Genomic DNA, 72089 nt, shown 5'->3' with positions numbered 1-72089 from the left:
TGCATAGAGCAATAACTACTTCAAATGGCATCTAGGCAAATCTATTTGAGCTATGACACAGGTAGGAAGGTGGCTCACAGAATGGTAGAGGGGAGGCACAGAAAGGAGGCTCACTAGTACAGTCCTATAAGGGCCACAGCCACTTCAGAAAGGGACAGACCAACCGCTAGAAAGTCCCATAGAAATAGCTGTGCCTTGTGCCTCCTGAGCCACACTGGTGGGCATAGGTAGATGTAGATACATGGGAAAACTCTGGAAGCATGCCCAAACCCTAATCTCAGATGACAGAATATTGGGGCAATGCCTCATTCACTCCATGTTCTGTCTATATGAATCCTGTGTGAGTAGGAAATGCCATTTCTTTTCTCCATTTACATACCCTACAGAGCCTCAGGCACTAAACATAAAGCTATGGACTATTACAAACCATCCCTAGGAAATAAAAGTCAGATCCCTTTTTAAAAAAATCTTCTGGTGACTCTTGTTTTCTTAATTTAGAAAGTTAGAACAAATCACTATGCATTTCAGCATGGATATCACAATATGCTTTTAGCTTGTGGTCTCCAAATATCATTCTTTGTGGATCTGCCAGGGACAGTAAAAAGTTAAATGTTATTTTTCTGGTGCTTCAGTGAGATAGTTTCTTCAAAAGCCAAAGCTGGTTGTTTGCTTGCTCCCACATGGCTCAGAAAGACCGCCCAGATAGAAATGTAACTCTTAGATGCCTCTCCAAAATGACATCAAAACCTGCAACAGAAAACTAGCACCATTAATTTCTCTTATAACTTTCTTAGAGCCTTACTTACTGAAGAGGCCACTTACCTTTATTTGTAGGCAGAAACTGCCAAGTGCTCTCCATTTTGGAAGCCATTAGACATGTCAGAGGAGCTTACAAACAGTTGACCAGGAAAACCATGAATTCTCTTCACCTTGACAGACTGACATAATACTCTGATATAAAGGAGAAGAAAGGGAGAAAAGTTATTGTATGTGTTGATTTTGTGGAAGTGAAATAAATTTTGGCATGATTATGTTACACATAACATATAGGTAGGTCCAACCTTAGATAAAAATAATGAAATTTGTCTCCCACTATCTTCTCTTTTCTATATCCTTTCCCTGGGCCTTTTTGTAGTTACCTACAGCCCCTACTTGATCCTCTTCTAGTCAAGTAGTCCAAGATCTCAATATGCTCTGTCTGTTCCAGAAAAGAGAGAAATTGAGAGACAGACAAAAAAAAAAAGAAGGAAGCAAGGAAGGAAGGGGAAGGGAAGAGAAGGAAGAAAAGGAAGAAATTGAATTAATGAATGAAAGAATAAATAAATAGATAACAGATTGTCTATTATAGACAAACTGATAGATAAAATAGAAGTGACTGATAATACCTAACATGGTACTGTTTCTGATAAGAATTCAACTTGAATCATAGTCTCATAACTAAAAGGCACCTCAAAGGCCACATAGTTCAACTTGTAGCTGAATGATAATCCTTTCTACAATATCCCAAACAAGTGGTCATTTAGCCTTGATGGTTTTAAATAAGAGAATGATATAAAAAGAAGCACAGTCCATTGTTGAATAGCACAAATTATTCAGAATTATTTCCTTGAATCAAGCTTAAATTTTCCTCATTGAAACTGAATCCTCATTCTACATCCCTTTGAAATACTTGAAAACAATTATAATGAGCTATGACTATTCTTCTCCAGGTAAAATCTTCTCAGTTCTTTCAACTAATCATCATGTAATATAATCATGAAGTCCCTCACTGTTCCAAAGCTTTAAGCAAAAGGAATGAGCTCACTTATCAATATCCAATAATCGATAATTCTATAATCTATATACCTAGAATGCTCTCCTTCCTTATTTCTGCTTCCTAGATTCTCTAGTTTCATTCAAATCCCAGGTAAAATCCCACCTTCCACTGGCAGCTCTTCCTGACCCTCTTGATTCCTAGTGCCTTCCTTCCATTCATTATCATGTATATGTCTTGTTTTTTCCATAGTTCTCTTGATATTTTTCTCTTCCATCAGACTGTGAGTTGATGAGAGTATAAACTGGCTGTTGTTTCTTTTTGTGTTCCCAGTGCTTTGTGGAGTGCCTTGCATATAGCAGGTCCATAATACATGTTTAGATTGATATTAGTCAAGATAGAAGAAGTTAGTATTAGGAGAAATTCATTCTAGTGTTGCTGAAATCACAACCCACAAAGCATCTCTCTAGTCCACATGTCTATGTATGGATTTATATACATAGACAGAGATACATACAAATATATATACTTATCTCTTGTCAGGGTCAAGAATCAGGTTAGGCTTCTTTTTTTTCCTGTCTGTCTATGTACACACACACATGCACATGTATATATGCACACATGTGTATTGATTTCTTACCAGTGTCAAGAAATGACCCCTCTGTGTACATATATACATGTACACATACATACATATTGTGGTAATCTCTTAACAGTGTCATATATGTAACTGAGGAAGGAGTTTATTGAGAAGTTATGATCATCAAAAATGCCACAAACTGCCAGAAGTATGAAATCATCCTTCCAAGAGAGCGATTTGCCTTTACTCTGAAAATCAATGAGAGAGAGCGAGCACTTTTTGAGAACCGTGCCTTATCCTTGCAGGATACCAGGGAAGACAGATTGATTTGTGTTCTCATCTATAATTAGCAGAATATAATGTCAGAGGAATGATGGTGCTCTGAACATTAAGATGAAACCACCCACACTCTCAGGGCCTTGCAATTCATATCACAGCAGAAGTCTTACCACAACCATTATCCTCTCTAGGGAGATAAATCTAATTCTATGCATATTATTGGCCTTCAGCTTAAACTTCAAAAGCAGAGACCCTGCATGGACATGGGACACGGCTTCTAGTTAGCCCTAGGATATCCAAATTACAATAAAGTCATTATATTTCCCTTCCTAATGGTTTACTTGGAAGGTGGGGGTGGGAATACTTTTATGTTACAAATTACTCTTCAACTTTAGGATCAGAAAAGAAGAACCCTGTGAGCAGCCAACATTTCTATGCTGCCACGAGATGGTAAGTCTTAGTATATTGAGCTATATAATAGGCTCCAGTAGGTAGACAATAGAACCAGGAGCCTGCAATTAAAGGATTTGCTATATAACTAGCAAGTTCTATGAAAATGCATCAGATACTTGATTTTAGTCAGTTAATCAATAAATCCATAAATATTTACAGAGCAGTATTGACTACATGCAAGGGCAGAACCTTAACTATGGCAAAGTTACCAGAGCTTTGTCCCAGGGCACTGAATTTAGATGATTCTGAGAGTACTCATAGTCCTTTAGCACTCAGAGTTTAGCACTTAATTAACGAGAATTCATTAAAGGAGGAGATTACTAGATGGTTGTCTAGTTTAAGCACCTCCCCACAACCCCATGCAGTTGTTTTCCTAGCAGTGGCCTCACACCAGACTCCTGCCACTACCCCCTCAACTAAATGTATACTTCATTCCACTAACCTGAGGTGTATTCTTTGGTATTTATCATAGGCTCAAAAATGCTTGGTTATGGGGTTATATCAGGGGCCATATTAGGATACAAAAATTGTGTCCTGCCCTGGAGGAAGTTATAATCAAGTTGGTGAGATAAGACATACAAACATAAAATGTTCAATAAAATCATCTAGTAGAACTGATAGTTTCCTTCAAAGTCACCCAGTAGTATTTATTTCCCCTCTTCTTTTTTTTTTAAATTTTTTTTGGGGGGTGAGGCAATTGGGGTTAAGTGACTTGCTCAGGGTCACACAGCTAGTAAGTGTTAAGTGTCTGAGGCTGGATTTGAACACAGGTCCTCCTGAATCCAGGGTCAGTGCTCTATCCACTGTGCCACCTAGCTACCAGCCAGTAGCATTTATTAAGTGCCTTCTTTATACCTGACACTATATTAAAATCTAAGGACACAAATAAAGGGAAAAAATAAAAATAGTCTATTGTCTTAAAGACTCAAAGCAAGTTCAGAGACCTAGATGATAAGGAAGGCACCACAGTTAAAGAAAGACATTGATTATCTGGAAAGTGTCCAGAAGAGAGTAACCAGTATGATGGAGGACCTTGAGTACATGTCTTATAAGGAAGTTGAAGAAAATTGCATATTTAGACTTGAAGAAAAGTCTAGGTGGAAAGGAAGTATAATGTAGGTATTCAAATATTTGAAAAACTGGCATGTGGAAGGAGCATTCGATTCATTTTGTTTGGATTCAGATGGGAGAATTTGGAATAGGAAGAAGCTGGAAAAAGGCCAACTGAAGCTTGATATCAGGAAGAACTTACTAACAATTAGAATGGCCCCAAAGTGGAACAGGCTACCTCAGGGGAGCCATGGTTTTCCTCTCGTTGAGGGTCCTTTATTCAAAAAGAAACTGAACAACAAACTATCAAGTGTGTTGCCATGGTGATTCCTTTTGGGGAATAGGTTGGAATACATGGTGACTGAAGTCCTTGCAGCGATAAAATTGTGATTCTATGAGATGATGGAAGCATGAATTTCTATGGAATCAAAAGAATGGTCTGGAAAGACTCCATGAAAGATATGAGAACAGTTAGACTTTGAAAAAGAGGTCATTATTTGTACAAAAATATTTATAACAGCTCTTTTTGTGGTGGCTAAGCATTGGAAATCAAAGGAATACCCATCAATTGGGGAATGGCTAAACAGACTGTGGTATATGATGATGATGATGGAATATTATTGTGCTATAAGAAATGACAAGCGGGATGATTTCAGAAAGGCCTGGGAAGACTTGTATGAACTGATGTATAGTGAAGTGAGCAGAACCAAGAGAACATTGTACACAGAGACAGCAATATTGCGTGATGAAGAACTGTGAATGACTAAACTATTCTCAACAATACAATGATCCAAGACAATCCCAAAGGACTATTGATGAAAAATACTATCCACCTCCAAAGAAAGAAGTGATACTGATGGAACAGACTGAAACATGCTATTTTTCACTTTCTTTGATTTTTTCTTTTAATCAAGTTTTCTTATACAAAATGACAAATAGGGTAATGTTTTACACAATTGTACATGTAGAAGCCATATCTGCTTACCACTTCAGGGAGGGAGGAAGGGAGGGAGGGAAGGAGGGATAAAAATTGGAACACAAAACTATAAACAAAAATGTTTATTACATTTTAAAAAAAAGAAAGGGTTCATATTTGTGTAGGTAGTGAAGAACTGGAGCCTTACAAGGTTAAATATTTCATTTAGTCCTACATATGCTACTTTGGGTTCCTTTATCCTTTCATAGTAAGATGGGATTTACATCTGTTTAAGACAAACCAGAAGCATCTTGTGATTTTCCACCTATAACTTACATGAATTTTTTGTTGTTGTTATCATTCAGTCATTTTTAGTGATGTCTGATCCTTTGTGGCCCCACCTGGGGTTTTCTTGGCAGAGATACTAGAGGGATTTTCCATTTTCTTTTCCATCTCATTTTATAGATGAGGAAACTGAGGCAAAAAGGACTAAGTGACTTGCCTAGAGTCACACAGTTAGTAAGTGTCTAAAACCAGATTTGCATTCAGGTCTTCCTGAATCCAGTCCTCCCACTGTGTCCACTGTACCACCTAGCTGACCTCTGTAAAACAGTCTCTGAACAATAATGTAAAATAAGATGGTTCTTAGAGTCAGAAAAGACCTGTTTTCAACTCCTGCCACTAGTACATATGATGTGATCTTGGACAAGTAATTTCTCATGAAGCTTTGGATTCCTCATCTCTAAAAGTCAGCCATAGAAACAAGAATTTATTAAATACTTGCTGTGAGCCAGATACCCTCCCAACTAAAATGAAGAAAATAACTCTGGAACTCTAGGCAGCTAGGTGGTGCGGTTGTTGGAATGGTGGTCTTGGATTTTGGAAGACTAGACTTCCAATCCTGCCTCATGACACATGGTTAAGTGACACTAGGCAAGTCACTTACCCTCTGCAAGCCCCAGTTTCCTCATCAGTAAAATGGGTATAATATCACCTGTCTCCCAAGGTTAATTTGAGGATTAAATGATGTAACATGCAAAAGCACATTGTAAATCTTAAAATATTATATAAATGCTAGATGTTCTTATTATTGTTGTTGTTAATTATTATTATCTAGTTCCTGGAAGTGTTGTGAGTAAAGCACTATGCAAACTTTAATTGCTATATAAAGGTGAATCTTTGAGTTTTGAATTATTAAAATGGCAGGTTGCAAGTGCATTGACAAACGATCAGTCAAAGCAAATTGTTTTATTTCCCCTCAATCTTTATTTCAAATTGTATTTTGAGATCTCCCTATATAAATATAATTGATCTTCCCATGTACCTCAACTTTATGAATACTTTCCCCTTTTCTGCAACACCTTGAAATTCAGGAGACTGAAAGGGTTTATATCTACACAAAATATTCTTTTAATACTGCATCAAACATGGAGCCAGGAATTTCAATGTTGGCAAAAAAAAGAAGAGGAAAGAAAAGAAAAGAGGAAAATACTGATCCCTCCACCTTCAGTCATGTCATAGGGGCTTTACTGGATTTGAATGGTCATTACCAGAGAGGGAGGGCATCAACTGACAACATTTTGTCAGGGCAGAGATTCTCCTGTGACAGGGTTAATCCATAATAGGTTTCTGCGTGATAGCAGCTCATTGACGAGTTGAATCTGGCATTTTAGCCAGCGTTGTATAATTCTCCTTATAGAAAGACAGCCCAGCAGAAGCAGCAGCTGCATTGCACCATCCAAAATGCGTCTGTTGCAAGTTTGCCAGCCTGGATGTTAAACTTTGGGTGACTCCTGTTATTGCTGAAATGAGATAAATGGTGATATTGGGACTATGGCTCCGAAGCCACATTATGCCTTTTCATCCTCAAAATGTTCAAATAATAAGTGATAATTTGTTATTATACTATATGTGAGAACTGGACATAGAGGGAGATGAGGAGAAAGAGAGCTTCCTTTGTAAATGCATTGGAATGAGTCAATCATAAGGCTACATTAGTTTTCTGGCTGATAGATTCTTCACACTGCACCCAGGAACCCATTTATGCCTTTTCAGCCTGTTATTCTTGTCTATGCCAAACTGTAATCCCCTACAGAGAATCCTCTCAAAGGGATGAGACCTGCTTTTGATTCTAGTTACAATGTCTATGTGGGGGCGGGGTTCGGGAAGAGTGCTAGCTACAAAGTCCTACTCTAATGCCTCATGGTGGCCTAGAGAGGACCCTGGGGGGTACACTGCCTTCTCAAAAGCTGTGCCAGAGGAAAATTTGTTCCGCTGGGCCCTCCCAAACCGGGAAAGCTTCCAGAATGAGGACAGCAGTAGACTCTGTGCCTGTCATGTGAGGAGGAACCCAGATAAGCTTATCCCCAGGAGAACGACCATAAGCTGATAATTTTGGTTTTGGTTTTGGTTCATAGAAGCTCATGAAAATCTTCTACATCATTAGAGGACTTTACTGGTGAAACCAGTCAGTCTAAAACGTAGTATAAATACACATCACCATGTCTCCTTTTCCCATGACCAGGCCTGACTACAAGCAGCAGAGGCCACATCTATTATATTGGCTTTTTGTGGACAAAAGTCAGTCCCCTTTGACTGTCAGATGTGGATTGCTTTGTGTCTACCTGGCCTTCTATCACCAACTCTGGCATTATAGCATGGCATTTGCTAATGCATTATGTCAAGGGAAAAAATTTCTCAAAGGAATTACCTAGTCAGGCAATTACTCAAATAGAAGGTAAGAAAGCCTGGTCTATTCACCTTGGATCAAAGAGAAAAGCATTTCTCCTATTTCCAGAGAATGTAGATAATACTTTGTTACTCTGGTTAAAAGAGTCCATGTAGGAGTCTATAAAGAGAATTGACTTATTTGTGAGTACATAAGTAGCCCTGGATAGGACGAAGGGGCAATTATTCTCCATGATCAGTGGATGCCATGGAAATTCACATAAAGCAGGGAGGTAAAAGCAGCTTTCACAGCATTAGGTCGTGCTTCTTCTAAAAAGAAGATGGACATGATTTTTAGATAACTATTCGATTTATAACTCTAAATTACATGCTGTAAGTAAAGGAATGTTCTTTTCACTTGTCATCAAAATGAATAGAAACTTTTGCTTGCTTTTTCCCCCTGAAAAAATGAACATGAATAGTAGTATATTATGTTTGTACATGACTACATCATACTGGTGTTGGAACTGAAAAGACATTTTTTCTCTCAGGCTTTGCCAATTTTCTATTTTTTTTAATGATAATATCAGAAGGATGACAGTGGTGGACCATCAACTCATACCCTTTCAGGAAACAATACCTTAGTTTAGAGAACGCTTCATGCCCAATTTCTACTTTCCTGGTTTCTCACATTTTGCCCATTTCATTGTCATCATGTGAGTTCAAGGACACAGAGAGAAAATAAAACTGAAGTCAATCAAATGACTTCTTAATAAGTCTTATAAAAGACTTGATGGGAGATTTTTAAATTCTTGCCTAAAATGGAGTGTTGGATTATGTCCAGATTCCAGAGATTCATGTTCTCTCTGCATCTCCCTCTCCCTTTCCTTCTCCCTCTCCCTTTTTTTCCTCCTCCCCCTCCTTCTGTCTCTGTCTTTATCTCTCTGTCTCTGTCCCTGTCTATATCTGTGTGTCTCTCTGTCTCTCTCTGTGTGTTTATCTCTGTCTCTCTATCTCTCTCTCTGTCTTTGTCTCTCTTTCTCTCTTTCCACTTAGTTTTAAATCATTGAGAGATGGGCATATAGCATGGTCCTTTCTGCCCCATAAGGGATCAATAGTATTTCATTAGCTAATTAATTTGTAATAAGAATATGCTTAGGGGGCAGCTACATGGCACAGTGGATAAAGCACCAACCCTGAATTCAGGAGGACTTGAATTCAAATCTGGCCTCCAACACTTGATACTTATTAGCTGTGTGACCCTGGGCAAGTCACTTAATCCTCATTGCCAAAACCAAAAAAAAAAAAGAAAAAAAAAAGAATATGCTTAATGCAATACCTTCCCACCTCCTACAAGACTGTAATCTTAATTATTTTCTTTCTCTAGCAACTCCAAGGATTCCACCTATAAACCTCAGATCCTCTTTCCCATTCTAATGGTCATTCCTTCCTCCTTGTAAGTTCTTCAAATTATTGTTCCATCTCTTTTTTTCCTTAACTAACAAACCTCTTAAAAGAATAAGCTATACATTGTTCCACAAACATGCCAAGCATAGTCTTGCTTCAGTCCCTTAACTCACAACCACTTCTCCATTTATCTACTATGTCCTACAATCTCTTCTTTAAAGACTGTGTTCAATCTCAACCTTTTCCATTAAGCCTTCAGAAAGTACCCATACCTCAGTAATAACCACTAGCTCAGAACCAAAGCCCTTATTGTTGAGACCATTAATTTATTTATTTATTGTTTGTTTGTTTGTTTTGCAGAGCAATGAGGGTTAAGTGACTTGCCCAGAGTCACCCAGCTAGCAAGTGTCAAGTGTCTAAGGTCAGATTTCAACTCAGGTCCTCCTGAATCCAGGGCCAGTGCTTTATCCACTGTGTCACCTAGCTGCCCCCAACACCCACTAACCTTTAATCTGTTATACTTCATCCTGTGAGTCTAAAGTAAATAATGGGTTTTAAAAACAATAATAAGTCCCTATTCTCAAAGAGCTTGCACTCTAGTAATTAGGAAGGGGAGGGGTGAGAACAAGTCATACATAATAAATTAAATATAAAATAAACTCAAGATAATTTCCAAGGCAGGACACTAGAAAATAGGAAGGATCAGAACTGCTTCCTCTACTCATTAACACCCTAGTTTGAATTTTTTTAAAGACATATATTCTATGAAGTACAAGTAAGGAGAAAGCACATTTTAAGCATGGTAGACAACCCAATGAAAGACACAGTGATGAGAGATGAAACACTGTGTGGGGAAGAGTAGGTTAAGCTACTTAGGCTAGAATGTAAAGTATATGAATGAGTAATTAGTAACAAATCTGGAAAATTCGACTGGAGTCAAATTGTAAAGGGGGCTAAAAGCCAGAAGAATTAGTATTTTATCATGAAGACAAGAGGAAGCCACTGGAAATTCTTGATGAGTGAAGAAATAGAAAAATATTCTCAGAAAAAATATTCTAAGACATTAATGTGTCAGTTTGTTCAATCATTCTCTAGTTCGTAGGTATCTCCTTGGTTTCTAGTTTTTTGTTCACTTACACACACACACACACACACACACACACACACACACACACACACACCCCTGCTATAAATATGTGGGGCTTTTCCTTTTGTCTTTGACTTCCTTGGGGTAAATTCCCAGGGGTCAGATTTGAGGTCAAAGGATACAAAAAGTTTAATGAATTTTCTTGCATAATTCCAAACTGCTTTGCAGAATAGTTGGACTAATTTATATGTCCACTAACTTAGATTTTCAAAAGACATGTACAGAAGATGAAAGCAAGGGAAGGTAACAGGAAGAATACAAAAGGATATTACTATGTAAGAAGAACATCAGTAATGCTAAAACTCAGAATGAAAAGATTTTTGGTTGTTTTATACTTATAGGGAAAACAGTAGTTTTGTTTCCTAGGAGTTGGATAAGGGATTGGACAAAGATCACCAGTTTATCAACTCTATTCAGGTGTTTTTAGTCTTGCTGCCAAATTTATTTGCATGGTAACAAAGATATACTATGAGAGTGGAAAGTAATCTACTTATTCCAGTTCCACCAACCTCCTTGATGATTTTTATTTGAAGGGACTTAGGATAGTGACTCAGCAAGAGATGAGAGTAGTTAAAATAAATTTTGGTCAGTAATTACAGGTCCACATCACCATCTGCTCTTTGGACAATTCTAGATGAAAGTTCAATAGGCATCTTAAACTTAATAAAGAGGACAAAACAGAACTCATTAGCTGTGCTCCTCATATCATCCCAATTTTCCCTTATCTTTTGAGGGTACCACTCGCCTTCTAGTCAGATGAATTCCCAAACTTGTGGCCTTCCTCAATTTTTCCAGCTATATTGCATATTATTCTTGCTCACACACTGCACTGACGCCAAAATGGTCTGTTTGCTGGGTATCCTGTTTGTTCCAGAAACCAGAGGGAGTCAGTGGAATGTCTTTAATCAGGAAGTGATGGGACAGTGAAGCTATCTCTTACCCCTATGTCTTTGCACAATCTACTAACCCTTCCTGATGGTCTGAAAGACATTATCTCTTTATCTTCTTCTCCTAGAATTTCTATATTTTTTTACATTTAACTTTCATTTTTCTCAATTACATGTAAATAAAAATTTCAATATGCATATTTTTAGAATTTGGAGTTCCATAATCTCTCACTTCTTCCTTCCTCTCCCCACTCTTTGAGAATGAAAGCAATTTGATACAGATTATGCATGTGCAGTAATGTAAATCATTCCCATGTTAGCCATGTTGCAAAAGAAAATCCAGACTTAAAAATTAAAAAAAAAAAAAGGATAACACAGAAAGTTTAAAAAGTAAGCTTCATGGGGCAGCTAGGTTGGGCAGTGGATAGAGTACTGGCCCTGGAGTCAGGAGTACCTGAGTTCAAATCCAGTCTCAGACACTTAACACTTACTAGCTGTGTGACCCTGGGCAAGTCACTTAACCCCAATTGCCTCACTAAAAATTAAAAAAAAAAAGTAAGCTTCAGGGCAGTTAGGTGGCACAGTGGATAAAGCACTGGCCCTGTATTCAGGAGGACCTGAGTTCAAATTCGACCACAAACACTTGACATTTACTAGCTGTGTGACCGTGGGCAAGTCACTTAATCCTCATTGCCCTGCCCCCCACCCCCCCATAAAAAGTATACTTCAAACTGCATTCATACTTCATCAGTTCTTTCTCTGGAGGTGGATAGAATTTTTCAACATAAGTCCTCTGGATTTGTGTTGGATCATCATATTGCTGAGAATAGTTGAGTCATTCACAGTTGGTTATCATATAATATTGCTGTTACCATGTACAATGTTTTCTTGGTCCAATCCCTATTTTTCTTCCAAGCGACACTTCCTAGGATGCACATCCAGATCTTTCTAATGACCACTGCACCACCCTTGAAATGACTTGACACATATTTTGCCTTTCTCATCTTTCTCCCCTCCAATGGAATGTAAGCTCCATGAGAACCTACTTGTTTCATTTTTGTTTTTGTATCTCCAGTGATTAGTACAATACATGGTCTGTGGTGGGTACTTATATTAACAAATGCTTGTTGAATGAATGAATGAATGCACGAATGAATTAATAAGAATTTAGGCCAAGAGAATGCAAGTAGTATCAGGAAAAAAGGAATTCAAAGGATATACTGAAAATGTCTGACAGCTTCCTTCTCTAATTAGATGTATGAGTAAGTCTGGCTGGGGTCTAAAAGGAGTTATAGATAGCCCATTGCCAGAGATCATAATCAACTCTGAGCATCAGAAGTATGAATCACCCAGGAAAGTCACAGATATTCTATGACCAATACATGTTCACTACATATTTGCCCCTCCAGTCATATTCCCTGAACATGAATGTTCTCTCTGAGCATCCCCTATTCTCTAAAGGTACTGAAAACCTGTAGCAGAGTGTACTCTTGTGTTCAAGAAGAAAATTCATTCTGCCAGGTGGACATCAATGGACACCAATGGATATCAATCTGGATCAATCAGATCTGGAGTCAGAAAGACCTAAATTCAAAACTAGTATAAGATACGTACTAGCTGCAAATGCCTGAAAAAGTAACTTAACCTCAGTTTTCCTCAGTATAATAATTATTTTTAATAAGAATATTTAATAATTATTTTAAATAAGAATATTATGGGGATAATTATCACAATACCTCCAAGGGTTGTTGTGAGTAAAAAAATGAGATTATTTTTTGTAAAGTGCTTTGCAAAACTTAAAAAACCATATAAATGTTATTATTATTATTATTATTATATTATTTGATTATGCTGTTTGAGGGTTTTTCTGTTTGTTTTCCTTTGAACTAAAATGTATCCTCTGTTAGCTAATAAATTGCTTTTCTTCAGTTATGACTTCCAAAACCAAACAAACCAGAAGTGGGATAGAAGGCATGAAGAATGGTATCTGTAAACAAGAAGACAATACACTTAACTTAGAATCTGGGGAAAATTGTAAAATAAATTATTAAAGAAATATTTAGGAAGTGTTCATAACAGGAAGTGGTGAAAACAAAAAGTCCACAGAGTTCCATCAACAACTGATAATGCCATACCAACTTCTTTTCTTATTTTGACAGTTTTGCCAGATTGGAAAACCAGAGGTGTACTGTAAATAGAGATCCTCTAGAGTTTGGAAAAGTACTTTCTAAAATATTTTCTCATACTATTCTTGTGGAAAAGATGAAGAGATATGGGCTAACTGATAGAATTAGATTGGATGTCTCAAAGAGTCATTATTAATGGTTCAATATCAGTATAGAAGAGATGATGCAGTTGATAGAGAGCTGGGCTCCAGAATCAGAAAGTTGTTATTATCATCGTTCAGTCATTTATTTTGAAGATAGCATATTTGTACATTTTATTGTTGAGTCATATCAGTCATTTCAGACTCTTCATGACCCCATTTGAGCTTTCCTTGGCAAAGATACTAAAGTTATTTGCCATTTCCTTCTCTAGCTCATTTTACAGATGAGGAAACTGAGGCAAAAAGGATTAAGTGACTTGTCCAGCATCACAAAACTAGTGTTTGAGTCCAGATTTGAACTCAAGAAGGTGAGTCTTCTTGACTCTAGACCCAGATCCCTATCTACTATTTATGTCACCTCGCTGCCCCAGAATAAAGAATACCTAAGTTCAAACCAGATTCAGAAATTTTATAAGTGTATGAACCTGGGCAAGTCACTTAACCTATCTTTGACTCATTTTTCTCAAATGCAGAATAAGGCTAATAACATCACTTACTTCAGAGAATTTTTGTGAGAATCATGAGATAATATTTGAAAAGTGCTTAGCACAGTGTCTGGCATATAGTATACACCTTCCTTTCATTTAATGCCCCAGGGCTCTGTGCTTAACTCTATGCTGTTTAATATATTCATTAGTTAATTAGATGAAAGCATAGATGATGGGTTTATCAAATTTGCAAATGACACAAAACTGGCAGAGGTTACTAACACACCAAAAGATGAAATATCAGAATCTAAGAAATTTTTGACCAGCTTCAAGACTGGGGCAAATCAGAGAGGAAATTTAACAATAAGAAATATAAAACATTGCACTTAGATTCAAAAATATCCACTTCAAATGTAGAAGAAGGGGAGATTTATGGCTAAAAAAGTAGTTCATTTGGAAAATACTTGGGAGTTTTAGTGGATTGCTAAGTGGAATCTAAGTTGTTATTGTGTTATAATGGCCAAGGACACTGACATACATACATTATCATAGCAGCATTTAAAGAAAGAGTTCTATTCTTTCAAAATAAGCTCCTAGAGAGTAGATACTGTTTTCTTTTTTCATTATATCCCCAATGCCTAGAATACTTCTAGGCACATAGTAGGTACTTAACAAATATTTGTTGATTGATTAAAAGGAAATAATTTGAATGAAACATAAATTGTCATAGTGCTCAAGACTACTGAAGATTTACTATTTGTACTTTGAACCAGTCTGATGACCCATACATATATATATATATATATATATATATATATATATATATATATATATATATATATATATATATATATATATATATATATATATGTGTGTGTGTGTGTGTGTGTGTATAATATGCATAGATAGGCTATATATGTATATGTTTTATATATACATATATAATATATTTACCTTAGATGGGTGTGTGTGTATTTCAGAGAGGACTTTGACAAATTGGAAAAATAATGGGGCTACTAGGATGGTAAAAATTCTCAAATTCATGTCATTTAGAGATTGATTGAGGGGTATCTAGGTGGCACAGTGGATAGAGCGCCAGCCCTGGATTCAGGAGGACGAGTTCAAATCCTGCTTCAGACACTTAACACTTACTAATTGTGTGACCCTGGGCAAGTCACTTAATCCCAATCGCCTCAACAAAAAACAAAAAAAGAAAAAGAGATTGGTTGAAGGTGATGTGGACATCAAACCTGAATAAATGAAGACTTAGAGTGAACCTGATAGCTATGTTCAAGTATTAGAAAGGCTATCAAGAAGATGTCTTGCACTTTCTCCTCTTTGCACCAGAGGGGACCATTTTGGAATAGCATGTAAAAGCTGCAAAGAGCAAAATCTAGGTTCAGTGCAAGGGGAAAATATTCTAAAATTAAAATAATCCAAAAAGTAGACTACTTTGGTGCTTGATGCAGTACCTGGTGCATAGTAAGAGCTTAATAAATGCCAGTTGACTTAATTTGATTTGTTCTTCCTTGGGAAGTAGTGGATAATCCTTTGTTGAAGGTTTTCAACGACTGGATGGTCACTTACTGAGAATATTAAAGAAGGAGTTTTTGTCTGTTTGCTGGTTAGACCAAGTAGCCTTCCAAGACCTCCTCCCCTGAGATTCTTTGCCATTCTCTATGATTATATGAATTGCAAACCATGTAAATATTAAAGCAATTGGAACCAAGTGAAAAAAGCACCTACTATATGCCGAGCACTATGTTTAGTGCTGGGGATACAAGGAATATCAAACAAACTTAAAAAAAACACACACAACTTTCTGCTCTCCGGTTTAGGTGCTAATGGAAGAAATAACATGAAAACAGCTAGGTACAAACAGGATATTATCAGAGGGAAGGCATTCAGATTAAGGAATGAAGCTTATCCATGGATCTACTAGGTAAAGACTCTTTGAAGAGCTAAAATTAGATTCATTAGCATCTAATTATGGGTATGGCTGTTGAAATCTGAACTAGCTCTTTCACTAAGATATCTGCCTTAAAGCCACTGGAGAGTGAAATAAATTAGACAGTAATAGACAAAGAGTAGAATATTATGTGAATGAAGGGTGGTAGAATAATTAGTAGGTGCTTTTTCATAGGTTCTTAGTACTTAGAGCTGGAAGGGACCTTTGAAGAAGGGGTGAGCCAGTAAATGTTTAATGGACACCTCTCCAAGGAATTCATGCATAAAAGTGTATGAACAGTACACTTTCATGTTTAATTGGCATTATTATAATTGTCTCCATCACTTTCTCAAGTCCAGAAAATCAACAGAACAATAACCAAGACCTGATTTGTAGCTTTCAATTATTTCAAGGTGGATTTCAAGATCTCATGAGCTCCTTCGAGTTGGCTTCTGCATCTCCCCAATTTAGAAGTCATCTGGTCCAATGCCCTTATTTTACAGATAAAGGATCTATGAGAAACAGAGAATTTCGGGGACTTGCAGGAAGTAACATAGGTAATATGGATGAAATAGAATAAAAATGAAACGATAAATGCTCAGCTGAGGCAGAAGACAATTCCATTATTGTAGCACCATTTAAAGAATGAGTTATAGTCTGGGTCTTGGGGTTTTTTTTTGTATGTATGTATGTGTGTGTATGTGTGTGTGGTGGCCATTAGGGCTAGGTGACTTACCTAGGATCACACATCTAATAAGTATCTGAAGCCAGATTTGAACTCTGGTTATTCTGATCCTTTGGGCTGGTACTCTATTCACTGTGCCACCCAACTACCCTGAGCCCTTATCATTCAAACTAAGCACCTTGAGAGTAAAGAATGTTTCATTTTGGTCATTATATCCCCAATGCCTAGAATAACACTTGGAACATAGTAAGTGCTTAACATCTATTTGTTGATTGATTGAAAAGAAATATTTTGATTAAGTCATAAACTACTTAGCTGATATTGATATTTGAATTACCACATGCATTTTCTAAAGTCCTTAATGTGACAAGTATCATATGACATGCTATTCTCATACAGAATATTTATCTAAATTTAAGTTAGCATGATTTCTTTCAAAAGACCTCTCTATGGAATATTCTTATTACAGTATCATTCCACTCAAATGGAAATAATACAGGCAATTTATCTGCTAGAGGATATAGTTTAATGACTGAACTCAAATCTTCAGAGGGCATAATAAAACACTGGAAAACATTTTAAGATGATCAGAATCACTAAAGAAGTGGTTTTATAATAGCCGCCTTCAGTGAGAACCTGTCTAGGTAGAAGAAAAAAGCACTTGAGAATCTTGAAAATTGTCTGACCTTATTATCAACATATGGGAACAGACTTTTCATGGTTTCCTGTCCTCTTAATTGTCTTCCAATTGCAGAATTTTCTCTTATATTCAAGGGTGTTTGAGTCATTAAATTATTCATCCAATATGCAGGTACGGTTCCTCCTTGATGGTAACAGAGTGGTACTAATATAATTATTAATGTAATGGTAAAAACAGAGTGGTCAGTAATAGGTATCCAACCACATATATTGAATTTGTTGTATGTTTCAGAATACTATATTAAGAGGAGGTCCAAGTATGAGAAGACACTTTTTTCTTGCCCTCAAGGAGCTTAAAATAAAATTGGGAATTCAGAAAATACCCCCAGGAATCCACTGGTAGAGTATAGGCAATGAAGAATTGATTACTTTACTAGTTGCCATCCAATGATTCAGAGCGTCCTCTTTCTCCGAATCATAATATTTGGAAATAGGAGGAACCTCAAAAGTCATCTAGTTCCAGTCCCTACCTCCCACTATATTACATGTGAGCATACTTTTTTTTTTTTTAGTGAGGCAATTGGGGTTAAGTGACTTGCCCAGGGTCACACAGCTAGTAAGTGTGTCTTAAGTGTCTGAGGCCGGATTTGAACTCAGGTACTCCTGAATCCAGGGCCGGTACTCTATCCACTGTGCCATCTAGCTGCCCCATATATGAGCATACTTAATCCCATTAAAATAATTTGCTAAGGACAGCTAGATGGCACAGTGGATAAAGCACTGGCCCTGGATTCAGAAGGACATGAGTTCAAATCCAGACTCAGACACTTGACACTTACTGGCTGTGTGACCCTGCGCAAGTCACTTAACTCCCATTGCCCCACAAAAAAAAAAAAATTATTATTTGCTAATAATAATAAAGCTGATGTTTGAACCCAGGATTTGGGATTCCAGATTTATCTTAGACCCAGCTTGCCTCTATTTTTGAAGTATGTTCTACCTTCTGCTTTCTGTGCCTCACTCATCAATATTTTTTTTCATTCTATTCTTTGGTCTATTCCCTAGAGATTGCTAAAAGAAAGCAAACTTAGTTCCTTGCCATAAAGAGTAACAACTGCCCAGATCCTTAAAGTGATGATTGGTCAATATTATGATTTTTGTTGCAGTATAATAAAAGGTACAATATCATAGGATCATGAACCTAGAGCTAGAATGAACCTTTAATGTCAACTAGTCCAAACCCCTCATTTTTTAGGTGAGGAATGCAAGATTAATCACGATTAAATGATATGGTCAGAGTCACATGAGTAACAAGTGGAAGAGCCAGAATTCAAACTCAGGTCATAAAAGAATCAGAGGATCATGTGTGACTGTGATTCCAAGTTCAGAATCCTTTCCACCGTACCATCCTTCTTGTCCAACTATATACATATAACTATGAGTCTTCAAGATACCTTTAAAAATATATCTGGTCATAGAAGTTAGCTCTTTGAGAGACCTGAGAGCTCATTGGTTTTAATACTATCTTTTTACCATAGTCCTATCCACAAGCTTCCATGGATAGTGTGAGAGCTTCTGAGATTAGGGAAGAATGTATCAGAGATGGATAGGACCTAAGGGGTGGAGAAGGATAAGATCTGGTGTCAGAAAAGAGTCTAGGATCACCAAGAAACAGGAAAACAGTGGGCAGAGATTGTTCAAGTGAGACTAGATATCTACTTCAAGTGGACTTTCACCAGCCACTAGAGTACAGCACCACAGAAAAGAAATGAACAAGCTATAGGAGACTTGCTGCACAGGCAAGAGGCTAAGGGGCAATTTCTCTTGTCCCCCTCTCCTCCCCTCTAGCTGCAGATTTTTCCCCTAGGCCTTTCTATCTTTATATGGATCTCTTCTTATGCACTAGTATATTTTGCTGATCTTGATTCATTTACATAGAGTTCATTTTCTCTTCTTTAAGTGATGTTAATCCTACCCCCTCATTATGCTAAGAGAATAGGGTGGGGGCAATAGCTCTGGGGAGGTTGTTATATTTCACAAACTATATCTTTGGACCTCACTTCCAGTTTGATAGCCAATGAAACCACCAGGAGGTATACTTTTGGAGAGGATTTATCCTATATGTTTCATAATCAAAAACAGCAAGGCAGAAATAGAAAGGAACTTAAGACCAAAAGCCTATCTTTCATTTCTATTGATTAAGCTCACCCAGTTTGTCTCGCTGACTGGCTACCTGGTGTAATGATTGGAATGACGCCACCTGCTGGAGAGCTACTGTAGGAAAGCTCTGCCATGAGGACAAAGCATCTGAGGGCAAGCCATGTGGTCAGTTCCTTGGCTTCAGGAAGTGACATTTACTCCTGGGTACTGTCTATCAAGGCTACCAGCCAATCAAATTGAGGAGCCTCCCATTTCTGGAAGGAGGACACGAAGTAGGAAGCCACTGGTGGAGGGGTTCTTCCTCTTTTGGTTCCTGACCTCACCATGGCAGGGGTCTCTTAGAAATAGTTAGATTTTTACCTTTCTCTCTGCTCCTAGTGCTCTTTAATAAATACTTAAACACTTAAATACTCTTGCTAAAGCTTATAATTTATTGGTGACCACTCATTAGATCTTTAGATAGTATAGCTAGAATTTTAGCCCCTTACACTGGTCAGTCCCAGTGAGAGATGTGCTGATAAATGTTTAACCACCAGTTCTGGGGGGGTGGGGGGAGGAATGAATGCTGGATATGTTTCTAAGTTTAATGTGTATTATTAACACTTTATCTTTTTTTTAAGTCTAGACACCCTGATTTTTTGCATTCCTGGTTTCTGAGGTACAAATGATCACAGTAAGCTCTGTTTGAACTGGCTTCAACATACCCCTGCTCCTTCATCTAGGTGGTTCCCTTCCTCTTTCTTGCCTTCCCACAATAACAGACAGAGAGGGGGGTTAAGAAGGGAGGAATTGAGGAAATAGTTAAAGGAGGATACTAGAGGAGAATCACCTGTTCTAGACATCCCAGGGGACTCAGTAGTCAGGAGGTCTCTTGACTTTTACCGTTTGGCAGAGCCAGGAAGGACGAGGGTACAGAAATCCAGCTGCTATAGCTACACATAGAAGCCACATTACAAGTGAGAAGACTGAGGTTCAGAGTTGGCTAAATGAACTGTCCAAGGTCACATACATCCATACACTCCCAATCCATTTCCTTTTCTATTAAAACACAAAGTCTCTTTAGATACTGAAGACACCAAGTAAGCCAGAACTAGACCATTTGCAAACGCACTCTTTTCTTAAATCTCTCCAAAGAAGAAAATTCATAGGGTTTAGAGCCCAGACCTTCACTTTACAAATGAGAGAAATGAGGCCCAATGAAATAAAGAGATTTGTCTAAAGCCACACAGGTATCAAGGCATCACTTTCCATCTTCAGCTCTGCTTAGTTTCCACTCCAAGGAACTAAATGCTCCTGAGCTGGGGAACCTCTACTTTCCAGTGTCTTTTTTTTGTGTTGTCATTCCAATTTAGAATGTAAACTCCTTGAGGGTAGGGAAAGTCTTTGTTTTCCTTAGTTGTATCCCCAGTGCCTAGCACAATGCCTGACACATAGTAGGCACTGAATAAATGTTTACTGATTTGAAGTAGAACATCTGGTATGGAAACCCACAGTTGCTGATTCCAAAATCAGTAAATCCTATTGCCTCTTACTTTGAGCCTTGCACACTGAAGGAGGAAAGAAAGATTTTTGTTTCATTTTGTTTCTCTTGCAGTCAGCCTCTGGTTTTCTCTGGGGAGGAATATGTCATGTGACATTTTCTACCCCTCTTTGAATATATACAAAATGGACACCTTCGGATTTTTTTTGCAACTCAACATAATTGAATTGAAAGGCTGGCATACATGGTGATGAGGATCAAATGCAGCTTTTCTTCACAGCTCAAAGGAAACTGTGATGTTTGGTGGATCTCTGTGACATGTTTATAATGAAACAATGGGCTCTGAAGACTTAAAAAGCATGCAGGCAATGCTGAAATTCAGAGAATTTAAGATTCACAACTTTACTTCTGTTTTTAACCAATGCTTAAACTAGGTAGGATCTCAGTAGGGGATCATATTTTTCACAGCTAGAACTGTTTTTAGTGGTCACAGAGAGAGAGTCTGAAAGTAGACCTGTTCTGTATTACTCCAGAAAGTGAAACTAGGTCTAACCTGTGAAAGTCACATAAAGGTTGACTTCAACTTGATAACTACAAATTTACTGAGAACAGACTGATCCCCATCCACTCCCCCTTCCCAGGCAAATGAACTACCTGGGACTAACCAAGCTTTGTCAATTCCAGACTCTTGATCTGACTTACGGACCTCCCCCACCTCCCCCCAAGCAAACAATCCCCTCCCAAGGGTTCCCCACCTTACTCCCTGGACTTTATGTTCTTATGTAAAAGGGTCCACCTATATTAAGTAGTTTCTATTTAGAGTTAAGTAGCATCTATACTTAACTCAGGAGCAGTTCTATGGTTTCTTTTGTTAAAGGTTCATTTACATTAAGTTCCCTTTTATTCTGTTACCCAATAAAAACCCTGTCCTCTGTTCCCATCTTTGGATATTCCTAGCTTCTTACTTTTCGATACCATGACCTATAGTTCTCTTCCCCCATTAAAGACCTTATTTTCTCCTAAATTGATTGTTTCCTTAATTTACAGGTTAACAAACTCAATAAAAGATAAAAATTGGTATAATGAATGAAGATGTTCAATAATAGAATGGGTTACCTGGTATGGTAATGAGCCCCTCACCCAGAAGAATTCAACAGAAATTGGGTAATTACCCAATTCTAGCATTATGTGGGAGGCTGAACGTCTAAAATCTCTTCTAACTCTTGAGATTTTGTGATTCTAAATCTTCAGATGACAATCAGGATTGTGTATATTTTTTCTACTCTTACCCTCTTCTTACCCAGTTGAGCTTTATCACTTTTCAAGCCACTCCTTTGCTTAAAACCTTCAGGGCTTCCCATTGCCTCCATTACAAAATACAAAATTCTTTAGCATCAAATTTAAATGCAATTACAGCTTGGAGCCAAATTGCCTTCCCAAATCAAAGGAAGGCCCATCAATTGGGGAATGGCTAAACAAGCTGTGGTATATGATGGTGATAGAATATTATTGTGCTATAAGAAATGTCAAGCAGGATGATTTCAGAAAGGCCTGGAAAGGCTTATATGAACTGATGTATAGTGAAGTGAGAAGAACCAGGAGAACATTATGCACAGTGACAGCAATAGTTTTTTTGATGAACTGTGAATGAGTTAACTATTCTTAGCAATACAATGATCCAAGACAATCTCTAAAGACTAATGATGAAGCTTACTATTCACCTCCAAAGAAAGAACTGATATTGATTGAACACAGACTGAAGCATACTATTTTCACTTTCTTTTATTTTTTTCTTTTGTTCAAGTTTTCTTACACAAAATTATGAATACGGTAATGTTTTACATGATTACACATTTATAACCAATATCTGTTTACTTGCTGCCTCAGGGATGGATGAGGAGAGAAAGGGAAGGAGGGAAAGAACTTGGAACTCAAAATTTTAAGTAAAAATGTTTATTATTTTTAACAAATAACATATTGCCTTCCCAGATCAAGAAATTAAAACACACACACACACACACACACACACACACACACACACACACACACACACACCCTACCACCACCACCACCAACAACAACAAAAACAACAAAATAAAACCTGAAAGGCATAATAATGTAGTAAGGTTAAGAATCCAAACAAGGGGTCATCACAACCCTTTTTGGCAACCAGGAAAAAGAATCTTAGCAACATTTAGGCAATATTGATGGAAGACCAGAAACAAATAGAAATTGATATTGGTGCTAATCACAAGGTGTGACCTTCAGGTGTCAGAAGGTACTTAGAAGGATGCACGTGGGCAAATCAATCAATCAACCAACAATCATTTACTAAGTACAAACTATGTGGTAGGGATTTTTGCTATGTGCTGGGCATACAAAGACAAAAATAAACTAGTCCCTGTCCTCAAAGAGCTTACATTCTATCAAGGGAAGCAATATACACATAAATAAAACTCCTAATTAGTACAAATAATGAACTTGCACAGCATATTTCATTTGGGTTAGAACCAGTTACCATATATTACATAATTATAACTTTGAATAGTGGAAATTCCAATACATGGGACTAACCACTTCATAGGATTCATGGTTTGCACTAATTAGGACCTAGTTGTATACAGAAATCATTCCAAATAAATATAAGGAAGTTTTGAGAGAGAGGGTATTAGAATGTGAGGGTTGGTGGTAGATCAGAAGAGGTTTCCTATGAAGAGTAGCACTTGAACTATGTATTTAAGGAAACAAGAGATTCTAAGAGTCAGAGGTGAGGAAGGAGTATGGTCCAAACTTTGGGGAATGGCCAATGCAAAGGCAGAGATATGGGAGATGAGGTTCTCTGTGTGAGAAACAAAGAGAAAGTCAGTCTAGCAAGACTGTAGAAAATTGAAAGAGGAGTGATATATAAATAGAGACTAGAATGGTAGTTTGGGGCCAGATTGCAAAGGGCTTTAAATGTCAAAAAGAAGCATTTATATTTATCCTACAGACAATAAAGAAATATCAGGATTTATTAATAGAAGAGTGACATGGTTAGATCTGTGCTTTAGGAAAATCACTTTGGCAGCTGTTAAAAGAATGCATCGTAGTGGGTAGCCCTTGAAGTAGGGAAAGGTTATTGCAATAGTCTAGGTGAGAGATGATGAGGGCCATAATCCATGAAAGCATCCATGTGAGTAGAGAGAAGGGGTAGGAGATAAAATATACCCTGGAAATAAAAATAGCAATATTTAAGACCACTAGGTGTTGAAGGGGGTAGAGTATGTTGGACTTGGAGCAAGGCCTGAGTTAAAATCCTGTCTGAGACACTTACTAGATATATAACCCTAAGAATGTAATCTAAGCTCTGTCAGCCTCAGTTTCATTATCAAAAAATGAGGATGCTAGTAGTGCATATCATGCAGGGTTGTTATAAGGATCTATTTGGCTAAAGCATTTTGCAAACCTTAAAACATTATATAAATGTGATCTATTGTTATTATTTGGCAACTGAATGGATATATGGGTTGAACAAGAGTGGAGTCAAGGATAGTTCAGAACTGGATACACAGTTGAGAAGTAGAGGTATTAGAAGGATGAATGTAGCATATATTTTGACTGACACCTCTAATCGATATATCAATAAATATTTGTTTCTATTATGTGCAACACATTATGTACAAACCTTTAAGGATAATTCATTTGCCTTCCAAAAATAAGGCCAGGAAATAAGAGAAAATAAGTAGTATCTTCCATCAACTTCTTATTCTTGGAATCTAAACCCAGTTGACTTCATCATATGCATTTTAATTTAAGGAAACAAAGTGCTTTGTCCCTCAGACCTACTCTAAAACTGATACAAGAAATGCCACAGAAACTGATGTGAGTTCTGTATTTAGATCAGCTTTGGGGGCACAGAGTGTGATAAGAACAGAAACTTGATGTCTAAGGGTCTGTTACAGGACTCCATACTTATCCCCAGTTTAATGGATTTCTTATGGCTTGCTTATGTAAAGAATTAATTGTTATTTGAGGTTTTTATGCCTCGGTGCGAACTGGCCAGGGGCTCCACAAACCGCACGGTGCTCCACCCACTGGTTGTAGCCGTTGCCATGGCGCTGGCACCTCATGTCATCAGCACTCGCTGACACCCACATGGGCCTGGCAAAATTATAATGATTGGAAGCCTAGTGAGGGCAGTCATGTGACTGCCAGAGCAGCCAGACAATTGGTTGGGGGCTGTGTGGGGTTTTGGGAAACGGGGAGAAGTTGCCATTCTAGCTGGAAGCTGGAAGGCGACAGGAGCTCTGCTGTGTATTCTCAACTGATTCCTGGGTAGTGGTATTTCTTCAGGTTGTATAATTTCCCTTTCCCCACTTTATTTCCTTTCCCTTGATCCTACTGATCCTGTTTGTGTGTGTGTGTGTGTGTGTGTGTGTGTGTGTGTGTGTGTGTGTGTTTTAAGTTCGCTTTTGTTAAAATCAATCCTGTTCTGTTTTGAGGGAGGCTGCCAGTCTCCTTCCTTGCCCCAATATTGCAGCGAGCCGCTTAGCTAACACTCCCCAATTAAAAATTGGTCCCCACACTTAGCTTTCCTTTGGTTTCAATAACAGCTATTCTTCCACTCTAAAAACACTTAATCCCTTAACTGCGTTTGATGGGCACTATTTCAAATATTCATAAAGTTTTCCAGAAATGTCCAGGTTTCACTTCTGCATCCAAAAATATATGTGGAAGAAAGGAGGAATCAGAGATCAGATAAGGACAGCAGGAGTGTGTGGTGCCATTCAGAGGCCACAGAATTGGGAATCACAGCTGGAGGAAATGCCAAACCTGAATGAAAATCCTGTCCACACTGAACCCAAGAAGTGACCTCTAGACCTCCAGTGATGGATCATTCCACTTTTGAATAATTCTAAATGTTAGGAATTTTTTTCCTTATGTCAAGCCAAAGCCTGCCTCTCTGTAGAAGACTTATCACTAGACATGTGGCCTTGATCAAAATTAACTTGCCACAATCCCCTCTCTCTGCTACTTCATTCTTGCCATTTTAGGGTTTTGTGTATTTGTTGTTGCTTCCCCTGAGGATCATGTGTATTACTGCATGTGTGAAGGCACTATGTGGAAGGAATCAATGACTACTAGTTTACCCCTCACTCGTGATTTTCCTAAAGCTAACTTCTCTACTCAAGACACTTCAGTGGCTCCCTCTGGTACACACTCTTCCATTTGACATTTAAATCCTTTCACAATATGGTTCCAGCTAATCTTTCTAGATATTTAACATTATTCTCCCTTCATATACTCTACATTCCAGCCAAATTGTCTTATTTTCTATACACCATACACCATGCATACAACCACCATGTCTCCCCTCCATAACTGGAATGGTTTCCATCCTCATCTCTACCTCTTAAATTGGCTATGGTGCTACTTCCTACATAAGGGCTCTGACTATCTTTCTAATTTCTAGTGTCCCCCTCCCATCTCTTTGACTATATATTTCACACACACACACACACACACACACACACACACATACATGCACGCACAGAGTATAACATAATCTCTCTGATGGCCTGTATTCTTCCATTTTTATGAATCCTCATAGCCTAGCACAAGGTCCCCTGCACATAGCAGACATTCAAATGAATTGATTTAAAAGGTGAAACATTATCTTTAGGTTACTTTGCTACAAGAAAAGTAGAAGAGATACTTCTAGCTTGAAATAAGAAGCCAGAGCTACTATCTTTGCAGTCTAGGGGATAGTCATAACCTAAATATGGATGAGGCCCGGAAGTCACATTCCGACGCCACAGCTTTGTCTTCTGCTGCACTTACAATGTACAGCTAGTATAACTAATTACTGGGGCAGCTTGTCTTCCTCCTCTGCCTCTCTTTTCATGATATCCTACAGCTAATAAAACTGTCAATTTTCTTTTACTTCAATGAAAGGTCACACACGACAACAACTGCTCTGTCTTCTAACAGCGAAGGCCTTTATTAATATTTTAAATGTACACAGTGATATTTTCAAAAGGTCAAACATTTTTAAAAGACATAAAATGTCAGTCCTAATTCTTTTCCCTCCCATCTTCGGCCCCCCATCACAATCACTTTACTGTTAGGGTATAGATACTCTACTTATTCTCATTGTGTTCAATCAGGTAAACTTCAGGTGTATGGCCTAGTACCAGGGGCATATGATAATTCCCCCTGAATGTCCCTGTCTTTTAATCTGTGCCCTTTTCCCTCCAGTTAAGTGTGAAGGCACAGCAACAACACCCTGGCTTTTGGATACTATGAGAGGATAGGCTCACCATCAGTAAGCCTTCTGTTCCCAGCATTTTATCTAGTAATAACCATGGATCTGTGCTGATCTATAACTATCCTTCATCACCCAGTCCATTTTAGGAGAAGTGGTAGGCATTGGCCAGATGTCTAGGTAGGGTTGAATGCAGCCCATGGCCATAGAATTGCATGAAATTAACATGTTATCACCACAGTCTCACATGTTAAGCAAATGAGCTCTTCTGTTGCAGATGGCTAAGTAGCGACCTGGCCAACATTTCTCACAGTGAATACTCCAGAAGGTATTTGGGGCTCTATTTTTGTACAACAACATATAGCTTCTATGTTTCTCCAAGGATGCCTATCCCTGCTGCATGGTACAGAGACAGTCAATTTATGCCTTATAGAGAAGGCCACGCTGTAGTCAACATACCAAGTGAATAGTAGAATAGATTCCTCAAGGCCACATGACTTCATACAGCAGCATACTAAAGGGATAACAGGGATTGTTTGCTGCTTTCTGTTTCTTCCCCAATTTTTCATATACCAAAGGCAAGTGAATTTTTCCATTTCTGAAATCAGCAATTGAATGCTAAGAAGTCAAGTCACTGCAATTTTCAGTCTACAACTTCCACTGTGGAAGAGAACAAGTGGCAGACTTAGCCATTCATGAAAGGACTAACCTGTGTGAACAGAAACCACATCACCTACTTCTAGTGATTCATGTGGGTGTGAATGCCAGACCTGGGGATGCCTTTCTAGAGATGATGAAACCCTGGACAAGAATTTAAAGACCTTCCAAATGTTGTTGTTTTTGATCACCATTGCTATGTGAAAGTAAAAGGTTAAGGGGTAATTTGTGGTGTGAATATCTGGGTAATAGGATGACATTAGAAGAGATATGCATGTCTAGAAAATGGCTTATTAGGATACAAGAAAGATGGGATGTTAGCCATTGATAAACTAGTAAGTTTTGTCAGTTCTGTCTCCATCATACCCTATATCCATCCCTTTCTTTCCACTCATAAAGGCCTATGCTTTGTATACTATATCAACAACACTCCAGACTCATCCTACTATCTGCCCTCTATCAATACCCTATTACTCCCCACCTCGACAAGAATCTTCTACATCAGGCCTCCAAAATCTATACCCACCATTCTCTGACTATGTTAACTGAATCAACTTTAGACTGAGCTGCCTTGATTAGTGCCTGAGTGGAAACTTACCAAGCCAATTATATTTAAGCATCCTGAGACCTAAGCAGGCTTCATAGTCATGCAATCTACTCATGCCTCACTGGCCACCTCTCACTTTCAATCTCTTGCTCTGGGCACAGAAATCAAATCAATTCTTTATTTGCTTCTGGAAGGGATGTCAACTGAATGCCCTATGAAATGGCTCAATATCTCTATAATTCTTTAGAATTTAGAACAAAACTCCTTTCCCTGGCCACCAATCCTGTATATATATTATCTTTCCATATGAGAATATAAATTCTTTAAAGGCAAGGATTGTCTTACTCTTTCTATTTGTACCCTCATTGCCTGGCACATAGTAAATTTTCAATAAATGCTTTTTCAATAAATTGATTTTTCTTAATTCAGGCCCTCATAACCTTTCACCTGACATTTTGTAATAGCCTCCTATCTTCTTTCCTGGTACTAGTTTCAACCCTTTGTTTGTCTCAATTCCATCATCTGTAAAACAGATAACATCCCCTACCCTCCAGTGTTGTTGTAAAGATCAAATTAAATAATAAGTATAAAGTGCTCAGCACAGTGCCTGGCACATAGTAAATACTATATAAATGTTAGTTATTATTTATCTTTGAGAAACCAAAAACAAAGACTAGAATTTCCACAGGACTGGAGAAAAGCAAATTTTGTGCCTATTTTCTTTTTGTTTTTTTTTTCATTTTCTTTTTTGGTTGTTTTGTTTTGTTTTGTGGGGCAATGAGGGTTAAGTGACTTGCCCAAGGTCACACAGCTAGTAAGTGTCAAGTGTCTGAGGCTGGATTTGAACTCAGGTCCTCCACTGCACCCTCTAGCTGCCCCCATTTTCTACCTATTTTCAAGAAAGATTAGAAGGAAGACCATCAATAGGCCAATGCTTTTGATGTTGACTTCTGGCAAAAAATCGAGAACATATTGTTAAAGGGCTGGTTTCTAAGCTCCTGGACAAAAAATAATATCATTCTAACAAAGCATTCAGAATAAATCTTGTCAGACTAACCTCATTTCTACTACCAGCCCTTGTCAAAGTTGGTTATGGAATTGCAAAGTAGTTGCTCCAAATACATATTCACTGGCACTGGAGGCCACCTCCTCCACACAAGTTTCTCAACCCAACCGTGATTACCATCTATCTACTTTCCACTGATCCAGAGAATCAAAAGACCATAGATTCAGAACTGGAAGAAACTTTAAAATCACAAACTACAGCACCTTCCTTTTGCCAAGGAGGACACAATCAACTGAGTACTTAGCCCATAAATTGGCCTTTCCTATGTTCTATGACTAGCAAACTCTCATCTCCTGCCCTGATAATCCCTATAATCCAGAATCACCATCTATAGGTGATTACCTATACCTATATCTAAGCCATTACCTCTACTATCTTTAACAGAACTTATTTCCTGGCCCAGTTCAGCCATATATTCTGCACTATTTATCTTTCTTATCCAAGAAACATAGGTGAAAGAGTCTTATGCTTGGAGAGAAGAAATATGGGTTCCAATCCTGACTTGGACATTTATTAGGTGTGTGCCATTGGAGAAATCATTTAGGTTCTCAGGTTCTTAGTTTCCTCATCTGTAAAATAGAGACGAATAAGACTTTCATGCCTTAGATCCTCTAATTGTGAGAAAATAGATTTGTTATATTAATGTTTCTAAACATGAGAGATTATTATCCTTTTCTTCCTTCTCCTTCCACTGTGGTTTCTGGATCCTTGGCTCTATCATTAACATGGTTCTCACTCTTCTATAGCTTTCTCTCATATTCTTTCTGTACTCACAGTAACCTGTGTCTCTTCAGATGACACTTCATATAATGAAGAACTTTTTCTCAAGCTGGACCTTTGAATTCATTGATATAGGGAACTCTCAGTAAGAAAACTTCTACTAAAATAGATTGGTACCTGCAATGCCTGGAACAATGAGACTTTGAGGGACTTGACCAGGGCAACATCTCCAGTATGTGTCAGAAGCAGTACTTGAACCTATTTATATGGTAGAGTGGCTAGGGTTCTAGACCTGGAATCAGGAAGACCTGAATTCAAATCCTGCCTCAGAATTCAAATCCTGTCTCAGAAATTTACTAACTGTAACTTAGGCAAGTCACTCAAGATCTATCTCAGTTTCCTCATCTGTAAATTGGGCATAATAATAACACTGACCTCCCAAGACTGTTGTAAGGATAAAATGAGATGTTATTCGTAAAACACTTTGAAACTTTGATATGCTATATAAATGCTAGTTTTTATTATTATTACTATTAGTTATTATTATTATTATTATTATTATTATTATTATCAATATTACTATTCCTGACCCTAAGCCTGGCTCTTTATCCACTATGCCACATTGCCTCTAATAAGTGAGACTTTGTTAAAAATTAAAACACTTAGGGAAGTCCTAAGTATAACAAGCAGATCCTAGAACATATTAGACAAAAATCAAGCAGGAGAAGAAAGAATGATAAAGTTGTGTTCTATATCGTTTGAGAGAGTATCTATTTTGATGAATTAATTCATGGATCCCTTGAAATATAAGAAAGGATATTCTCACAACCAGAGCTGTCCAAAACTAAAACAAGCTTACTCAGAAGAAATTACTAATAGTCTTCAAACACCAAGTAGATGAACATATCTGAAGGATTTTGGAAAAGGAATTCATGTCTTGGGTATGGGTTAATCTATATTTCCTCTAATTTTCTTGATTTTTTTATCCTTATAGGAACAGTAAAAAATACAGAAGTTATTTTGTATGACTAGAAGAATGCATTGCCCTTAATAGATTAAGATCCTGAATCTTAGATCTGATATTTACATCAGACTCTTCCCTGTTCTCAGCGGAGAATAAAGGTTGTAGTCCTGGAGACTGGCATTATTTCTGGGGCCAAGGCCCAAGGTGATAGAATTTGAACCTCTAAAAAACTACCTGGTGTCTCCTTGAAGCTACATAATAGTCTTCTTTCCCCTCCTTTAAGAAGAGTCACAGCTCTTCCACTGTTCAGTTAACCTAATACATATCTAAGAAGATTTGGGACAACTGACTGCCTAGCATCTCTTGCTGTTTGATCACCAAATCTGAGACTGCTTATTATGGTGATGTTTAGTTATTCAATTGTGTCTCACTGTTGGACATATTGGCCATGGGGTTTTCTTGGCAAAGATGCTGAAATAATTTGCCATTTCTTGCTGCATTGAAAGGAAATTATTGTTAAGCCCTGAAAATACTGGTTACTCTAATGTTTATATGAGAATCGGGCTGTGGCTTTGGTTATGACAATGAGTTTATTGAAGGCACCTGCTTAATTCTAGAGAAGAAAACTGTGAAATGGCTGGAAAAAATAGTAGCAGGACCAGTCAACCTTGATATCAAGGTCAAGTAGAAGTTGGGAAGGTAGAATCACAAATGATTGCAGATCTTGTGAAGAGCAGTCCAACCAAATCATCAAGTGTTTGCAGAATGGAAGATAATGATGGTCCAGCTTCTGCAACCATGCTCACAAATACAAGGAAAAGGTGCTCAGAGCAACCTCATCTCCTAACATGAAAGACAAGAATGTACGAAGTAGGCTTGGATTACCATCAGAACTATTCCCTTGACCCTAATTAAATTATTTCATTGCTGGGCTTCTGTGAATTCATTTCCAATCCATTACAGACTCTCTGTAAGATGCTTCTTATCTAGTAAACATAGAAGAGAACTGTAAAGAAAAACCACAGCTGAAGACAAACACAAAAATGAAAGGTACCTTGCCACCACCTGGCCAATTGTTTCAAACAGTCACCCAACTCAGCAGTGCCTTGGTCATTGATAAAAGCTTCGTGCTTTTCTTCTTTCCTAAATGGGTAAGTGTTCAACAAAAATACAATGTTAGAACCCATTTGGCTACACTGAAAGACCTTTATATGGCTAATATAGGCAATCTGTATATGGGATGAGGCTAAACTCTCATGGGCACTAGGTTAATTTATCTCAATCACAATAAATAAGTTTCTTAAAAGTGCCAGGAGGAGCCAGGCTCTATCACAAAAGTGATTATTTCAAGTTATTTTAAAAATGAAGAAGTAGATTCTAGATTTCTTTTTCTGGGGGCAGGGCAATGAGGGTTAAGTGACTTGCCCAGGGTCACACAGCTAGTATATGTCAAGTGTCTGAGGCTGTATTTGAACTCAGGTTCTCCTGAATCCAGGGCCAGTGCTTTATCCACTGTGCCACCTAGCTGCCTCAGAAGTAGATTCTAAAAGAAACTCCAGGGGATAAAGATGGGAAGAGCAGTTAACCCAGACCAAGCATACACAGAAAGTTCAATGTTGGTGAAGACATAATTGTAATGTCACTGAAAAATTTACTCTCAAGAAATCTGAAAGAATAGAGGATATAAAAATACTTATGGGAGATGTTGGCCCTTTAAGGTCCCACCCTTTCATATGTAGCCATTTGTTACTATAAAATACCTGCTTAGAGCTCTGAATCACAGTCATTATAATTCAGAATTCTGAGAGAGCTGTTGTTCATTTCGAATGTAAATTTGGGGTTATAGCTGTAGTATATTGGTGGAAGTCTGGACCCTAGAAGTTTTTTTCTAATGATGGGATTGTTCACAGAAAGGGACCATGGGGGTAGGAGAAGAGGGAGAGAGGGAGGGAGGGAGGGAAGGAAGGGGAGAGAAAGAGGGAGAGAGGGAGGGAGGGAGGGAAGAGGAGAGAAAGAGGGAGAGAGACACACAGAGAGAAACAGAGAGATACAGAGAGACAGAGAGAGGAAGAGGTAAAAGCACAGATTTCTGATCCAAATCAGCTAAGCTTGAAGTTAGAAGTGATAGATAGTGCAATTGTTTTTGGAAGCAGAGGATTAGATATTAGCCCAATATGTAGCTGAAATGAGGTGCCTATTGAAATGCTTTCTCAAAACTAATGTGGATCAACTCAGCTTAACATTAGGAAGAAAGGGATGAAGGAAATAATCATCCACCTACTATGTTCTAGGCACTATATTAAGTGCTCTAAAAACATTATCTCATTTGATCCCCACAGAAATCCTAGAATATAGATGCTATTAGGATCTCCATTTTACAGCTGAGGAAACTGAGCAAGACGGGTTAGATGAATTCCCCAGGGTCACATAGCTAGTAAGAGTGTAAAGCCAGTTTTGAACTCAGGTCTACCTAACTCCAGGCCCAGCACTCTATACATTGCACCTCCTAGAATCATCTGTTCAACAAAAGGTGTGTTAATCAAGGAGTTCTTTGTGGACAGTCCCCGAGGAGGAAAGAGGACAGTGAAGTTTACTGTTCAGTTGTGACTTAGCCTGAAACACATGGATTCTCCTCATTCAAATTTACATAAATTCTCACACACAAACACACACACACACACTCCCCTGAAGACACAGAGTACAATGATAGAAGAAGATGATTCAGGTTTATGTATAGATGTTGTGAGTTTGATTAGTACTGGATTTGATTTATAATTGTAACGATTGGAATGACGCCACCTGCTGGAGACTTACTGTAGGAAAGCTCCAACATGAGGAGAGGGCCTCTGAGGGCAGGACCATGCGGTTTTCTTGGGCGTCAGGAAGTGATGTTGGGTTGTGGGAGGAAGAAGGGCGAGGCCAGCACTCTGACTCGCTCTCTTTCCTGAGGACTCTGGTGGAGAAGGCAGCTAGAAATGCACTCTCCCTTTAATAGATAGATGAATCTAGGCCTTTCTCTCTCGTTTTACCAAATTCTTATTCTCTTTAATAAATGCTTAAAAGTTTAACTCTTAGGGGGCGGCTAGGTAGCACAGTGAATAAAGCACCGGCCTTGGATTCAGGAGTACCTGAGTTCAAATCCAGCCTCAGACACTTGACTTACTAGCTGTGTGACCCTGGGCAAGTCACTTAACCCCCATTGCCCAGCAAAAAAAAAAGTTTAACTCTTGCTAAAGCTTATAATTTATCGGCAACCATTCATTAGATATTTTAGATAGACTAGCTAGAATTTTAGTCCTTACATAATAAACTGTAATGTTTTAGATTTAAAGTAATTACTTTGTGAGTAGCTGGTTTTGTGTAAATGGAAGCACATAAGTGTGCATTTGAAAGCTGAAATAACAAATAGAGGAAATACATTCTCCCACAACAGGATTACCCTAGGATACTGAGAAAATATGACTGTAGCTGTATATTGGTTGCATTTTCTTTTTGTCTTCCTGATAACTTAGACATGCTACTGTAATAATAGTTTGGCGTGAATGTGCCAACCCACAAAGTAAGATGTCTACATGCCCATGGGAGAAATGGATTGTCATGGTAAATTGTGCAATTACTTTATCAAATCCAACCTCTTTAAATAAAAGCAGATAGATATTGGTATACATGCAATAACTTTGTACAAACTTTATGGGACTGACCACATTATGCAATAACCCCTTTTTTTACTTAGATAAATGACATCCCCAAAAAAGTGCAAATGAATCATATTCCCAAACAGATCAATATTTCAGAGTCTGAATATAGTCAAGGGACCAAAATCCTATCCTAGCCCTCTAATTAACTAGCTGTATGACATTAGAAAATATACATAGCCTCTCTGGAACTCATTTTTTTTCAATAATATAGAAACATAGAAGTAATGATGTTATATGCCCAAGTAGAGAAGGGAAAGGAATTTAAGCATTTATATAGTGCCCACTCTGTGTAAGACACTGTGCTAAGAACTTTACAAATCTCATTTGATCCTCATTTTAATCCTTCAAGGTAGGTGCTATTATTATCCCCATTTATAGTTAAGAAAACTGAGGTAAATCTGCCAGGAACATTCACTCCTCTCCCAAAAATCTAAAACAAAAGGAGACATTGATTTAGACCAGGTCAAAAGAAAAAATGGTTGGAACAGAGTAGTGGCCAATGGTAATGCTTTCACTGACTTGAAGGACAGGGGACTGAAACCTATCTGGAGCAAGCCTGTCTTAGTCAGAAGTTGCTTAGAATAGGGACAATGGTGGTGAAAAGTAAATTACTCAACCTGTAAGCAGGCAGAGGAGGTTTTTCAGTTCAACATCAAGAAGGAATTCCTATCATCTAAAGAGGAGGAATCAGAAAGTAAGTGAGGAATTGGGGAATATACATATACATGTACATACATGCATGCATATATGTACACAGGTGTGCATATATGTACATATTTAACATGTTATATATGTATGTGTGTTCTATAGCATATATGTATATAAAATGTGTGTATATAAAATATACATGTGTATATAAAATATACATACATACATACATACATATATATATATTATGTGTATGTGTACATATATTTTAACGGGTTAAAATCACCAAAAATTATAAGAGGAAGAAAATTTTATTAAAAACCTAGGCCATAAGCAGCTAAATCAATAGTGGATAAGAAAAAAGGATAAGTATTAAAATATCATAAAGATTATACACTTCTCTAAATAAATACTATCAGGGAGAGGAAATTGAACCAATGCCTAATGAAACACGAAAACCTTTGGAATCCCAAAAGAGCATGGAACAAGAAGATAATACACAATGATTTAAAAGAGAAATAATAAAAACTTAAGAGAAAAAGTTAGAAGAGAACAATTGTCAGAACTTGTGACTTACACAGCAAAAATATTTAACAGAATAGCAAAAATTGACTACATGGTGATGAAACTCTCCAAAGAAGAAAAGGAGAGAATAAAAGATTTGTAATACAAATAAAATTAAAGGACAGTCTGGAAGAAGAATAAAAGAAAATAATGCTAAAAGCAAAAATTATTTCTATGAAAGCAAAATTCTTTGATCTGGGTGACAGAATTTTCAGAGTCAACTTAAGGATCGTGTATCCCATAAGAAGATGATGAATCAGAAAAAGAAAGAAAAACAAAAGCAAAAACCTGATCATAAAGCAGAAAGGGAAGTCAGGAAGGAGAAAGGAGAAAAAAACCCCAACAAGCTAGTGTTAATGTGAATGTATGGATTTGATGGAGGTGCCTTATTATGCAAAAATAATTTTTTGAAACCCTAGGTTAATAGGAGCAAATTGCCCTTCAAGGTAACTCCAAACTGAAACCAGATAGATATCAGATAAAAGATTCTACCTGGTGACTTCTTTTCCCTCAGGATAGTAAATCCCTATCTTATGGGGATATCTGGGTGTCCTCATCCTTGCCAAACCCTTTTTTTCCTTGGAATCCTGTAATCTTATCATGATGCTTCTATATTTCCTTCATACTTGTTATAACCGAAATGCTAAACTGCTTTTTCTTCTGTGTTGAATTTATCATACTACTGAAACTGATAACGCTCTGTAACCCATGAAGAAAAAAAAACCTTACATACCCTCAGAAAGAGGGAGTCCCCAAGCTCCCTTCTTAGGAGGGGATCTCCAACATGATCATGTTATATTTCTTCTTGGGACAAGAATGAATTGTTATTACGTTTTTTTCTTTCTGTCTCTGATCTGGTTTATCCTGTAGGAGACATTATGTTTTCTGATCTGGTTTTGTTCTGTGGAAGACATATGTCATCATAATCATAATCATTCATAATAATGATTTTTGTAGGAGATATTATAAAATTAATTTCTCTGACCTATTTATTATTAGTTTTTTATTGCAGGAGACAGGCAGATAAAAACTATATTTAACTTTCAACACTAAATACTAGAGGGAGCAGCTATGATGTAAAAGGGAAAATGTTAGAGAAACTCATAGGTAACAAAAGCCAAAACAGACTCATCCATTAAACTTACTGATCAGCAAAAAGAAATGCACAAAGTAGGGACAAGATGCAAGGAGAACTAAAGTCCAGGACCTTGAGGTTATATGCCATGGTGATCAACTGAAGGAACTGAGGCTATTTGCCTAGATAAAAGAAAACTTACAGAAGAATGATTTTTTTCTTTGAATTATTTGAAGTGGTGCCCGGGTGGGGGGGTGGGGACAGACATGTGGAAGATGAATTAGACTTGTTACATTTGTCTTCTAAGGCTGAATTAGGACCTATGGGCAGAAATTAGAGTCAGATACTGATAAAAGGTAAGAAAACACTTTCTAGTAATTAGCATACCCTAAAGAGAAGCTAGGTGGCACAGTGGATAGAGTGCTGGGCCTGAAGTAAATAATATTCATCTTCCTGATTTCAAATCCAGCCTCAGACATTTACTAGTGTGGTAAAAATTATTTATGGTATAGATTAATGTCACAAGTTTTTAGCTGAATCATGTGCATGCTACTGAGCAGCTTTTGAAGGACCTCTCCTTTTGTGGGGAGGAAAAACTGAATGCCACCAGAAGGGAGGCAGCTTCCAGTAAGTGGGACGTGTTCAAAAGTTGACTCTCCTTTGGCCTGGTGAGCAGTCTGATGGCATCCTGGACCTGGCAGTAGCGTGTGTTTTGCTCTGTTTCGGATGACTGTTGTTCTGAAGAGTAACTACAGACTGACCGGGGCTGGTGAGTTTAATTATGGAAAACCATAAATTCCTTTGAACCAGCTTAATTGGGAATGCTCTGGGATTCCATAGGCTAAGCTTAGAGTTAAGACTATCTGTATTTCTACTTCCTTATTTCCTTAATTGGTTTCACCTTTGTGGTTTAATTAATTCCCAAGTAATAAAATCTGATCCTTTATGAACTAAAGCTCAGAGGCTCCTTTTCTTATTGGCCTGGGAGGAATATATAAAAAGGAAAGTTCAAAGGGGAGATTAAACCTAAAAGAGTCCCTCATATTTCTGGGACCCCAATATTAAGGTGAGTCACCCAAATAATGCTCTGTATATCAAATTTTGGCCCTCACACTAGCTATGTGACCTTGGGCAAGACACTTAAATCTGTTTGCCTCAGTTTCCTCATATACAAAATGAGCTGGAAATCTACTCCACTCACTTTGCCAAGAAAACCCCAAATGGGGTCATAGAGATTTGGACATGAATGAAACGACCAAATAACAACAAAAAGGGAATGAGATGCTTTAGTAAGGCATGAATCTTCTATTAACTAGAGGTGCTTAAACAAAGGCTTGTCAGGATGTTGTAGAGAGTATGGGTTGGACTTAATGGCTGTTGACATTTCTACCAATGCTGAGGTTCCATTAATCAGTGGACTTTGTTCCATTGTCAACCCAAAGGCAGCAAGACAGGTTTCATAAGATACAATGCATTCTCAATCTACACTGCTGGTGATGAGTTTCAGTAAACAGACCACATGAAGTAATCATAGTCTTTATATGCCACCATGAATTGCTAAGAATGAATGCAACACTTCAACAAATTTAAGTACCAACTATGTAAGATACCAGGTTAGAGAATACAAAGACAAAAAACAAAGAATCACTGATTTCAAGGAATATTATTCCAGGAGGACATAATGTATAAAGAAGTAAATCTAAAGTATATTTCAATACTCCAAAAGACCTATGATCTCATGTATAGGGTAATTCCCTTCAACAATATATACTACAATCCACTCAAGCCTGCATACTGTGTAACTCTTGACCATAACCTCCCCAAAACTAAATATAAAGAGTCCCCTCCACAAATATTGGGCATAGTCCTTGAGTTCTGACATCAAGAATATAGTTGATACATAACTGGTGTATTTTATTCAATTATCTAAAACACAAAATGTCGAAAACTATTCTAAAACAATTTCAAGGGGAACAAAGTATGAATAACTGGGGTATCAGGGAAGGCCTTGGATAGAAGGTTATACCTGACCCGAAATGAGCTTTAACAAAAGCCAGAGATATTACTAGACAGGGGTGAGGAGGGAAGATAAAAATGAAGTAGAGAAATTCTACAAAGACCCCTTCCAAACCAAGTCAAGATATAATTCAATATTTGGTGATTTCAGTAGGAATATGGGCATAAGACAACTTGAATATAAGAAGGATGTAGGATTTAATCAGTTGTCATGAGAACTCCTTCCACCACACGGAATGCAGCCAAATTATATACATCTGAGTATACACACACATGTATGTGTGTATATATGTATGTATGTATGTATAAGCTAAGGTAAGATACATCCTATATAGTTGTCTGAGGCAAAGCAAGGTTAAATGACTTGCCTATCATAGATAGTAACAACAACAACAGAAACAACTATGACACTTTAAAATTTGCAAAACACTACAAATGTTAACTCATTTCATCCTCACTACAGCTCTGGGAGGAAGAATATTATTATTTCCATTTTACAGATGAAGCAGACAGAAATTAAGTGACTTGTCCAGGGTCGCAGAGATAGTAAGTGTCCAAAACTGGATTTGAATTTAGGTCTCCTTGACTCTAGACACAGCGCTCTATCTTCTTGAATCCATACCTTTCTTATTCTGAGCCCCATGATCTATCTACTATGACATATGGCCATTAGAAAAGGTGGCAAAAGACTGTGCTGGAAAATATGGCATGAGATCAAGAAATGAGAGAGGCCAAAGGGAAAAATAAAAGTTTGATGCTTATGGATCTTAAGTCATTTCATTGAGTAAATTTTTCACAAATTTCAAGGAACAAGGATACCCCCCCAAAGAAGAATTCTGAAAAGACAACCCCATATACACACTTTGTTGGAGTAAGGGGTCTGTGGGTCTGAAACACTGCATAATTTTTAGATTTCTCTTGATTTATTCATTGGGTTTACTTTTTTCTTTTTTTAATATTTTTTTCAAAAATAAGAATAATTCTTTGTTATATGGAATGGCTCCCTGGGGAGAGGAAAAGGAAATTTAGGTTTTTCAAAAAACAATATATTTTTAAAGAGGTTGCTACACATAGAGGCACAAAATGTCAACATATAAACAAAATTGATTATATCTGAAAAAGACAAACAATGAATTAGAGAAAGGTCAAATAAATTCAAAATTAAGGGGGAAATTAGCAGGAAAATATAAGTGCAATTCTAGCATTTGCAAGCCTATCTGTTTTAATGTATTTTTTAAATTCGAAAATAGGAAATGAAAAAAGTAAAGACAGCAATGGCCTCAATGTCTATTTCTTAGATACATTTGATGGATGAAAATCACCACAATGAAGCCAAAGGAGGTAGGAAAGAGCCTTGATCAGTAAATAATCTTTTTGATAAATTGATAGATAGATAGATAGATAGATAGATAGATAGATAGATAGATAGATTGATTGATTGATTGATTGATTATATATATAGAGAGATAGATGGTAGATAGATTGATAGTTGATAGACACATATACATATGTATGTGTATGTCTAAATATGTTTGTGTGTGTATATATATGTGTGTGTGTGTGAGATGGACTGCTTTGGAGTATAATTTTATTTTTCAAATTATTATGTAGGATGACAAAATACTATAAACAGAGTAAATTCCTAAGTCAGTGAAAAGAAGTTGAGGAGAAAACAGAGGAAATATTATCCTGAGAGCATTTCTAAAGAGTTCATAGAACATAGGATCATAGATTGGGATATGGAAGAAACCTCAGTGCACTTCTAGTCAAACTGCCTCATTTTTTGTAAATAGTATTTTCCAATTACATGTAAAGATAGTCTTCAACATTCATTTTTATAAGATTTTGAGCTACACATTTTTCTCCCTCCCTCTCTACTATCCCCCCTTCAAGACAGCAAGCAATCTGATATACTTTATTCATGTACAATCATATTAAACATAATTCCACATTAGTCATGTAGTGAAAGAACGAATGGAAAAAAAATGGAAAAGACACACACACATACACACACACACACACACACACACAGTAAAAATAGTATGCTTTCATCTGAATTCAGACTCCATAGTTCTTTCTTTGGATATAGGTAGCATTTTCCATCATAAGTCTTTTCCAATTGTCTTGGATCATGGAATTGCTGACAAGAGCCAAGTCTGTCATAGCTGATCATCTCACAATCTTGCTATTACTGCGTTCAATGTTCTCCTGGTTCTGCTCACTTCACTCAACATCAGTTCATGTAACTTTTTCCAGGTTTTTCTGAAATCCACCTGCTCATCATTTTTTATAGCACAATAGTATTTCATTACATTTATATACCACAACTTATTCAGCCATTTCCCAATTGATGGGCATTCATTCGATTTCCAATTTTTTATCACCACAAAAAGAGCTGCTATAAATATTTTTGTACAAATAGTTCCTTTCATATTTTTTATGATCACTTTGGGATACATAGTACAACTAACTGCCTCATTTAAACTTGAGGAAACTAAGGACACTGAAAATCTTCATTTAACATAAATTCCATAAATCCTCTCTTAAACTGAAATGAATAATCAAAACAAATCAATGAGTCAGTCAATAAGTATTTAGTAAGCACCAATTATGCTCCAAGCATTATGTTGAGGATACACAGAAAAGCAAAAAGTGGGCTCTATTCTCAAGGACATCAAAGTCAGATGGAGAGACAACATTCAAACAACTATCTATAAATTAGATATATACAGAGTAAATTGGAGATAATTACCAGATTACCAATGCACTGGCATGGAGGCTTTCTATAGAAGATGAAATCTTAGCTAAGACTTGAAGGAAGCCAGGAGACAGAGATGAACAGGTAGAGAATTTCAGGTTTGGGGGATAGCCATGAGGAGAAGCATTATCTTGTTTGAGGAACAAATAGCATGGAGGCCAATATCACTTGTTCACAAAGCATATTGGGGGAATAAAGTATAAAAAAGCTGTCTAATGTTCAATGGGGCAGCTAGGTGGTGCAGTGAATATAGCACCAGGTCTGGAGTGAGGAAGACCTGAGTTCCAATACTGCCTCTGATACTTATTAGCTGTGTGACCTTACTCAAGTTACTTAATCCTGTTTGCCTCAGTTTCCTCATCTGTAAAATGAGCTGGAGAAGGAAAGGGCAAACAACTCTAGATTCTTTGCCAAGAAAACCCCAAATGTGGTCACGAAGAGTCAGACATGACTGAACAACAACAACAACAACAACAAAATATGTTAAATGATTTTGAAAAAGAGATGGTCATACTTGGAAATTTGGCAAATCCCTTGTTAGTTCAATTAAATGAATCTAAATAGCAGACTAACTATTCAAAAAAGTATTTTTTAAAAAATATCAATATTTAGTATAATTATTGTGAATGAACATACTGAAAAAGCATAAAATAATTGATAGAAACTGTAAAACCATTTCATTGCTTGCACATCAAACTATACATGACAATCCCTGCAACAGTAAAAATAACAGAAGGAAATGGATAGGCACCAAAAAACATCATTGGAAAAGAAACTTGGGGGAACTATTGAAACTCTGTGAAAAAGCACTAGATTAAATTACTATCTAGCAGGTAAGCAAAGTGAAAAATGTGAACCCTGTATCACTTCAGTAAAGGCAACAAGAAATGAGCCCACAGAACCAGATCTAGAAAACAAAAATATATCAGGAAATCTAGATTCGTTAATCAGCAATTGAAAGCAAAAGTCAAAAAGGTAAGGTATATGAAATCCACAAAACAAATAATTCAACAGAGGGTTTTTTTGTTTATTGTTTGTTTGGTTTATTTTTTTAATGAGCACACAAGCTTATAGGGAAAGAAATTAAAGGAAAGAAAAACTCTAAAAAGAGAGGACATGGAAAATGACTGGTTGACTATATGGTTGCCAGAAGGCCAATACAACAAAACATCAAGTTAGATGAAGCAAGAAACAGAAAGCTTACATTGTTAATATAATGAATGAGAGAATAGTTCCTTGGGAGGTGACTAAGACTCTAGCTCCTCTCTCAAATTGGAAAGCATCCAGGCAGGATAAAAATCCATAATCATTGGCTCAAATACTTTCCAGTAGTGCATGAATTACTAATAAAGCACTTTACCAACTTCCTCTCTGATGTTGGCCTGATCTCATCTTTCTTAACAGCAGATATAACATATTTACTAATAAAAGAGTACAGAATTGATCTCTCCAAATATAGGCCATTTTGTGTTAATGTATTTTATATACATAGTATTTATAGTTTATATCATAGATTATTATGATAATTCAAAAAGAGGTCATTCTTAGCAGAAATTAGAGAAAGGTTGTTCTTAAGGAGTCCAGACTTACTTACTGATTAATGTTTTCTGCATGAAGAGAAAGAACGGATAAATAGAAGTATATATAGAATGGTTTTATATACACAACCACCCACATGCACACACATTTGTGTCTAATGGTAACCATCTCTCAGGTGGGGAGGGGGAAGAAAAAAGGGGAGAAAGGAATTTTATATTGTATATTTAAAAGAAATAGCAAGTCAATAGATTTGCAGTGTCATGTGGAATCATCTTTTTGCTATTCCATGTTATGTAGATGCTTCTTTTATTTCTTAAGTTCAGAATAAAATAAAGAAAAGGAAACAAAGAAAAAAAATATATCATACAAAGAAAATGAGAGAAAGTGTGTAATACATTTCGTTAGGCTGTACAATCAAAGACCTATCAAATACCTAGCAAGACGTGACCTGTTCACTAGAGGTATAAATTCAGGGCTTATTTCTCATGGACTGACACATCAAATCTCTGCATAACAAATATAGATATCAAAATATGGTGGAGAGTTCAACCATTGAACTATATTAAAACAAAAGACCATTATCACAGAAGAAACTTGCTCATAATCATGTGAGGATAACATTAATTTATAAAGTCTTAGAAGCAACTTTCTTAATAGATCTACCCATGCTAAATACTCATAATTTCTAAGCTACATGGATTGAAAAGCTATTAAAATATAGAGATCTGGCATAGGAGATCAAAGTCATGTGAGATGCTATCCATGTCATACTAATTATCCTGTCCATACTGGAGTTATACCAAGGACACTTTCATTGAACCTACAAAAGATGGGCTTACATTCTAAAAGTTTTATTCAACTACAACAAGCACTTATTTTAAATACTTGTGCCACGGTCTAATTTTAAAATGGCATTATAACAATCTGTCCAAGGATAATTTCTATATGGATCTATTTTAAAATATGAGAAAATTAAAATAATAATTCATATTAGTTTAGGCTTTGTATTTTGTGGTGTACCTTATCAATTTATTTCATTTAATCCATAAAATTATCATATAAAGTGACTGTTATCATTTTCAATTGACACAGGAGGAAAATAAGGCTCAGTGACATTAAATGACTTGCCCAAGATCACACAGCTAGCCTGAGGTAGGAAGTGACTCCAAGTTCAGAGCCCCCAGGACAATACACAGACAGAAATTTTGACATCAGTGACATCTGCACTGAAATAATAAAGTGAGTGAAAAACTTCCTATTGCCTAAGCAGCTGAAAATACAGCTGAAGAGATCTCTCCCTGAGTTAGTCTGTAAGCATGTATCTTTTGGATAGATGAAATAGAGGAATAATTATTAATATCTATAATTTAGTGATAGGAAATTGGGCTAGAAAGCATTTATAAAACCATGCAATTATTTTAGTAATTCCAAACTGCTCTCTGGGACACACACCCAAACACACAACACATACATATATGCATGTATGCATACACATACACACCATATGTCCCTATCTTTAACACTACCAATATTCTTTTTTTTTTCAGGGCAATGAGGGTTAAGTGACTTGTGTAGAGTCATAAAGCTAGTAAGTGTCAAGTGTCTGAGGCCAGATTTGAATTCAGGTCCTCCTGAATCCAGGGTCAATGCTTTATCCACTGTGCCACCTAGCTGCCCCAACACCACCAATATTCTACTAGTGCTGATCTAAGGCTGAATCTTAGGACATCAAAAACTTGAAAGAACCAGAATTTCTGATAGCCCAAAAGGAAGTGATAATATGCAAGGTAGGTGCAGGTAGGTTGTAGCATATTACCAACTATAACTTGTCAATAGAGTCTAGAATGAATTGGAAAGGGAAGTGAGCTGATCATGAAAAAAAAAACTAAGAGATAATGGACAGTACAAGCTTGGGTTCCACTGATACCTTGCAAGGAAATAAGAAAATAAAAAGACCCCCAAAAAGTTGTGTAGAATCTTAATGAACAATTTTGGAAAATCATAGACACAAATACAAGCATTTTAGGACAGTTATTGTTTCCTTTTCATCTTTAATTCTCTCTCACAAGAGCACATCATAGGTACTTGTTAAATATTTGATTGATTGATCAGTTTAGGGAATACTCACACTGAGGAAATCATGGATCCATCAAAATATGAGTATCTGTTCTTAAACTCCAATAAAATAATTGATAAGATAATTGATGATCAGTTACTTCAAGGATTAAAAACCCACTAAAATACAAGGCATTATTACCAACTGCAACATTACTGGTAAATAGAAAACAAATGTAGAATGGATGTTGGAACAGAGGTAGACGTAGAGGTGTTAATAGGATTTTAGAACTAATAAGGATACAAAACAGCTTGCATGGCTATGACTATTGCAAATCATCCCTGAAATTTCACCTTTCCTATTCTACCATCTAAATCCTCTCTGTTGTAAATCTCAATAAAACTTTTAAAAAGTAATTTGGTAGGAAAATGTTTTAGCTAAATGTCTTCTGAAATGATGTGTCGACAGGATTTAATTCCTCACACTTATCCTTCTCTCATTGTACAAGGAGGTGGCAATGCCCAAATGGCCCCTTCTCAATGGTTTGTCAAGCAGAACGAAGCTGGCTTCCACTTAATGATCTATTTAACTCCAGGGCATGAAGAAAGGTTTTGTAGAGAACTACATGGAGAGGAGGAAAAGAACCTCACTAGAATTATGGAGTTGCTGTTTGCATAAAATTTCTCAAGGAGAATCCAAATCTATTTTTGTGGGTGATATTTAACGAATGCAACGGTGCATTTCATGCTGCATTTGTCACACAGTGTTACCCATAGCCAATATAAACCATAAGAAATCATAAATTATGAATTCATCAGAATCAGGACCAGTAAGTGGTCTAATATTTAATTTAGTAGAACACAGAAGGGATGAAAAGACTTACTTGTCCATGGAAAAGAAAAACTATGAAGAAAAATTGAATTCAATGAAATAGATGTGTTGGAGATAAAGAAAATGAGTATTTGAAAGAATTAAGAGAAAAGCCTCTGCTTTCCTACTTCTATTATTACCTTGGAGCAGTGGCAACAAAGGTGGAGGGACCTCTGACAGAGGATCTCAAAGTGAGTTCTCAGTGGAGGAATAATTATTAAATGGATTATTGTACTCAGCAATGTGGAAATGGCTATTTATGTTTTCTTTAGGCATGAGGATCATCAAAAGCTGTACAAGAGAGAAGCTCATGGAATCACTGATTGAGAGCTGGAAGGACACTCAAAGGCCATTTAATCCAATCCCCTGTTGGATAAATAAAAACAATGAGGCCCAGACAAGCTTAGTGATTTTTCCCAGGGTCACATCTGAGGTGGTTTTTGAACCTGTCTTCCTGAATTCAAGTCCCATACCATAACCACTAAGTCATGCTACCTCCTAGTTTTCTATAAGAACAATGTCAGAAAATGATTACATTTCTTTTCATGCTTAGAATAATTGGATACACTTCATCCATAGATTAGTTAGTAGAATATTAATATTAAAGAGATGGGACATGTGTGTAGGGCGTATGTGTCTGTGTCTGTGTATCTGCGTGTGTGTGTGTGGGGGGGGGGAGTGGGTGTCCCAGAGGGCACTTCAGGGTTACTGAAGGCATGGCATAGTTGTTAGGTGATAAGAATTCTTTTCTTTTATAAACTTCAAGCCATACCCTTCTTCTGTTTCTTTGTCATTGGGCTTTGTAATTGATGCAGCAAAGATAATATTAAAGCTTGCAGGTTCTGCAAAGATCATCTAGTCAGATCTCCTCATTTTGCAGAAAATTAACTGAAGTCCAGAGAGGTCATGTTAATAAGAGAATCAGAAGCAAAATAGGAACTAAGCCCCAGACTTTCAAGTGCCAGACCAAAACTTATTCCATTACATCAAGTTGACTCTCTCAAATGGAAGAGAAGAAAGTCAGAAGGCATCACTTATTTGATTCACTTATGTTCTACTGGGCTAAAACATCAGCCCATCCTTTAAAGCCTTCCACAGTGTAACTCATACCTACCCTCCAAGCATTTTTCTTTACAGCTCTGTACCAGCCTAATTAGACTAATCGTTCCTTGAATTCAGCATTCCATCTTTGTGGACAAACTGTTCCCCATGCTTAGAACATCTCATCTTTTCCTCTAAGAATGTATATCTGCTTTCAAGGTTCAATTCAGATTACAACTCTTCCAGGAACTATTCCCTATTCTCATTTCACTAGGTATTAATGTTATTTCCCTCCTCAAATAACTTTCTATTACATATATGTGCATGCCTGTTATACCCCTCCAAAGGAGGGTATATAAGCCTTTTGAGGGAAAAGACTATTGTTTTATTGTAACAATTAAGGGGATAGTGTGATGAACAGGGATGAGAATCCATTTCTATTTGCCTCTGATCCCATTATTGATTGATTGTTTAGAGAGGTTTCCAAGTACAAAATGTTCCTTATCCAATCAGAGAAGTAATAGCAAGGGATATGTAATTATCTTTATTTTTTTTTGTTAGGTTAGATCTCCCACACAAAGATAGCTATAACACTGAGGTGTTTTTTTTTTCAGAAATGCTATCTCTTTGTCTTCTATGAGGATGTTTCCCTTCCATGACCCCTTCCTAAATATATTTCCACTAAGTAAATCTCAACTAGAAAAAAAAAATCCACTGGTAAACATTGTTCATAAATACAAAAAAAAAAAACATTTAAAACAGAGAAAGGTAAACAGATTTCCCCTATGGCCAAAAGAAAATATTTTAAGCTGCCATGAAGGAACTCATGGGGGAAAATGAAAGATAATTTCTTCAAGAACTACAGCTAAGGGTGGTGTTTAAGCAATACAGCTTCTATTCTAGTATACTTCATGTGTGGTTGGCCCAGAGTCATGGTCCCTGTCTTTGCCTAAACTTTCACTCTCTCAGCTCCACATGACTTCTATAGCTTCTCATTCTCCAGATCCATGCATTTTCACATTGTCCTTCCAAAACTTGGTTCCTGATTGAACTTATTTCCCAGGTTCAGTTAATGGACTTTGGAAGGTCACCTTGAAGTATATAGCCCATCATTCTTCATCTCATCAAGTTATTTCCTTTTTTATTTGCTTCAAGGAGTAATTAATTCACAACTCATAAAGAAATCACCTGGTCCACATCAGTCATTATATCCTCAGGCCTAGTACAATGCCTTTACCACAGCAGGTGCTTAACAAATGTTTGAATTAACTTTAAGTGAATTTAATTACTCCTAACTGATGTCTTTTAGTTATTGAGTATGTTAGGCATTATTATTTTTCACAGCTAGTTTTAACTGAATTGATTATGAGATGGTAGAAGAGTGTCTGGATAATAGTTCATCAGAAAAAGAGCCAGGTTCTCTTTTAGACTGAAAATTCTATATGAGACAGTATGTGATATGGCAATCAACAAGGTTAATGCGGTTGTCATCTCCATTAAGAAAGGTATAGACACTATTGGGTCTTTTCCCCATAGAGATAATAAAAAAGGGAAAAAGACCCACATGTAGAAAAATATTTATAGCTGCTCTTTTTGTGGTGGCAAGGAATCAGAAATTAAGGGGCTGCCCATTAATTGGGGAATGGTTGAACAAGTTGTGGTATTTGAATGTAATGGAATACTATTGTGCTGTAAGAAATGATGAGCAGGCAGATTTCAGAGAAACCTGGAAGAACTTACATGAACTGATGATGAGTGAGATGAGCAGAACCAGTAGAACATTGTACACAGTGTCAACAACACTGTGTGTTGATCAACTCTGATATACTTGATTCATCTCAGCAATACAACGGTACAAGATAGTTCCAAAGGACTCATGATGGAAAGGACTCTCCAAATCCAGAAAAATAAAATAACTATGGTATATGGATGCAGATTAAACCATACTATTTCTTTTGGTTTTGGTGCTGTTGTTTTTCTTTTTTGAGGTTTTTCCTTTTTGTTCTGATTCTTCTCTTATAATATGACTAATGCAGAAATATGTTTAATGTTATTGTACATATATAACCTATATCAGATTACTTGCTGTCTTGGGGGGAGAGGAGAGGGAGGGAGAAAAATTTGAAACTAGAAATCTTATTTTAAAAATTTTGAAAACTATCTCTACATGTAACTGGAAAATAATAAAAATACTTTTATAATGAAAAAAATAAAGGTATAGAATGTACATATTTAAGCTATATCAGATTGCTTGCTATGAAGAGAAAGGGGAGGGAAGAAAGGGAGGGAGAAAATTAGGAATTCAAAATCTTATAAAAATTAATATTGAAAGCTATCTTTACAGGTAACTGGGAAAATAAAATACTATTAACTAAAAAAAGAAAGATATGGAATTGAGAAATTATAACATGATAGTTCTTTCATGCAGATCAGATCAAGAGTAGTGTGTAACACATTTTAAAGGAAGTCATAAAAAAGTGAAGAATATCCAAAAGAGGTCAAACAACTGTCAAAAAGTAGTAGTAGAGGGGCAGCTAGGTGGTGCAGTGGATAGAGCATCAGCCCTGGAGTCAGGAGTACCTGAGTTCAAATCCAGCCTCAGACACTTAATATTTACTAGCTGTGTGATGATGGGCAAGTCACTTAACCCCAATTGACTCACTAAAAAAAAGTAGTAGTAGTAGTAGTAGTAGTAGTAGTAGTAATAGTAGCAGCAGCAGTAGCAGCAGTAGCAGTAGTGGTGGTAGTACCTGTCAAAAAGTAGTAGTAGTAGCAGAAGCATCAGCAAGAGCAGTAGCAGCAGTAGTAGTAATACCTGTCTAAAAGTAGTCGTAGTAGTTGTGGTAGAAGAAGAAGTAGGAGGAGGAGAAGGAAGAGGAAGAGGAGGAGAAGAAGAAGAGGAGGAGGAAGAGGAGGAAAAGGAAGACAAAGTAGATGGTAGTGGTGGAGGTGGTAGTAGTAGTATTAGTTAGTAGTAGTGAGAGTAGTAGTAAAAATAATAACATTTATATAATATTTAAGTTTTGAGAGGTGCTTTAAAAATCTATCATTTTAAATGGTCAAAGGATATGAACAGGCAGTTTTTAGACAAAGAAATCAAAGCTGTTGATAGCCATAGGAAAAAAATTCTCTAGATCACTGTTGATCAGATAAATGTAAATTAAAACAACCCTGAAGTATCACCTCACACGTACCACAGTGGAAAATACATCAAAAAAATAAAATATTGGACATTGGAGGAAGCGAAAACTGGGATGCTAATCCACTCTTGATGGAGTTGTGAAGAGATCCAACCATTCTAGAGAACAATTTGGTACTATGCCCAAAGGGCTATAAAATTATGCATACCCTTTGATCCAGCAGTACCCCTGCTAGGTTTATATCCCAAAGATATCCCCCAAAAGAGAAAAAGACCCTTTTGTACAAACATATTTATAGCATCTGTTAGTGATGGCTAAGAATTGGAAATCAAAGGAATGCCCATCAATTGGGGAATGGCTAAACAAGCTGTGGTATATGATGGTGATGTAATATTATTATGCTATAAGAAATGACAAACAGAATTATTTCAGAAAGTCCTGGAAAAACTCATATGAACTGAGGTATGATGAAGTGAGCAGAACCAGGAAAATGTTGTGCACCATGACAGCAATATTATTTGAAGAATTGTGAATGACTTAACTAGTCTCAACAATTCAATGATCCAAGAAAACCCAAAGGACTAATGTTGAAGCATGCTATCCACCACCAAAGAAAGAACTCATATTGATTGAACACAGAGTGAAGCATGCTATTTGAACTTTTTAAATTTTTTCTTTCATTCGATTTTTCTTATACAAAATGACTAAAATGGTAATTTTTACATAATTGCACATATATGACCTAAATATGATTCCATACATACATATACATACACATAAACATATATATGTACATATATGTATGTATATAATTTGAGCCCCACAACAATTCTGGGAGCCAGGTAGTATTATTATAGCCATTTTACAAACAATGGAATTAATATTTCACCTCTGTAAAATAACTGCAGGCTGGATTTGAACTCAAGTCTTCCTGACTCCAGACCCAGCACTCTAACCATTGATCTGTAGATCAGTTGAAGTAATTGTAGATGTTTACAGTACAGAAGAGAAGATTTAGATTGAGTATTGTAGAACTCCTCCAATATTTTAAGGACTGTCATGAAGAAAAAGGATGAGATTTATGCTGCTCAGCCCCACTCAGCAGAACCAGGAGCAGTGGGCAGATGTTGCACAGAGGAACATTGAGGTTTGATGGGAGGAAAAATTTCCTAACAATTGGAGCTATTCAAGAGTTACTGTTTTAGAAGGCAGTAGATTAACCCTTATTGTAGATCTTTAAGTAAAATTGGGATGACTGTTGTGTATATCACAAAGGGGATTATTTGTTTAGGTGTAGGTTAGACATAAGTCCCTCCCAACTCTGAAATCCTCATTCAGTTATGATTCCTAAAGCCCAGGAGGTTACCCTCTGCCCCCTCCCTCCCTTTCTAACTGCCAAACAAAACACTAGCAGTTGCATCCAGCCAGAGAGGTCTATATCTCTGATTTCCTCCCTCTTCTCATGTACAATCTCTGGTTAGGGTTCTACATATAGGAAAAATTTCACCAAAAAAAAAATAGGCAGCATTTATGAACCTTCGACGGTCTACAATTATACAGTATCTTCTCTCTGACTTTTATAGAACAAGATTCAATCTTTATGATTCATTAAAATTGACTAGGAGGCAAAAGTAGAAATTCAGGAGGGGGGGGCATGGAATTCAGTATATCCATCATAGTAGTCTATCTCCTATTATCCCTTCTCCTCTGGCAGGTGTGTACTCCTCCCCACTGTATGGTTAAACAACTATATTTACCAATGTGGATAGAAAGCAGATTTATCTTGTCAAAACAGTCATTATAGAAACCTAACTGAAATTAACAGAAGTAAATATACTTATCTGCCTAGCTGTGCTAAATAGGGATGCATTTCCCATTTCCCTTCCACCTTCCCTTTCTCTTTCTAGTTCCACTTTCTAGTAACTCAGAGACTCTTTGTCAGAAGTTCCCCACTTAATTCCTTGGTCTGAAAGAGAATTGGACAAGCCAGATCTCTAGAGATATTTCTTAATCAACCCAAGAAAGCCCTCTAGAAAAGGAAAATATGCTAGATTGGGAAAGTTAATAAAAATATACAGTTTTTGTTGCATGCTGCATTTTTTTCTGGGAAGTAACATAATATAATAAGCAGAGTACTGGATCTGGGCTCATTCTGCCTCTGAGAAATTGAGTGACTTACCTTTGGTCTCACACAGGCAGTAACTTTCAGAGGCAGAAGGCAAATCCAGACCCAACTACCTAGTAGGCCAATTTGCCTCTCAGAAAAAAGGAAACCCATTAAGACCATAAATTACAGAGAAGTTGAGGATCTGCATTGGTAGAAAGTTTTCACACCTGAATTTTTGTACATATATGCAAAATCACAAAATCACAGCATGAAACAAATATACATTTGTATATGTATATAGGGGCAGCTACATGGCATAGTGAATAGGGTGCCATGCCTGGAGTTAGAAAGATCTGAGTTCAATTCTGGCCTCAGACACTTACTAGCTTGTGACCCTAGGCAAGTCACTTAACCCTGTTTGCCTCAGTTTCCTCATCTTTAAAATGAAGCAGAGAAGGAAATGGCAAACCACCTTGCCATGAAGACCCAAAATGGGGTCACAGAGTCAGATGTGACTGAAAAAAAGTGACTAAAATGTGTGTATATATAACACACATATATGTATACATTTCCTTCAATACTGTACTGAACAGGCCTTTTAAAGTCAAATAACTTTAGGATTAATCATTAGGTGATTATTTAGGAACTCAGAAAATTACCATCAAGAGTACGAGTGTCAGTAACTTAGCAAATCATAGTCTATTGGTCTTAAGGCCAATAATGAAATATCATTAAGGAACCTGACATGTGTGTCATGATAAGCCAAGCTTTTCTCCTTCCTTTGATTATACTTCCATCCATGCATGGCCACTTGCTAAGTCTGCTCCTTATATGTACATCTTTCATATTTCCCCTACATCATCCTATCCCATGTGCCTTTTCCTGATCTTCCCTAATTTATACCTAGCTTGGTATGGCTCTCTGACTCAAAACCCCACTGTTAAAACCAATAATCTTCCAGTAATGCTATAAAACTCTGACTCATATAACATGATCTCTGAACACTGACCCAAAAGGCAATGGAGCAAGGGTGTACTAGAGCCAGCTCATACATGTTCATAGAAGCCAAATGTTAAATTTGTGGAGTCCCCATTTATATCTTAGAAATCAGAAAATGCCATAAACCTGGGCTTGATTTATTGTTTTGTGGATTATGTATCCTTTAGAAAGTGATGGAGGAAATGATAATAATGCATATAAACAAATTGTGTTGTATACACATTTTCCTTTTGAAGAGCTGCTTATTAAAAATTCACCAGTACACTCCTGCCATGGAGGGATGTATGAGGAGCAGAAGAAGGTTACGTTATTTTTCAATAATGACTTGAACTCAATTAAGTGTAAAAGATAGTGTTTCAATCACAAAAGACAATTACAAAATGAGGCAATTGGTTATATAGCAAGATGGCAGGATAACAGATAGCCCTGAGGGCTATACCTTGAAGTAGAAGGGTATGAAGAGCCTACTATGTGCCAGGCACTGTGCTAGGCATTTTGCAAATATGATTTCATTTGAGCTTCACAACAAGTCCTATTATGATCCCCATTTTACAGGTAAGGAAACTGAGGCAGACAAAGGTTAAGTAACTCACCCAGAATTACATAACTAGCAAGTGTCAAAGATCAGATTTGGACTCAGGGCTTGTTGATTCCACTCCCCACCCCCTAACCATTGTGTACAGAGCTGCCATGATATATAAAACACTTAGAGGAAGCCACCAGTGCACTGGATGAAACTTTGTTGGAAAGGTTTAAGCAGAATCATAGGACTTTGGGATCACTTACACATGTGAAGAGAGTTTTGTACCTGAATAGGTCAGTTGTATGCAAGCTGTTCCCTGGCTATGGAGCAGACTCCCTAACAATTGATCTGATTCAATTGTTGTGACAAGTGGACCACTAGCAAATCCCTAGTATGTGCACTCAGGGATGACAAGATGTTTATGTTATTTACACTTAATTCTAATTAGGAAGCACACCGACACAGATAACCTGGACTATAAGCTATCTTCTAAGTTAGTGAGGTAAAATTAAACATCTGAACAACTAAAAGAGGAAATGCTGACATAAAAATTAAATAACCTAATAGCCCACACCTCCTAGTGTACTACTTTAACAAAAAGGCAGAGCCTGAAGCTTTTCATGTTCATTTTTACAACTGGGTAAAAAAAAAAAAAAAAAAAAAGGATTGCATAAATGACTTGACATTGGCCAGGATGAGTCAGTGGGAAAGCCAGGAATGAAACAGATTCCCACTGTCAGGCTTCAAATCCTAGAATCTTTGAGTAGGAAAGAAATTTAGAAACCATCTAGTCCAACTAGAGGCACAGAGAGGTAAATGAAAATATCCACGGTCACACATTCTGCACTGATTGCTTCCAGTGTGCAATGAATGTAATCGCCTACGGAGATGTCTTCACTTCCTCAATGGAAATATTGCCTCTCCTTGCAAGCCTGTGGTCTCTCTGTAAGCTTAAAGGCTTTCAATCTTAAGTGCTCCCACCATTTCATTATTAAATGAGGGCAAAAGTGAAAAACATACTGTTTGACTCATAACTTCATCAGCTAATTATTTTAAGCTCCTCAATTTCTTTGATTTGTAGGAAAAGGTAAAAGTCCAAGAAAAAAAAATGGTGAGATGATTGGTGAGCACACCACACTGACAGGATTTGTGATTTCATCAGCATATAGAACCATCCCCACCAACATAGACCCCAACTCCTATAACACAGGAGATAAGCCATGGAAAGTTGCCTGAGGCATAGACAGTTAAGTGACAACTAGTGGGTGTTACAGGCAGGATTGGAAATCAGTTCTTCCTTGCTCCAAGGCCAGCATTCTATGCTCTTTATCTTACAGCTTGTATATAAAAGGGACAGTTAGGTGGCACAGAGGATAGAGTGCCAGGATTGGAGTCAGGAAGATCCCTCTTACTGAATTCAAATCTGGTATTAGACATTTGCTAGCCAGGTACCCTGGGCAAGTCACTTAAACCTGTTTTCCTCAGTTTCCTCATCTGGAAAAGGAAATAACAAACCATTTAAGTATCTTTGCCAAGAAAACAACAAATGGGGTCATGAAAAGTAGGATATGACTGAACAAAAACTGTATGCAGAAGATGACATAAAAATCGTAAGGACTTTTGAACATACTCTTTTTAATTTCCCATATTGCTGACTGCTATTTTCATTTTAATAGATTTCATATTAATTTAATTATAGATTAGCTTTCATTCTCCTATGTTTCAGACTATTTCCAGAGTCATGGTGATTATATATCATGGTGCTAAGGAGAAAATGTTTCCCTTTTCAGATGTAGTCCCTGAATATAGGAATCAACTGAGAGATGGTTTGCCACAGTGGCTAGTGTGATGAGCTTGGAACCTGGAAGACTTGGGTTTGTATCTTCTTCTGATACATACTAGCCTGCCCTGGGATTTGTGATTTCATGAGGGCCAGTCTAGGGTTGTGTGATGTTAGGCCATTCTTTAACCTCTCTGAGATTCAGTTTCTTCTTTTTGTATTATGGGTATAATAAGAGGACCTATCAAATAGGAATTTTAAATCAAATTAGAATAAAGAGTTTGGCAAACTTCAAAAAAAATATGAACTATTGAATAAAAGTGATTTTCTGTGTTCTATTACTTTTATAAATGATTTTTTACCATAAAAGTGACCTAAGAGGTATCATTTCATTTCTTACAGGCAATAGATGCTTATATGAGATCAGTGGGGTTTTTTATTGTCATTCTGTGTTTGGTTGTTTGGTTTTTTACTGAGTTGGTGATTTAATCAATATAGTCATCCCTCCATTGGAGAAATTTCTTCTCTCAAGGCACAATAGTACCTGTCCTACAACTTATTCTATAGGCATTGCACTGAAAAGTGAAGTGATTTTGTAGGGACACACAGTCAGTATGGGTCAGAGACAGTCTTGAACCTGTATCTTCTTGGCTAGAAGCCAGCTCTCTAATCACTGAGTTACAGCTATTCCAACTACTATTGCAACATAGACTCACAGAGTTCAGAAAGGGCAGGAAGAGCTTCAGAGTCTCTCTAGTCCAATCCATAGGGCAGAAAAATCCCCTCTACAAAATAGCTGACATGGTCATCCAGTCTTTGCTTGAATGCAGTCAGTAAGTTAATCAACAAGCATTAACTAAGGTTACAAAGAAAAGCAAATCAACAAGAGCAATAATGACAATATCCACAACAAAAACACTACTTGCGTGGCACCTACATTCAGAAAATAAATACCAATATAATAAATGACTTTCCTAACCAGAAAATAGCTTTAAAATATTTTTTTTTATTCTTCATATTTTGTTGCAATTTCAGAGCGTTAGACTGGTAGCACTGATTATTTACTCCTATAGAATTTGCCTCTTCCCCTTAAGTTTTGCTGCAATTTGGTATTGTTTAAGGACCCCTTATTATTACCCCATGGTAATAATAAGAGTTTGTTGTCTACCATTGCTTTGTTATGGGAACCAAACAGGGTCCAAACTACAACCAGCACTTGCTTCTTAAATGCTATAATCATAGAAGTACCATAGTCATGGTAGCTGGGTTGGATATGTGCTGGAGTGGCCTGTGCTGAGCTGTGCTCTGCTCTCACTCCTGTACAATAGACCTTCCATACCAACCTTCTAAGTTGTCTTTTGATGGAAAATGATTTCACCCTGTCTTTTTTGGATTCTGTTGCTCCAGGAATTATCTTATGTCATTATTTTAAGGTATTTGGAGGAGTCTTAGGAAGAGCTCAGGCAAGTCACTGCCTTTCCTCCAGGACTTTCTTTTTAGCAAATCATATCTGCCTTTCTGCAATATCCACCGATTCACCCCAGCTTCTACCTCTGAGTGCCCGGCCAAATAAGTTTAAGACCCACATGATGTTGTAATGATTGGAATGATGCCACCTACTGGAGACTTGCTGTGGAGAGCTCCACCATGAGGAAAATGCCTCAGAGGCATTGTGGCTTTTCCTTGGCATCAGGAAATGACGTTTGCTCATGGGTGCTGCCTATCAAGTCTAACAGCCAATCAACTGGAGGAGCCTCCTATGGTCTGGGAGGAGACAGGAAGGAGGAAAGGGAGCCTGCGGAGAGAGCGCGGGCCTTTTTGGCTTCCAGACTTGATGGTGGTGGCGGCAGAGGACTTCACAGGAAATTTGAGGAAAGATAGGAATGCCAGGCTGTTAGAATTCTGTTCTCAATCTTTTTCTTTCTATTTTCCAATAAACCCTTAAAAACCTAAACTCGTTTTATCAGTGATTTTTAGTCAGTTTCCCCCAAACTGGGGGAACACATTAGAATCCACATTTAGAATCTTAAATTACACAATGTATACACAAACACTTCTCTTCCCCAGTCCCTTCTATCATCCTCAGCTCCTCCACCTTTTCTTCAGGACATAAATTCAAGTGCACCAAGCATCATGGTTACCCTCCTTTATATACCCTCCAGCTTAATGATGTCCCTCTTCAAGTGTGGTGCCCATTCCCCCCCTTTTCTTTACAGAGGAGAACACTGTATATAACATCATACTTTTTATTTTCCCTCTTATGTATCATTTTTTAAAAGTGTGGCTCCTTGGAAGGAGAAGAAGGGATCAATACACTGGGAAATGCAGAAGATGAAAAAAAATTTTTTAAATACTAATAAAATGAATTCTTATGAATGTGGAGTGGAGAGCTGCTGGGTAACATTGGCAATTCCCCAGACTATAACCTGAATATCAACTGAATATTAAGCTAAAAATGATTTGAGTACTAATCAAATAAGTACACAAGTAATAGTGCTTACCTATACACCATCCTCTACCATTCAGTTCCTTATTCCTTTGTCCTTTCTCCACTTAATATTTGATAAACCTACACCTGGGTTGCCCTTCACATCTGTCTTCTGCACACCAATTTTTGTTGAATGTCTCTATGTTTTTGAATGTCACTATAATTTTTAAAGGGGAGGGGAAGATAAAGGCGAAAATATCACTGGAGAAAATAAAATAACCAAACAGACTGGGGCCAGATACATTTATTTTACCTGATTTCAACTGTTTCCTCCCTGCTGTGTAGCAATCCTTTATTCTTTCCAGATTGAGGCTATTTCCTCCCCAGTAGTGGCTGTTCCTAACCTGGTCTTCTTTCCTCAAACTCCCACCCTCACCCCCTATCCCCTCCCTCCCAGGAAAGGACTTCTTTTTTCTCAGAAAAGTAGAATGTGAAGTCCTTTGCTTTGGATACAGCAGAAGCTTCTGCTTTTACCCTTCTCCATTGCTCACTATGAGTCCCCTTTCTCTTTTGCTCTACTCCAGTGTCTGATGGACACTGTTTCTCTCTGTTAAATTCCACCTGTTTACGCATGTCCTCAATATGTCTTCTCTCATCTCCACTCTTTTCCTGTTACACGCAAATATTGGGTTTTCCCATCTGTCACATCTTCACCTTTCCTTACCATGCCTACAAGTTGTCATCCTATATCTCTTCCTTCTTCCATGACACATTTCTACTAAAAGCCTTGTCCATCTTTGCTTCTACTGTCTCTCCTCCCACTGACTTCTTGTCCCTTTGAAATCTGACTTCCAACTTCACCATTCTACTGAAATTGTTCTCTCCAGGGTTACAAATAATCACTGCTGTATCCAAAGGACCTTTTCTAAGTGGCCATCTTATTTGACCTCACCACAGTTTTTGACCCACTCCACAATGTCCCTCTTCCTTGACACTCTCTCATCCTTTCCCTTGGCTTCTAAAGCCCTCATCTCTTCTGGTTCTCTTCATATCCAACATGTCCAACTCAGTCTCCTTCCCCTTGCCACTAAGCATGGGGCATGTGTGTCACCAAAGATTCTGTACTAGGCCCTCTTCTCTTCTCTCTCTGCACCCTCCCACTTAGAGGTCTAATCAGTTTATATTGGTTTAATTATTCTCTCACTAAGGAGGACTCCAAAATCGTGGTGGTACAGTGGAAAGAGCACTGACTCTAAAGTCAGAAAACATGGATTTGAATTCCATCTCTGGTGTCACTATTTCTGTAACACTGGATAAGTCATAGCCTCTCTAGTAGCCTCTGAGAAGGTTCCTTCTAGATTTATATCTACAATGTGCATATCCAGATCTACTTTTTTACCTTGATTCAAGGCATCACCAATGGTTGGACATATATTATTACCTGAATGTCCCACAGACATCTTGAATTCAGCATGAATGAATCAGAATCCATTATTTTCCTCACTTACCTTTCCCCAATTTCCTATTTTGACTTCTGGTGCCACCAATCTCCTGGTTACCCAGGATCACATATTCAGAGGGATTCTTGACTCTTCCCTCTCCTTCACCTTCTATATCTAATCAGTTGTCAAACCTTATTGGTCTTACTTTCTATAAACTCTCTTGAAGAATCCACTCCTTTCTCCCCCTAACACCACTACTTCCCTAGATTCAGGCTCCTATAACTTTCCTCCTCCCCTACCATAATAATAGCTTCCTAATTGTTCTCTGACTCCCTCCCTTATACAGAGTGGACAAAATTATATCTATGGCATTCCTTGCCCAAAAGTCTTCAGGTGTCCTCTCTTGCCTCTTAGATAAAATATAATTGCATTAGAAATTCTTTGCAATTCCCAGCTAAAATCCCATCTTCTACAGGAAGCCTTTGCCAACCCCTCTTCATTCAGTGCCTTCAATCTCTTATTTCAATCCTATTTGTCCAGTTTGTATCTTTATTTGTGCATATTCATTTGTTGTCTCCTCTCTTAGATTATAATTTCCTTGAGGACAGGGATTGTCTTTTGCTTCCTTTTGTATCCTCAGAACTTAGCTCAGTGTCTGATATATAGAAGGTGCTTAATAAATGTTTACTGACTATTTATGAACAAACTTTCTCATTTTACTTCACATTAGTCCCTTTCACACATTCTATAGTCCAAACCAACCCAGCCAACAAGATATTTCCCAAACTTGATATTCAATTTTCCAACCACATGTTTTTTCATGGGCTGTTTGTTATGCCTTGAATACCCTTCTCGATCTCTTCTGCCTCTGAATCCCTAGATTCTTCTAGGCAAATAGCAGTTGCCATTTTCTAAGCAATTTTCTGGATCTCCCGGTTGTTAATGTTTTCTCTCTACCCAAGCTATCTGATATTTATTTATCTGTGTACATGTCAGCATAAACTCCCCTGTTTGACATTTACAAAACTTCACAATCTGGCCTTTTCAAGTTCATTAGACATAACTCCCCTTCATACAGTCTACTGGTCAGCCTAACTGGACTTCCTGTCCTTCCTCACTCACGACTATCCATTTTCCATCTCTAGCCCTTCCTTTTACCTGTACCTATTACATTTTCTAGTTTCCTTCAAAGTTCAATTAAAAAGCCACCTCCTACATAAACGGGGCCTTTCCTGATTGCTTCAGGTGGCTAGTATCTCCCTTCAGAGTTTCACCTTTTATTTATTTGGTATATATTTTTGTTTTGTTTATGCAGGGCAATGGGGGTTAAGTGACTTACCCAGGGTCACACAGCTAGTAAGTGTCAAGTGTCTGAGGCCGGATTTGAACTCAGGTACTCCTGAATTCAGGGCCGGCGCTTTATCCATTGCACCACCTAGCTGCCCCTATTTGGTATATATTTTTGGCAGCTAGGTGGTACAGTGGATAGAGTACTGTGCCTTAAGTCAGGAATATTCATCTTCCTGAGTTCAAAATCTGGCCTCAGACACTTACTAGCTATGTGACTTTACTTAACCCTTGTTTACCTCAGTTTCTTCATCTGTAAAATTAATTGGAGAAGGAAATGTCAAACCACTCCATTGTCTTTGTCAAGTAAAATCCCAAATGGGGTCACAAAGAGTTGGATAGAACTGAATCAATTGAATGAATATTATATATTATATTATTATTATATTATATTTAACATATTACAAATTATTTTGTGTTATATGTGATATTATACATACACACAAAAACATGCGTATACTCATGCATACCTTGTGTATATGAGTATATATGTACATACAAATATGTGTGTATGTGTAGAGTTGTTTATATATGTGTATATACTATATAATATGTGTATATATGTGAGCAATATAATATATGTGTATACTGTATGTATATGTACATGCATGCATACATACATACAAAATTTTGTGATGCCCCTATTAGATTTCAAGGTCCTTGAGGATAAAGATGGATTTTATTTTTAAATGTTATCTTTGTGTCCCCAGCACTTGACACAGAGTCTTGCATTTAGTAGGTACTTAATAAATTTGATGAAGTAAAAATAATTAAATGAAATGGCCTTTCCAAATCTCTGATTGAGCACTTGTCCTTCTTACATGTCTTTAGACTTATTGCACTGCCTATCACTGGCAGATTTCTTAGCTGGATCTTGTCCTTATTTCCCACTCAGAACCCTAGATATTCTAACAATATTAAAAGTATGGATTCATAGAAATATATTTTCCCATATATGTATATGTATATATATGCATGTGTGTATCTGTATGTATGTATTTATAAGCATAGATAGATAGATAGATAGATAGATAGATAGATAGATAGATAGATAGATAGATAGATAGATAGATAGATAGATGATAGATTAAAAAGTCTTAGTGAAGGAGAATTTGAACCTCTTGATTAAAAGGATTAAGTTTAAACGACCTTGATATTTCAGTTAGGTATGCTACTCCTGGTTCCCTATTACTTAGAATAATTGAGATTTAACGACACAGATGGAGTCTACCTTTCAGTATTATATTATTTATTATTTATTCAGTATAGTATATTGCTGTTGTAATAATTCCTGGCTATTTAATTAAAACTCACACCTTAATTTTAACTTCCTTTATACATTCATTAATGTTTTGACAATATCAATGGGCAACAGCAAAAGCAGATTTTTTTCCTTAAATGCCCATAAAATACATGAAACTTGTAGTATTCTTTGTGCACTGTTTTAAATTTTAACCACAATCTGTCATTTCCATGGAAAACAAAGCTTTGTGTTTTACAAGTAAGTTTGACAAAATAAAATTGTACTTATTTACCTCAGATAAAATGTAGCTATTGAGGATTTGGGGATAGCTAGGTTTCACAGTGCATGTAGTGTCAGCCCTGGATTTTAGAGGACTCAAATTCAAATGTGATATCAGAAACTTACTACCTGTGTGACCCTGGTCAAGTCACTTAACATTGTTTGCCTTAGTTTTCTCCTCTATAAAATGAGCTGGAGAAGGAAATGGAAAACCACTCTAATATCTTTTCCAAGAAAACCCCAAATGGTATCACAAAGTGTCAGACAAGAATAATCAACTAAACAACAAAATTTGAGGATTTTTTAAAATTATATTTCTGCCTCCTTAGTGTCCAACAGTAGTTAGACAACATGCTTGGACTATTTTTACCCCATTTTCACTTTTCCATTGCAGAGGTTTCTTGATGGAATCATTCTCTGTGCTCATCATTGGTAACACCCAGACTTTTCAGGGAGAAGTCCAAATGTGAATCCAAGAAATGAATATTATGTTGCCTGTGACATCCCGTAATGTCTTTGAGGATATTATTGACAATTACTGGGTAATTTTTCTGTCTTTTAGTAACCAAAATCTCTTTGTTTATAACCTCATAAATTCTTTGAAGTTTATTTTTCAAATAAAGAAAATTTATATCATTTCAATCCATTGCCTTGATAAAGATTTTTCATTAAATTAAATTTAGTGTCCAAAAGTGGTAATGAACCTTTGTTAAGAGTAACCAGCAGATTAACTTGCTGCATTTTTCTTTCCTATAATCAGTTCTTTCCTGACTTCAAATTCTGCCTCAGACAATCACTCATTATGTGACCCTCAGCAAATCTCCTAAGTTCTCTCATCCTCAGTTTTCTCATCTATAAAATGGGCATAATTACAGTCTCTAACCCACAGGGTTTTTGTGTGAGGATAAAAAGAGATTTACATATGTAACCTTACACACCTTAAAGTGCTATATAGATATTCATCACTGAGTATTTGTTAATAATAATAACAATTTCCCAAAGTCAGTGATTTTTAATGTAGATTGTTTTTCTTTCTCTGCTTCATGATTCATGTTTCCAATATATGATAGTGCCCTCTTGTAGGCAATACCAAATTTTTAGTGTAGAAGGTAAACATTCAGCTTGGGGTTTTTGATATGTTAAGATCACAAATAATATACTTTAGCTCTACTTATTATTAAATAAGGATCTGAGGATGAAAAGTTTACTACAAGTGAAAGTTTACCACCCTGCTTGTCATACTTTGCATCATGCTGTGTCAACTGGTTATCACCTAAGTCCTAAGGCTCATCTTCATCCAAATTTCAAGTGCCCAGTGGTTTGAGTACAAGAAACTTTGTATTGTATAAAACAGGTCTTTTAGCCAATGATAGATGTGGACATTGCATTGCATGTTTAGTCTTGGAGGTGCTCACTGGTAGATTTATGCAACAAAAATGACAATTCATTCAATGGTCTTCTTGTTCTCTCCCAGTCATAGAAACCATAAACAGAATCTTATGTGTTCCATTTATCAAGTCAGTTAATATTCTATCATACAAGGAAGAGGCCCAAACCTTATCCTGATCAATTTCTTTATACCCAAAACAGTGTTCATAAGTTTTCTCAATGGGAGGAGCAACACTTTAGAATTTATCTTACTGAATACATAATGATTATTCAGATTGTGCCATGCTAATAACTTAAACTGTAAACACTAATATCTACACATTGCAAAGTAATTGAGAAAAGGGAATTAGAAACAATAATTATGTTTACTGAATGATAACCTGACATAGAAATGATAGAAATAGACATCATATAGAGAATTTCACTGGGTAACTTACAGATGGGAAGATGTCCTACTCTAACTTTCCACATAACACATAATATGGGACTTGACGCAGTATGTAAATACTTCTCATGACCTCATTTCACTTTACCTTCCTTAGGGGAAACTTTCATTTATCATTGCCTCATGCATAAAAAAGTACCAAAATGGGGGCAGCTAGATGGCGCAGTGGTTAAAGCGCCAGCCCTGGATTCAGGAGTGCCTGAGTTCAAATCCAGCCTCAGACACTTGACACTTACTAGCTGTGTGACCGTGGGCAAGTCACTTAACCCCCATTGCCTAAAAAAAAAAAAAAACAAGTACCAAAAGTCATGTGTCACTCAACAGTGATAGATGATAGAGAAATCTCATTGGTATGGAAGTTAAGGATTCCAGTGAGGTAGATGTAAAGAGGAAGTTGCCACTAGAAATAGGGAACAGCTTGTATGAAGCCATGGAGACAGAAGATGAAATGCCAAGCTTTGGGAACTAATGTTAGTTTGCATTTTTTGATTCAGTATAAAAAAAATACATTCAAAAACCAAGACATTCCTATGTGACAAAATGGGGGTTGATTAATATATACAAATACAACAAGGCAAAAGCAGGAAAGGCAGAGGAGCATAGAGTAGTGGGTAAAATTCTGGACCAGGGGTTTGAAAGTCCTGAGTTCAAATTCTGACTCAAAAAATTTACTAGTTATATGACCTTGGGCAAAGTTTCTTAACCTTTAGGTATCTCAAGGAGCTCTCTAAGAAAATAAGCAGCAGAACAAGTACCATTCTGCATTGATAAAGGGAATTTCCTTACTGAGAGTACTTGTATTACAAGCCTGATCCATTCCTCCCCTCTCCTGCCCCCACAAAATGCCCAACAGTAAATTATAATATAAATGTGTACTATTTCTATTACTATCATCTTATGCCAACCTTAACAATTTGTGAGGGACATTTTCAGGATTCTTTTTAAAAGTATAGAGTGTTTCGTGGTTTGCCATGATCAGAAAATTAATCACCTAGGAGTCAAGCCTCCCAATTCTCAGCTAGGCAAGTCCTTGGAAAATAGTTGTTTGGTTGCTAGTGTTAGAATGACAGGGGAGGAAGAAAGGGAGCCAAATTGAATTTGAGAAACTGTACAGTTCTTTTAATGATCCCACACTTCTATCTGAAACAAAAGTCCATTGAGTTAATACTGGGAATCAAATACTTATTTCCAAAGGATTAACATTTTGGATCACCCAAAGAGCAGTGGAGAGACCCAAGGTGGAGTAAGTAGGTTGTAGCATACTACTTAGGAAGAAATACTCAGACAATGCAGAATAAAAGATATAAGAAAGCTGTAGGACTAGAAAACATGTAATGAGAGTAAAAAATAATACATATACCACTGGCAACAACAGACAGTAAGGAATTTGAAGTTTTCAAAGCACTTTACATATATGATTTTATTTGAGCTGGAAGGTTAGCACTATGGAAGGTAGGTAACATTGATATTATCTAAATTTCACAGATGAAAAAAACTGAGTCTTAAAGAGTTTAAGTAAATTATCCATGGTCACACAGCAAGTAAGGTTGTGTCAGGGAACCTGAAATACTTGTAAGTCCTATCAAACTAGAAAAGTTTTAAATATGAACCCAGTAACAGACTGTGTATCTACTATCCAAGACCAACTTCAAAAGACTCATCACTGTAAGTTGGACAGCAGAATTATACATTTTTTAACTACCTGAAGACCATCTGTTAAGGCAGAGAGGGATCTTATTTGTATTGGAGGGACTACACTAACTAAAAAATCACAGATGTTTATAGTATCAAAGTAAATAATTAAGGAAGTATGATAGATTCCTTGTTTCTAATTTTATGATGGAGGTGGGTCATATCTAAAATTTGTTTGATGTCGAATCCTTGGTCATGGAGGTAATACCTCATTTTTTCTGATCCCTGCACAGATTACATATAGCCAGTGTAAACCTATGATGAAAAATAAGTCAATGATTTGCAAAGCTGCTTTTCAAATCAGGCTTTCCTAAGCATTTTCAGCTGCATGTTCAGATCACCAGCTAATCTGAGTTCATACCATTTTGTCTTCCCATTTTTTTCCTTATTTGGCAGTTCTTTCATGGTTTGCCAGCAGAAATTAGGGAAGTTAAAAATTGATGGAGGGGCTATAAAAAAATCACACATATATTTTAGTATAATACCCAATCTGAAAACCCATCCAGTAAATTCTTATGGTCAGTTATCACCATTTCAAAGGCTCTCCTGATAGACTACTTCTTTACTTCCCAGGCAGTAGATGATGAAATGGGATCTCCTACAGTTTCAGAGAAACTTAGAAAAACTTGTTATGAACTGAAACAGAATGAAGTTAGCAGAACCAGAGGAACTATGTATACCTTAAAAACAACTCTGTTAAAAACAAACTTCAAAGCCATGAAAACTCTGATCAACATAATGACCAACAATTTTCCCACATGCCTGATGATGAAGCATACTACTCACCTCTTAACAGAGAAGCAATGGACTCAGGGTGCAGATTGAGACATTTCTGGACATTGTCAATTCAGGAATTTTGTTTGACTATACATTTTTGTTTCAAGGGTTTGGTTTTTGGTTTTTGCCCCGCCCCCCCAAAAGGGAGAGGTAAGAAGAGGAAGCGAATTGAAAACAATTTTAAGGGGGTAAGCCTTGAGTTTTGTTTCCGCACTCTCCCAGTCACTAAATGGTGAGAGGAATCCAGCAGCTCCTTACATCTCCAAGTGAGTCTGTTTCCCTATGAATCTGTATCCTCTGCACTAGCCTAGTTGCACCACTGATTTTTAGTGTTACTGTTGAAATGTGCATACCTAAGCAAATTCCCCATTGTTCATCTGAGAAGTAATAAAGTCGAAGCAACTAATAGCCTTTTAGAAAGATACACATGCAGCACTTTTGCCTTAAAGCCCATCAAACATTGTATTACTAGTTCACCAACTTCTCTGGCTTAATCTCCATTTTATCTGAACTCCTCTAGCACTCCCTGAGATATTTAATTATCTGCTGGCTCTTATTGTCACTCAACTTCTCCTGCCTTGCACTTTATCTAGACTCTGCTCCTATCTCCAGAACCTAAAGAGTTTTGTACATAGTAAGCTTTCATTGAAGGGAGTATGCATTCCTGCCAGTAAACCTCTCAAGAATGAATCAGATCGGAATTAAACATAGGTAATAATCTGCATCCACATTTAATCAATGAGGAGAGGAAGCCAAATGCATCCAAGTTATCACCTGCAGTGTGGGGTGGGGATATTAAGGGCCTGTGAGAATCTGGCTCCATGTACTCAACACTGTATAAAAACCTGCCTTACTCCTGAGGTTGGAAAAGTCATTTTTAGAGCGTTAATTTAAATCATCAACTCCTGATCAAAGCATAATGTGCAGTCAACAGCATGGCACAGAATAGCTCTGCTGAGGGGGGGGGGGCTGCAAACAGAAGTGACAAGATCCACCTACTCAGCCACTCCACTCCCCCCACACACACCCCCCACCCCTGGCATAGACTTCAGCCATCACCTGCAACAAGCTCAGGATTCTGGCTAAGGACTTTCTGCAGATGGCAGATGTCAATACAGAGAATGCACAATTAAATGAGATGAGGCACAGTACTACAGGTAAATGTCCATTAGGAGTTATGCTGAGCTCAACTAACTGCTTTCTTTGGAATTTAAATTCAAATTTCAGTCTGTACTCTGGGCTTTAAAGAGACTAATGCACATCAGACTGCTTGTGTTCCCCTTCCTCCATTAGCCTCACCACTCCCCTGTCAAAGATTTACTGGAGTTGAGGGTAAAAGAGTCAGCTTTTATGACTTCACATGCTGAAATCAGACAGAATTGGTCTTCCCTTGTCTTCTGGGTTTCCTTCAGGGTTGCATTATGCACTACTTGAAAACCCTGAATTAGTCCATCTGTTCACTTTTCATTTTTGTGCCTTCTGAGACTAGAGTAAGTCATTCTATGCACCACTTGTGCTAGGATCTAAAGTATATACTTTAATATATTTATTGCTTTATCCTGAACCCTACCTTATGTCCTACACAATGTGATGGAGAGTCAATGAAACCTCCACTACATTGTTCAGTCTCCATTCATGCTGTATCTTGCCTATTTCATCAGTTCCTCCTCAATTCCAATGGTTTTAATTAGCATCTCTAGGCTGATAATTCTGAAATCTACTCACCCTGCCTCAACCTCTCTGATGATCTTCAATCTTGCATCTCCAATAGCCTTTCAGATATCTTGAAAGGATATCCAGTAAACATCTTAAACTTTATATGTCCAAAACAGAACTCATTATCATCTTACTTTCCCTATGACTGTAAAGGACACCGCCATCCTTCCTGTCTCTCAGGCTGGCAATGTAGGAATTATCCTGTACTTATCACAATCTCTCACCCCCTAAATCCAATTTGTTGCCAAGGCCTGTTGTCTTCACCTTTGTCACATCTCTCCAATATACTCCCTTTTCTCCTCTGACACTGCCAGCACTCTAGTGCAGGCCCCTCATCTCTTCAAGCCTGGACCATTATAATAGTCTGCTTGTGGGTTGGCCTGATTCAAGTCTTTCTCCACTCAAATCTATTCAGCCACTAAAGTGATTTTCCTAAAATACAGGTCTAATCATGTCATCTTTCTACTCACTAAACTCTAGTAGTTTCCTATTGTCCCTGAGATAAAAAGAAAATACTGTGTTTGCTATTCAAAACCTTTTCTAACTTATCCTCCTCCCACTTTTCCATTCATCTTATGGATACCCTGTTGTCTAACACATACTTTTGAATCCAGTGACAATGTCCTCCTGGCTGTTCCACTAACAGGTTGCTGCATCTCTCTTTGTTTCAGGCAATTTCTCTGGTTGTCCGCATGGCTGGAATGCTCTGCCTTCCTTATCTCTGTCTATTCCTTCCTTTGTTTCCAACTAAAATCCCATCTTCTAAACAAAGCCTTTTGGGGGGGGGCGGGGCAATGAGGGTTAAGTGTCTTACCCAAGGTCGCACAGCTGGTAAGTGTCAAGTGTCTGAGGCTACATTTGAACTCAGGACCTCCTGAATTCAAGGTCATTGTTTTATCCACTGTGCCACCCAGCTGCCCCATACAAGAAGCTTTTTATCATTCTTCTGACTACCAGTGCTTTCCTTCTGTTAATTATTTCCTATTTATCCTGTATATGATTTGCATTGTATATATTAGTTTGCATGTTGTTTCTCCCTTTAGATTGTAAGCTCCATAAGGGCAGAAACTATTTTTGCCTCTTTTGTATGCTAAGGGCTTAGCACTTTGTCTAAGGCATATTGTTGTAGTAGGTAACTAATAAATGTTGATTAATTGATTGATTGGGTATCCACATGGCTCAGTGGATAGAGTGCTGGGTCTGGTATCAGAAAGATTCATCTTCCTGAGTTCAAATCTGGCCTCAGACACTTACTAGCTGTGTGACCCTGGTTAAGTCACTGCTTGCCTCAGATCCTCACTTATAAAATGAGCTGGAGAAGAAAATAACAAACCACTCCAGTATCTTTGCCAAGAAAACACCAAATGGAGACATGAAGAGTCAGGTATGACTTAAAAACGACTGAACAAAGATTGATAGTTCAGGTTCACATTACCTCTCTTCTGGATTATTACAATGGTCGTCTAATTTGTCTCCTTGCTTCTCATCTCTTCTCTCTCTAGTCCATCATCCACAAAGCTACCACACCGATTTCTAAAATACAAATCTGACCATATCACTCTACTATTTATAAATCTTATTGCCTCTAAGATTAAGTACAAAATCCTAAACCTATTAAGGCTCTATGAATGTTTCCTACATAACTCTCTAGTCTTATTTCAAATTACTCCCTTCCATGTACTCTATTCTAGTCAAACTGACTTAACTGCTAACTGTTCCCTCTATACAATATTCTCCCTTTCACCTCTTTTTTTCAGAACTAAGTGGCACAGTAGATATAATTTGTTGGACCTGGGGTGGGGAAGCCATGAATTCAAATTCAATCTAAGTGAACCTGGACAAGTCACTTCACTTGTCTGCCTCAGTTTCCTCATCTGTAAAATGGGGATAATAATAGTACCTTCCTTTCATGGTTGTGAGAATGAAGTATTATTCGTAAAGTAATTTATTACCTTTAAGATGTTATATAAATGCTTTTGTTGTTATCATTATTATTAAATTACCTTTACATAGATGGTCCCTCAGGTCTGAGACATACTCCTTCCTTATATCCAATTCTTTGACTCAATAGTTTCCTTCAAAGCACAATCCAGGTGCTATTTACTACTTGAAACTTTTCTTAACACCCCACTCTCATCCCTAGTTTGTGTTTTGTTTCTGTCTTAAAATTATTTGGCAAAACATTTTTTTAAATATGTCTTTGGGGCAGCTAGGTGGCACAATGGATAGAGCACTGGCCCTGGAGTCAGGAGGACCTGAGTTCAAATTCGGCCTCAGACACTTAACACTTACTAACTGTGTGACCCTGGGCAAGTCACTTAATCCCAATTGCCTCACTAAAAAAAAAAAAAAATGTCTTTGAAGATGTTGTATTCTCTGCAAGTACTGTTTCTTCTTTGTCTTTTCTAGCATAGTACCTTACGAGCAGTATATTTTAGTAAGTAATTGTTGAATTAAATTGTAGGAAGAGAGCACTGGTTTCCCAAACTATTTGCTATGGCACACAGGTAATAGTATGAATAAGATATTGTAACCACTCACTTTCTCCTCTTTCCCTCCTGTATCAGAGAAAGAGGTATTGTTTTTCATTGTTACTTATTACTTTACTTTTCTCCCAATTACATGCAAAAATTTTCATTTTTTTAAAAAACAATTGAGTTCTAAATTCTGTCTCCCTCACTTCCATTACCCATCATTGAGTTCCATATCTCTCCCACTCCCCCCCACACACACAATTGAGAAGACAAGAAGGATGTTATAGCTTATACACATGCAATCACACAAAACATTTCTACATAAGTCATATTGTGAAAGAAAACACAGACAATAAAAGAAAAAAAACCCAAGATAATAAAGTAGAAGAGTATGCTTTGATCTGGATTCAGACTCCATCAGTTCTTTCTTTGAGGATGGATATTATTTTTCATCATATGTTTTTTGAATTGTCTTGGATCATTGTATTGATGAGAATAGAAGTCATTCATAGTTGTTCATTGTAAAATACTGCTGTTGCTGTGTACAATGTGTTCCTGGTTCTGCTCATTTCACTTTTCATCAGTTCATACAAGGCTTTACAGGTTTTCCTGAAAGCATCCTGCTAATCATTTCTTATAGCACAATAGTATTCCAACACAATCATATATTATAACTTGGTCTCTAATTGATGGGCATTCCCTCAATTTCCAATTCTTTCCACCACAAAAAGAGCTGCTATAAATATTTTTGTACATATAGGTCTTTTTTTGGTCTTTTTTCTTATCTCTGGAATCTAGATCTAAAAGTGCTATTGTTGGATCAAAAGGTATGTATGATTTTATAGCCCTTTGGGCATAGTTCAAAATTACTCTCCAGAATTGTTAAATCAGTTCACAACTCTACCAATAATGCATCAGTATTTCAAATTTCCCATATTCCCTCCAACATTTTTATTTTTCCTTTTCTGTCATATTAGTCAATATGACAGCTATAGGGTAGTAGTTCAGAATTGTTTTAATTTTAATCTTTCTAATCAATA

The sequence above is a fragment of the Dromiciops gliroides genome, chromosome 2, assembly GCF_019393635.1.
Source record: "Dromiciops gliroides isolate mDroGli1 chromosome 2, mDroGli1.pri, whole genome shotgun sequence".
Classification (NCBI taxonomy): Eukaryota; Metazoa; Chordata; class Mammalia; order Microbiotheria; family Microbiotheriidae; genus Dromiciops; species Dromiciops gliroides.
This window is presented reverse-complemented; position numbering follows the sequence as displayed.